This window comes from Protomyctophum parallelum (genome assembly GCF_964188405.1).
Source record: "Protomyctophum parallelum genome assembly, chromosome: 17".
NCBI classification, from domain to species: domain Eukaryota; kingdom Metazoa; phylum Chordata; class Actinopteri; order Myctophiformes; family Myctophidae; genus Protomyctophum; species Protomyctophum parallelum.
Genome location: NC_139719.1, coordinates 11,084,937 through 11,157,025, shown reverse-complemented (window position 1 = coordinate 11,157,025; position 72,089 = coordinate 11,084,937). Strand labels below are relative to the sequence as shown.

Here is a 72,089-nt window from a genome sequence, read left to right as displayed (position 1 = left end):
AACAGCACATATTACGCATTGGACATGGTCCTTTCCCCTTGGGCTCAACCTTCTTCCAGGAGAAGGTCTCTGGACTGAATTTCCACACATCATTGAAGATCTGTTTAAAATTCCAGCCCCCAGATATGTACAGCTCTCCATTGTAGGTAAATGCTGAATGATAACAGCGTCCCGCTGGTCGAAGTTGTGCAGAAGGTGTGATCATCCACAGGTTTGTCTCTGTGTCAAACACTCTGATGCTGTTGAATTTGTTGATGCATGGCCCCCACCACATACAAACATCTTTGTCCCGATGATGGTTGCAGAGTGACTCAATGAAGCAGGCGGTTGAGTTCCTCTGAGGTTAATTAAAGACCAGACCATTGTGCTGGTGTCCAACTTGTACATGTCATTAGTCCTTCCAGTCAGCATGTATCCCCAATGGATAAACATGACCTTCTCCAACACACAGGCTGAGTGGCAGCACCTCGCCTCTGGAACAGTCCCAGAAACCCTGGGTTTGAACCAGCTGTGGACGTCGACAACAAATGCATAAAGCACATTGTAGTACTCCGCTCGACATGTCCCTCCCCAGATGTAGACTCTGTATCTTCAACCAACACAGCTGTGTGGCCGTAGCGTCCGGATGGAACCTCTGGGTGACCGTCTCCTCTTCCAGGTTCCACTGGAGGTAACTTCTTCCAGCATAAAGACACTGTGTCGAAGACATGGACGTCCATCTGTTCCATGTTGTTGCAGGTCCATACATTAGAGTAGTGTATTCCGCCAAAGGAATACAGTTTGTTCCTCACTGCTACGGCAGCATGAAAGGCTCGATCAGGTCCTCCTACTTTGGGAACGGTCCAAGACAACATCGCCCTGTCTGTCTGTCTGTCTGTCTGTCTGTCTGTCTGTCTGTCTGATTCGTCCGATTCGTCTACAGTCATTTTCAACAAGGTGCATCATCTTATATCTTATGGTGTGACATCATACGCGACACAAACTTGCCATGCACGCCTTAATGACGATAATTTGTGCAGCTTTTCTTCATCTGTACCCTTTGAGCTGTTCACAGGCACGTATGCCTATCGTATGCCTTACCCGCAAGCATTAACTATTATCCGTGAATTACGCATTTAGGAGCTTCCACTATGCGTAAACGATATCTTGCGGCCACTACACCCACTATACATTATGCCGACACCTTTATTTGCGGGTGGAGGTGTGTCTGTAGGCGTGTTGATGCGCTTTCCCTATTATTGCTATCTTATGCACACAGGTTGAGGACAATGGGAAGTGCCTCTTCAAACCACCCGCAATGCGAATGCGTTAGATAAAAGAATAAGCTCCTGAGTTGGAGCTGCCTCATTGCAGCACAGTCACAGCTCAGAGGTCTCGTAGGCACAGTAGGTAATATAGTTGATTCATTGATTGATTGATTGATATTCCACCTGACCTATGTCAACTGTGCCTGGGCTGGTCATGTATTTTATGTACAGCCATGGTTCCCAAACATTGGGTCGCAGACCCATTTTTTATGAGTCCCTTTATTAATTTTTTGTTTCATACATTTTGTTTTTAATCATTATTGTTTCAAAACATTTTCAAAAAACATTCCCAAAAAAAGAAAATAACTACTGATGTGCAGTATATAGCGAATAGGAATAGGATTTTGTTAGTTTGTACACTAGAGAATCTGTACTTGGATCCATGTATATTGGTTTGTCCACCAGAGAGTCATGCTTGTAATAATCTATAGAATCTTAGAGTTGTGTGAATACCAAGACCAATATTCAATCACTGTTTTGTTTTCTTTTAACTATTACTCCAGAACCTGGCTAAGATATGGTTACACTTCATTTAGCGGAGAATATCTCAACTGTTCTTAGCTAATATGACCCCTGCGAACAACTTAGGAACTGTGAGAATTTCTCTATCCGGGGCGAAATAGGCCTACCCCAAAATCACCACACCCTTTTAAAAATGAGCGCAACTTAAAACATGCCTTTCTTCTAAAACCGTTGGAGCTACAAATGTACTGAGATGCTCAACAAACTCAAGTGTTTGAGTTTGGATCAAAGCGCTCTTTGGATAATCATTCAACGGCCCTGCGTACCACCTGTTTTGAATTTGCACACAATGCAGGAGGCAGCAGGATGTTGCGTTACTGAAAGCGAGCGCTTCCAAACTCCAACACTCCGCAAGGAATTTCTTGACATAAAGTAGCTCATAACATGTCTACGGTGGATTTTTATGAAACAAACACTTTGCAGTAAGTTGATAGTAAGAGGATCATTCAAGCTTTTCGTACAGCTGCAATGTTGGTGAGTTTGACGTCATTTAATACAATTAGTTGCATGTATAGGCGGTCAAGGACAAATTGCGGCTATTTTCCGCACCCTGTCATTAACTTGTGGAAAGATGACCGCCGTGTGCATAATGGTCTATTGAGTATTCAAACATGAGTATTCTGAACATTTTGAGCACCTCAGGAAATCTGTCGCACAGACACGATAGAGCCATGTTTGAAGTAGCGGTCATTTAAAAAAGGGTGTGGTAATTTCCAGGTATTTTGCCTCGGATCATAGAGAATTTCTCACAGTTCCTAAGTTGTTCGCAGCGGTCATATTATAAAGAACAGTTGAGATATGCTCTAAATTAAGTGCATGTAATAGTGTTAACAAATACTTTCTTTATAGTTCAATTATGTTAAACTTGGGACACAGCCATGGCTAATTTATTTCGTTTTGTATGTAATACATTTTATTTTGAAGGTGTTGCATTGTGGGTAATCCTCAGTACAGAGGAACTCAATACTGAGGGTAAGATGGTCTCCTGTTTTCTCAGGCACAAACAAATTAATTACAAACATCTACGCTTCACATAAGTAGCCAGATATGCACTCATCGACTCATGCTTACATAATGTTATTCAGTAACATTTGTTTTTGTATTTCATGGTATGGAATTGCTTATTTCATTGTTTAAAAAATCTTAGCCAGGGCCTATATGCAATGCAGTGGAATTCCATTGTAGGCCTGTTATGCTTTAACTTGATGGTGTGAACAGACCTCAGGAAGATATAGCCTTCACGGCAGTGAGGACTATAATGGGCTAATAAACAATAGGACAACGGTGTATAGGAGGTGAAAATGGAGGCAAAGTTATACCATTTGCATTCAGTCAACAACAAAAACGCCAACGACATATACAGAGAGAGAGATGTTCCATTGACAAGAAACCGCTTCTGCAGGAGTGTTTTGAAATGTGTTTCATTCATCCATCCATGCATTCGTGCATTCCTGGAATCTGCTGATTGACTAATCGGCAAAACCCCCGTAAACACAAACAATACGTTGTGCTGCATTGTATAAACCACTTACCATAAGCCCTGTATACACAAGCCCTTTGTTGTTGTGTGATAAAGTTCATGAGTCGCATGGCAACGCGTCGTGAGCTTGTAGATCTGCCTGACAAAATAGAGCAGCTTAAAATGGTTAAAACACTGGCCAGCACAACAGATGACAGCTATGTTTATTTTGATTTATTTGATATGGACATAACAATTGCATTGCTCATTGGACAGTTGTACAAATTGTAGATGCATCGTTGCATCTACAATTTGTACAACAAGTGCAGTGTGCAAGTTAGCACACTTGTCTATATACAATAATAATACTGACATGAAAATTGAAATTATATCGTTCAGCAGCAAATTGAGATATGATGCAGAATAATGATGGCGATGACGGATGAGCGGGTGATAAGTGAGCGACACCCACAGCCACAACAAGCCCCACCTTCAAACAAACATGTTTGGGTGCATTATCGCGTGGAATTCCCTGACCCCCTCCCTCAAAAAATGCAGTTCACTTTTAAAACAGGCCTGAGAATCCACCTTTCAGCAGGCTCAAGGGAGAGGAAATGTGGAACGCCCTACCAACGGTCGGGCACCCATTTTGGTGTCAGCATCATGTTATGCTTTAGCTATTTAAAAATAGCAGATCTACAAGCTCATATCGCGCCACCGAGTGGCGCGATACGAGCTTGTAGGTCTGCTATTTTTGAAAAAAATCGAAGAACTACTGACATTTTTTTAATCTGATCTCAGGTCAGAATGGGTTCATCAGACCAGTGTGTGTCCGGCGGAAACCTCGTATGAATCTGATCTCAGGTCAGAATGGGTTAAGACATGCGAATCCCTTGACCTCTTCAAAACCTCTCAAAGGACACCTATATATGGACGGCTGCAATTCGAGGCCCCCGTCAGTTTAGTTTTTCCTTTTTACCTCCTTTCATGATTTCCTGTCTTTTATATAGAAGTGTATATCACCCATTCTTGAGATAAGGGACAAAACTTTTTTCAAACTGGATTTTTTTTTTTTTTAAGATACATTCAAATCAAATGGATGTATTTGTAGACACAGGTCTCAACTACCAATATTGAGAAGGAACAGGTTTTTCGCATAACATTTCTTTCTAAAATGGGACATTTATGCACTTAATACCCGATTCATGTCAACTCCGTCAGACACACTAAAATACCCTTTAATTGAATTTGATAATTTCAACAATAATATAAAGTCCTCAGTTCTCTTATAATGGCTTTCAGTAATCAAGTTAAGTAATACAATTATTTTAATATAGTTTTTTTTCCAATATCACACTATTATGAAATATCCAATTTCTCAAATCCGTCATTTCAACCTCTATTTTCAATATTATAACATGAAAACCATGTAAAAAAATAATAATAATCATCATTACGTATCATTTCAGTTGGTGTTTCAATACATATGCACAAAATATTTAACATCACATTTTCTATTTCTTTGGAAATTAACAAAAACATCACGGGACGAACATCTGACGGAGTTGACGAACATCTGACGGAGTTGACAAGTTTAACTGATTTAGGTTCTAGATCACCTAGGATCTTGATTCTGGTGACTAATCCCACATTTTCAAGGATGAGGAATACAGTGGTACTATTTATATTGGCCCTGTGACCATGGCAGCCATTTTCAAAATGGCAGCCACCTGCTGTTATCTTACAATAACTCAAGTTCTACACCACCTAGGATCTTGATTCTGATGACTAATCCTACATTTTCAATGAGGAGGAATACAGTTTTATCTATTTAGATTTATCCCGTGACAATGGCAGCCATTTAAAAAAATGGTGGACCTGCTATTATTTTACCAATTTAGTCAGGGAATAGGCCTATTATCAGAATAATGTCAAATCTGTGAATACATTTCTTACCAAGAATTTTTTCACCAATGTGTTTGTAAAGGTGTCTACTAACATATCCCACATTGGTTTCTATTGAACCACCCTAGAGGCATTTTTGACAGCTGCTGAAAGTTGGGTACCATACCAAGTGGCTATGGCAAAACTAGGGAGTCTATGGCCAAACTAGGGGTCAAACCCCTTGGGCTAAATTCGGCCATATATCCACTTGCCCAAATGTGCTGACCTCATTTTGTGATGATGGCTATGGCCGTTTTCAGCCCAAGGAGTGTTCTTCGTGCATAGCTAATGCTTGGAATGCATTCAGAATCATGAAAACTCCCTAGTTTGACATGTCACATGCTACTTAAAGCATAATGAACATTTTGCCTTATATAGGTTGTTGATGGTACCCCAACTTTCAGCAGCTGTCAAAAGGTCCCCTAGGGTGGTTGAATATAAAGCAATGTGGGATATGTTAGTAGACACCCTTCCAAACACATTGGTGAAGAAAATTATTGATAAGGAATTTATTACCAGATTGTATTAATATCCCCTGACTAAATAACTCATCTTCTAGACCACCTAGACCCGACTTCACAAACAGAGACCCGATTGACACCTAAACAACAAGTTTGGACAGCCCCACCAATTAGTGTTACGGAAAATAGCAAGTGTCTACCCTAGGCCCAGAGGGAGACACAGAACTTAGATGCGGCTCACATGTTGCACGACTCCTCAACAAGCTGCCACCAGGGATGAGAGCTGAATTCTGCCGCACAATGCTCTGCGGCCCAGGAGCAACCAACACCCTGTTGGAGTTCTCTGAGTGGTTGAAGCATGAGTCCTAGCCATATAGCCTGTGCAAAGGCAAACACCTTGAAGACCTGCTTGAGGTGAACAGTGAGCAGTGAACAGTGAGCGAAAGACTGAAGACAGAAGATCTGCCTTCAGGACTATCAGGGAGGATGTGCAGACACTGAAGGCATCAGTGTCGTTCTGTGTCCCCAGCATGTCAACCAAAGCAATGTTACCAAATCAAAGGAGCCTTCACCTCAAGTCACCTGGGGCTGGGTGAGCAATCGTATCCTGTATCTAGCCTCACAACTAAATACAGACACTTGGCCAGACTGCCGTTTGAAAGGGTCAAACCCTTCATCCTGATTGGGGAAGACCACCCCACCTAATCACACCAACCAAACAAGTGAGGTTGGGGCCTCCAGGTGGGCCAGTAGCCATCTGCACAAGACTGGGCTGGACCCTGCAGGAAAGCAATCTCCAGCCAAGACAATGTAAGTTGACTATAACAGAGCCCCAGAACACAGAGCTCATGAGAAGGATGGAGAAACACTGGCAGGAGGCCACCAAGATACAACGCCACACTGCAGTGGCCAGTTAAGTCAAACTGTGCGTCTGTACCTGAAAGAGAGAAGTCAAAGGCCAGAAAGCCCACCTCCTTTTAATGTCCTGTCAGTAGCAACTCAACCTGCACCTGAAATAAGCCCTGACCCCTCCCAGAGAAAGTTCATCCTTGAAAATGTAATGATTAGTCGCCAGAATCAAGATCCTTGGTGGTCTAAAACTTGAGTTATTGGTAAAATAACAGCAGGTTGGTGGTCACTTTGAAAAAACAATGGCTGCCATGGTCACAGGACAAATCTAAATAGTACCACTGTATTCCTCATCTTTTAAAATGTATTATTAGTCGGCAGAATCAAGATCCTATGTGGTCTAAAACTTGAGTTATTGTAAAATAACAACAGGTGGCGGCCATTTTGAAAAACAATGGCTGCCATGGTCACAGGACAAATCTAAATAGTACCAATGTATCCCTCATCCTTGAAAATATAGTCTTAGTCACCAGAATCAAGATCCTAGGTGGTGTAGAACTTGAGTTATTGTAAAATAACATCAGGTGGCGGCAATTTTGGAAAATGGCTGCCATGGTCACCACGAGACAAATCTGTGATGGCCCTATAGCCAAAAATGTTCCTTAAGGCATGCTCTAACTGTGTGCCAAATTAGAATACGTCCCATTATTCAAAAACTATAATTTTATTGTTTTAGGAACACTTTTGTCAACTCCGTCAGATACATGTCAACTCCGTCAGACACAAAACCTGACGGAGTTGACGTCTGACGGAGTTGACAAAATGTCATTTGTTTTCATCTTAACCCTCTGTAGTACAATGTAGCCATTTTGTTTTTGCTTCATTTGTTAGCTAAACCTAACCCTAAACTTTTATAATAAACATTATTTTGGAATTCTTAACAAAGATCATAATAATGTCCTGACGGAGTTGACATGTAAAAGCTGTGACCACCCTGATATCAACATTGTTTGTTTAAAATATCAAACAATTGAATGCTTTTCAGACCAGGTGCTCCACAGTTGCAACAAATACAAACGGGACTTGGAAAAGGAGTCTTCAGGCTAAATCTGTCGACAATATTTTCAGATTAATTTAAGACTTTTAAAAAACCTGACGGAGTTGACGGGAGACGTGGGACACACATTTGATATGAGATATCTAATGGAAAATATAAATTAAAATTATTGTGTATATTGTTTGCTATGTTGTTGACAATCTACTTTAATTTAGTATGTATATTTATGTGATTGTGACAGTATTAGACACTTTTTTAGCAGTTTGAAATTATGACCACTTGCTGGGGACAGGCTAAATACAGGCGTTTTTGGGTACAGTGCCTGCTTTTAACTAATTCAGATGGCATATGAAAACAATTATAATGAAATTAATGGCATAATAATACACAACTGTATTACATTTAACTTTGCAAGTGCTTTTATTTTTATTAAATTTATTTATTTTTAACAATAATAAGGCTCTTATGTGTGGGACATGTTTTTTCCACTTTTGTCCCTCATCTCAAGAATGAGTGACATATTTGTACGTCTCTAAATGTTCTGATGAATTGAAAATGGTGGACCCTGTTGTAAACAAGTGTAACGCTTTATCAGTGTGTCCGTCGTCCACAGTAACAGTCTTTGTGCTTTCATGTGAAATGTACCCATTCTGTTAAAACACAAACAAACAAACAAACAAACAAACAGTGTTGTATTTCTTTATTGATTGATGATTAGATTTTTTGTTTTTGTTTTGTCATGTTTACCTGCTGTGATATTGATTTTTGTTGTTATTATTCATGTCAGGAATTGATTGCAGAGCCAGGGGAACAACTTTGTTTTGGTGCTATCCCTTGTGTTTGACTGTTGCTGTTTATACATTCGATCTTATAAACTATTCAATCAATCAATCAATCAATCAATCAATCAATGATGAAGAATAATGTAGTGATGAAATCTGATGATTGACTTGGTTAATGGCTATAGGCCTGCTGGCTGCTGCCATATGGCCCCCTCTAGAGGCGAAAGGTCAGTATGGATGATGATGATGAATGATGATGGTGATTATGCCCGATCAATGAGCGTGCATGCATGCGCGTCTCTCACAGAGAGAGATACATACGTGTGTGTGTGTGTGTGTGTGTGTGTGTGTGTGTGTGTGTGTGTGTGTGTGTGTGTGCGCGCGCGCGCATGTTGCGCATGCATGTGTTGTGTGTTTGTGTGTGAGCGGACTCAGCGGTGAACTTAATGTGAAATTGTGAATGGGTTTGTTATGATGTCTGTGTGTGAGGATTGAGGAAAAGAAAAGAAAAGAGATATTAAGAGAGAGAGATCTTTATATGGACTTCCCACGGCCCGGGTACCGATTACCGGAGGTATATAGGCCTCACACTTTTTGATGTCTGTTGGTATGGTATTGGTAGGCAGCATTCCACATTTTGATTGTGGAGTGGTGGCAACACAACAGTAGCAGTAGAAGTTAACAAAATGTGTTACTTTGTGCCCATTGTTGTCTGATCTGATGGTGTTGTTGTGCGGCGTGTCTTTAATGTTATTGAAGTGACTACAGCATGACGTAACGATATCATCCGCTCACGGCACCGGGTTCACACGGCAACTTAGTTTGTATAACAGCATGATGACGCGAGTTTATTATGGAAGTAGTTTGACAGGTAGGCACTAACAACACCATCAAGATAAGTACCCAAAGACTAAAAGCTGTAGGCTGCACACATTGGTTAGTGAGTTTCTAGCTAAGGCCAATTAGTAAGCTGAGCAGTTTGTTTTGAGATGTCTGAAGCCTTGTTTTTAATGCCTTTAATAAAGTGTACCAGGGTGCATGCATAATATACTCATGGGGTCATGCCTCGAAAAGGTAACCCAGCCAGCACGCCGACGAAAGGGGCTAATGTTCCCTCAGCCCTATGTTCCCTCATAGCCATAGGAGTCAGTCGATAATAGCTCCATTCCTACTGAACCTACTGAGGCCTACTGAGATCCTGCTCAAAAATCGTGTTCTTTGGTTGACTCTCCTGATTACTTGTGTAGCCATTTAAACCATTTTGTCACTGGAAACTTGGAAAGATTGTCCTCTAAAATACAATGCAGGCTAGGTGATTTCTTCTTTAGTTTATGCATTTGCAGTGTCACCAAATAATGGTGACACTGCCACATAAATGTGTGAAAGAGATTTCCTGGCGTTGTGTGTGAAAAAGATTTCCTGGCCTTGTATGGATAGCCAGCCTAGCTACTGTGAATATGTAACACCTACATGTAGTGTTGTGTTGTTTTGATTAAGATATCCATTCATTCTCTGTTGTCAAGGTGTGTGTGTGTGTGTGTGCCATTGTGGCTGATAAACAACCTAGTTTAGAAAGACCTGAATGAGGGAATGTTGGTGGAAGAAGATATTCATTGGAATCATAAAGGAACATTACCGACGACGGGACAAAAGATCAGGGTTTTATATTTTTCTATTCATTTGTAAATTGGAAGTCATGCACTGGTTGATTATTTGAATTCAATGATGAATTTGTTTGATTAATTAATCACACTGTGTTGTGGTTTAATTACAGTATAAATACCGTAATACTGACTCGGGTACAGAACCTGTAATTAATTAATAACAGTAAGACGCCTGAGGGCGAGAAGCGACCACGCATCTGTGCGTACAGCACGCAACCGCCTGGGTGACGGCAGACTGCTGGGCGAGCGCTGGCGCTTTGGCATCTGTCTTGAGTGTACAGGGTTTGATGAGGTCAGATCAACATATGGAATGTCAGAACAGGTCAGCTCCATATATGGAGATCTAAGGTTGGCAGCGGGGGGCTGTGTCTTGAGTGTACAGGGTTTGATGAGGTCAGATCAACATATGGAATGTCAGAACATTGAGTGAATAGAATATCTCGCACAAACCTGGAGAGAGCTTTGAGTCTAAAGGCCTCGACATAGTCCGTTTTGTTCCTTGCGTGGGGGAGTCAAACGAAAAACTCAAGCTTATTTTATACATAATATGTATAAAATAAGCTTGCGTTTTTTGTGTGTGTGTGGACTATAGTTTGTTCAGTGACAGGGGTCTCCATGCAGCCCTGAACATAAAATAGATTTTCCGGTGTATTGGCAATTTATCACCGATTTCTCAGCTTCAACACTATAGTGTTCCAGTTCCAAATTCATCCGCTAATTTATGTCATTGATGTGCACTCGTTTGTCCTGATGTATCCTCCTGTATGAATTATCTCTCCTCATTGGATATAATCTGGTATCCCTATAGCTGCTGCGCTGAAAATGGATTTTCTGTTTTTTAAAGAGCTGGAGAGAGAGAGACATCCTGAACAAACACTAGATAGCAATGATTACTGTCAGAATAGAGCTTATTCTCACTGGAAAATAGTTACATTTAGTTGGTTTTGCAGTTGCTGCTGTTTTCTTAAACTTCAGCGATGTTAGACGGACGTAAGACCACGTAAGCAACGGAGGCTTATATATATATATTATATAGATGGGGGTCGGCGGCCAATTACATATACTTTTGGGGCTCCACCATGACATGAACATGTTTGAGAACCACTGACAGAGAAACATGAGGTTTTTCCAAAAATTGGCATGATTTAGAAGACATCTTTTAAACGTCGACGTCAGGCCTACAGAACAAACGAGGACACCACGTGTTCCAAGTATAACTCCGAGCACATTTCAACGTGCTGTGTGGCTTTATCTGGATCCATGTGCATATAATGACATACAGAGACTCAGCCATGACACCTACAAACACACGCTGTACGTACTGTTGCATGTGTATCTGACTATATAGCACGTGTACAAACATGCACACAGTACACACATCAACACCGGGGCTCGCACGTATACAGTTCACTGTTGGCACCTGTGTAGAGTGTGTGTGTGTGTGTGGAGGTGGGGGTGGGGGTGGGGGTGGGGGTGGGGTCATCATCTTACTAGAGGGTCAACTTACAGTAATGTGTTGTTTCCTCACCCATGGGATATGAGAGAGAGAGAGAGAGAGAGAGAGAGAGAGATAAAGGGACTGAAGAATGGAAAGTGACGTGAACACTCTGAGAGACTGATTAAGAAGAACATGGTGGTGACTGGTGACGTAAACTGACCGCCAGAGAGAGAGAGATAGAGAGAGAGAGAGAGAGAGAGATAAAGATAGGGAGAGAGAGAGACAGAATGTGTTGCAGTAAGAGGGGTCTATATTGGCGGCATGAATCGTCACCGAGGCATTCTGGGGGCCTCGTGTTACTGGCCTTATAAGGGCCAGGGTCCACGGGTCTCCACTCGCCACTCTGCTATTCTTAGTGCGTGTCCCTCACCCTCAGCGCCCTGCGGACCGTTGCATACACTAGCTAACACCTCTTCTGCTTATTCACTAGCAACTTTTTAAACTGCTGGTGCTTTTTCTTTCCCACCCCGTTTGTTTGTGTGTGTGTGTGTGTGCTTGCTTGGTTTGCAAGACGACACACGCTTTCTTGTACCCTCAGCTCACACAAGTTCCGGCAGGAGTTCCTCAGGGGTAAGAGTTTGAGTTTAGAGGTTCTCGGCGGTCTGGGAGGAAGACGGGGATGGATGGATGTTTTAGGTTGTTTGGGACTGTGTGTGGTTTAGAACTCGCGACCGGCTATACTCATTTGTCCAGTTTGGTGCTGTGTGACGGCTCACTCAAGCTCTTTGTGTGTGTGTGTGTGTGTGTGTGTGTGTGTGTGTGTGTGTGTGTGGCTGCGTGCGTGTGTGTATGTGTGTGTATGTGTGTGTTGCAGCAAAGAGGTTCCACGGGCATCTGACCCACCCCCCCCACCATCGCCACCCTATACCAAAGATACCCCCCACCCAACCAACCAACCAACCAACTCCACCCCAACCCCGGGTGTTTGAGCAGAACCACGGCGAGAGAACAGCCGTCGGGTCGAAGGGAACATCGCTTTGGGACAGGACAACGGGCAGTATAGCTGTATAGGACCGACGCACGGAGCAGCAGCAGCAGCAGCAGCAGGAGAAGAAGAACATCGAATTTGGAAGGAATTTTCCGGAGGAATTGCCGGTCGGTTTTGCTAGTATATACAGAAGATGAGCACGTACACAGTGACTCTGAACGGCCCAGCGCCATGGGGCTTCAGGCTACAGGGAGGGAAGGACTTTAACATGCCCCTCACCATCTCCAGGGTAAGGACCAACCACGCATACCATGTGTCTTGTTGTCTATGTTTCATGTTTCGTACAATAGTCAAAACGTGGCCAAAAGAAAATCATGTTTTGGACACACCTGGGATGTGTGTGTGACTGTGTGTCTAATCCATAATATGTATGTGTGAGGGCGTGTCTGCAGGAGGGTGTGTGTGTGCGTTTGTGTGTGAGTGTGAGTGTGTGCAGGCGGTTATGTAATGTTGTAATTCCTGAGGAAGACACACGTCACACATGTAACCCCATAGGCTCTCCAGAATAGAGTTGACGTGGAAAGAATGCGGCCTCACTTTTAGTACAAAAACCCATTCTACTGTGTATGCACTATCCCTTGCAGTGGTGGAAAAATAATTTACACTTTTGATACATGTAAAAGTCTCAATACTGCAAGTATAAGTACTGAGAATTGTTAATACTCCAATATAGTAAAAAGTAATACCTCAAAACAAGTACAGTACTTGAGTAAATGCACTTAGTTACTTTAGACCACACTGTATAGTGTATATCCCTTGTTGCGTTTACTCAAGTCACAGAAAGAGTAGGAAATGTACTCATTTATGGAAACGTATACTCATTGCTCACACACACACACACACACACACACACACACACACACACACACACACACACACACACACACACACACACACACACACACACACACACTGAGGTAAATCAAAGCTTGTTCAAATAAATACTTGTGTACTATATTCTCTCCCACTTCCCTGTTTACCCTCCCATTCTCTCTCTCTCTCTCTCTCTCTCTCTCTCTCTCTCTCTCGGCTGGTCTGAGGGCATATTTTCGGCATTTCCTTTAAATCAGCTGTTCCCAAACTTTTACATGTCAAGCAAATTGACACTAATTTGCTTGCCCGCGGACTCCCATTTGAAAATATATGCCAGGGACCTCCCATCAGAGAAGATATTGTTTGTTCTAGCAGTGGATTCTCAACCCGTTTAATTTCAAGGACCCCACAGTTTGACATGCATTAGTCTAGCCCCCATTTAATGGAATTTCTATCTCTGGGACCCCCAATTTATATTGTAATATCAATGTTAATTTAACTCAGAGTGTACAAATAGAACCAAATACACTCTCAGAGTTACAGACCCATAAGGGTCCCTCAAGGACCCCTGGGGGGGGGGGGTCCCCGGTAGCCTGGCTAATAAGCCAGACCGAATCAGCCTTTGGCAAAAAGAAATTGCCTGCCGGCGGAGTGTTGTGCGATATTAGTCTGGCTTATTAGCCAGGCTAGGTCCCCGGACCCCACTTTGGGAACCACTGCTTTAAATAGCATGGGAGAAAGGCTATAGACAGACAGACGGGCCATTGAGAGATGGAGAGAGGCGGGGTGACATGACAGCTTGTGTTACCTTTAGTAAGCTTTATTCCCTTCACGTTGTGCTCAGTTTCATCCTCTGGACAGGCCCCATGGGCGGCTAGCTACTTGACCACTTGAACCCCCCCTAATCCCCCCCAGCGTGCCTTATGTTCTGTGGGTAACATTCGCCAGAAATATCTGATCTATAAGATCAGACAGAGCGCATTGAGCTTGTTAGATCGGCTATCTCTTGGCGAAGAGATTTAGTGACTGAAGTTTAAGCGGTCAAAATACAGTTATAACTCGAATCCGGGTTCTTAAGTCTTAGAGAGTTTAAGTGGTTAAAGTTGATTAAAGCAATATAAGCCACAAGAGGTCTCAGGTTACCGGGTATTTTATAATGGCTGAGAGGCGTAGTGAGACCCGACAAGTAGCCAAGTCTCTCCTAGCCTGTCAGCCATTATAAAATACACGGTAAACTGGGACCTCACGTGGCTTATTGCTTTTCTAAAATGGTTACAAACATAATGGCAATATTAACCTCATAAAACTATTAAATTCACAAAAGTAGCTACGCTTTGCACCCACCAGAGAGAGCCAAACGTCCCTGTTTTTACGTCTCTGTGATGGGGGAATAGGAGGCGCTTGATGTCTTTACGAGGCCGCCCCGGGGCCACACATTCACAGTTATATGAGCGCGGGCGGTGCTTAGAGACGCCCGCACGGCCAGGGTGTGTAACGCAATCAAGTGCTCCCCTTCCCCAGTTCAGCTATACAGAGCTGCGGGATCAGCTGGGAATGATATAAAGTGATTGAAGGCGTGGATTATCGTGAGATTTACAACGGAAACCAGCCAATCGGAATCAAGTATTGGGACTAACCGTTTTAGAAGACAGACAGACAGACAGACAGACAGACAGACAGACAGACAGACAGACAGACAGACAGACAGACAGACAGACAGACATTATGTGGTCAGTCAGTGGTGTGTGTGTGTGTGTGCGTGCGTGTGTGACATCATAATCCTGCTGGTATGTACTCTCCTACACGGTAAAACAAAACAAAAAAGTGTTGTTTATTCAACTCTGCGCGTCTGCGCTTCGTTTAATTCCCTCCGTGTTTGTTTAGCGCTGGCTGGAGTTCAATCATTTCACCGTCCACCGCACTGTCCACGCCCCTCTGCTGCTTCCACACGCAATGTTCACTGTTCATTCCATACTGTCCGTACTGTATGTGTGACACAATGTTCATGCCTGCACATTTGCGTGTGTGTGTGGGTGGGGGGGTGGGGCGGGGGGGTGCACAGTGGTGGGAAAAGTAAGTACTCAAATATTTACTAGAGTTGTTTCCGATACAGATACTGCTACCAGTTACTCGGTGCCGATATAGCACCCTCAAGTACTCTGTACTCGGAAACCGGCCATGATACTCTGACCTGACTCCTGAGTATACCACAAAACATCCAATTAGGACACTAGGCTGAACAAATGCAACGGGAGCATGAAGTCTGACCCAACACTGCAGCAAATCGACCAAAAACAGCCAATCATAAATGACAACTGTAGATCGGACATCCATCTGATCTGCATCTATGAGAAAAAAGGGGGTAAAATAAGTGGTTACTGAAGAATAATGAAGTACTCGTATCGGTACTCGTATCGCCAAGTACTGAAAATGAAGTACTTGTACTTGTACTCTGAAAAAACACTATATTTTACTTAAAGGAAAAGTATCAATACTGCAATATGTTAATACTAGCTGTTACAAGTGAAAGTCCAGATTGAATTCAAAATGTAATTGAGTAAAGGCACAAAAGTATTGGCATCAAAAGTACCAAAAGTGCTCATTATGCAGTGTCCCATTTCAAGTTGGGACAAGCTCACAAAGCGTCTCCATGTGACACATTGTGAGCTTATAGATTGGCTATTTTCAAATGTGTATATGCAGGGCTGTAGTGGTTTCTGGGCGGGAACCCCTTTTGGTGTTTTAACCATTATTTTAAACTTTATCTATTTGAAAGTGAAAATGTGGCGCAAATCTTTGAATATAATATAAAGATATATAAAGAATATATTATATTCTTTCAGAGCGAACGTTTCTAACTCAAATCTTTGCTTCTGGGGGGGGTCCCTGGAACAACATATTTAAAAAATGGGGGTTGGCGGCCAATTTCATATAATTTTTGGGGTCCTTGACATGAAATATTGAGTACCACTCATATAGAAACATAGGTATTTCAGAAAACTGTCAGGCTTTAGAAGACTTTTTTTTATTTCGACGTCTGGCCTAAATGGGTTTAACACTCCGAGCAGACTATCCTATCAAATAGTCTACATGCTGGCAGTGTCGATTGAGCAACATTCGATGTCATTTCCGGTTGGGAAAAAGTGGTCCAAAGTGGTCCCCCTCCATTTTAGTGGATGGGAGGATCTTCAAAAGTGAATAACTCTTGTATCTAAATCAATCCGTCCAATTCTAACCAAAGATTAATGTATGTTTTGTAATAATAATCAAAATCCATAAAGTAACCAGTAACTAAACTTTCCAAATAAATGTAGTGTAGTAAAAGTGCAATATTTGCCTCTGAGATGTAGTGGAGTAGAAGTAAAAGTACAGAAAATTGGAAATACTCCAGTAAAGTCAAAGTACCACAAAAAAACACTTAAGTGCAGTACTTAAGTAAACATACTAATAATTACTTTCCACTACTGTGTGCGTGCGTTCGTGAGCTTATGCATGCTTCAGTGTTTATCAGTGAGATAGCGTGTGTGACATTGGTGTCATGCCGGTCTGTCAGTTCGGGCCTCCCGACAATCTATTAGTTTATTGTTTTGTCATCCAAGCAAAGGCCCTCAGGGCTTTGTTCCGTGTCCAACATGACATTGTGTACTGTTGGACCTCTCTGCGTTTTATCCTTCTCTGGCTCTGACAGGCTGACATAATAATAAAACGCGGCCGCTTTAGATGTGACAATTCAGGGTGACATTACAGTTTGACGCTATGTGTGCCCTGGCTGATGTCGTTTTGGATTTCAACCTTAAATTATTTTCCTAGGTCGGGTGCAGTCCTTAGTTTAGACAGTTTTTGGTTTAGACTAGTCATTGGTTAGACCAGTCATTAGTTCTACAACTACAACCTATTTCAAACCCTCACCCTAAACCTAACCTCCCACGGGGCAGCAACCTAAACCTAACCTTAACCCATGTCTAACCAATGACTAGTCTAAACTAAGTATACGCACCCCCCGGGGTCCTAATTATGGACGTTGGAAAGAAGAGGAGTTGAAGCCACTGACTTCCTCACATCTTGTTAGCCGGATGATTATTGCGTTATTATTGTTTGTTTTTCGGTGGCTAAAACTATGACGAAGAATGTCCGTCGATTACCTTTTTTTCCACTGGCGAGAAACTGGACTAAAATGTTAGGGAGGGACTAGTGGAGAAGACATCAACTAAGGCCCACCAAAAATATTTCTTTGTCTTCAAAATCAACTTTTGTCGACTAAACATAGTAGCCAGCTATGTAGACTAAACATAGTAGCCATGTAATGGACTGTTAAAATAAAAGCAGAGCGTCTATGTTCATTGGTGTCATTTTGGGTTGTTTTTGGCAGCACATTTTCATTTTAGTTTTAGTCATAGTCTCTTGAATAGTTTTCATTTCGTTTTAGTCACATTTTAGTCACCGGGAATGTTTTAGTGTTAGTCTAGTTTCAGTCGACTAAATATCATAAGATTTTAGTAGACTAATTCTACAGTTGATTTAGTCGAGTAAAATGTAATTGGGCCGGCCTTGATGCTGTCGTAATGACTCATTTTACACTTGCTGAAAATAGCAGTTCTACAAGTAGATCTGCTATTTTCAGCATGCAACCAAGTGTAAAATGACTTACACGTATACAGAGCAGAGTATATGTCCACTAGTCCCTTCCTAACATTTTACTCTAGTTTTTATTTGTTTTGTTGACGAAATTGACAATATATTTAGTCTTAGTTTTAGTCATCGTAGCTTAGTTTTCATTTAGTTTCAATGTAGTTTTTTTGTCAGTGGGAAAAGGTAGTCGACGAACAGTACTTTTCGTCTTAGTTTTAGTCGACGAAATCAACACTGATGTATAGGGAATGAATTGGCTTGGATTAAACATTTGGCTCATTTGTTGAAGCTAGCCATCAGGCAGTTTGCAGATGTCCGGAGAAAATGTATACGAGTCTCGCAAATGATATGCTTGCAATTCGTCACGTTTTGTGGCCCGTGCTCAACTGCTCATATATATAATAGCAATATGCAAAGATGGAGGTCTTGAAGTGTATGATTCATGTGAAAAGATGCGTCGTTGTGTGATGTGTGTGCGGTGGTGGAACCTCACATTTTGCTTAAGTACTGTACGTACTTCAAGTTCAAGATTGTGAGTTATTTGTACTCTACTTACCGATTTCCAATGCTTTTTCTTCTACTAAACTACATTTCGCATCCAAATATTACTCCATTAGTACATTCATTTAAAAACCTTTAGTTACTATAATTACATTGGAGATTTTTACTACAAAACATACATTAACCACATTAGCCCTATACATTTTGGCCATCTGAAAATAGCCGACCTACAAGCTCACAGCTTGTAGATATGCTATTTTTACTGTAAGTATACATTTTGAATTCCGGACTTTTACTTGCAATGGAGTATTTCTACATTGCAGTATTGATACTTTTACTTAAGTAAAACATTTGAGTACTTTTTCCACTGCGCTGTGAGTACGTGCGTGTGTGTGATTGAGTCGACAGCCTTGTGTCACACCCCCCCCGAAACGTCCGTCTCCACACTTCATTAGTACACGCATACACAATCACAGCGCTCACCCCCCCACCCCACCCACACAAAGAAACTCATACATATTTGATGCACAAGAAAATAGTAATGAATGGACGCGAAAAACACCAATTTGAGGTGAGCAAAAAAGGCGGGGAAAAAAGCCTTTATGGCCCATGAAAATAACCAAGGAGACTGAGTAAGAGAGGAACATAATTGGAGAGCGCTCAGGTGGCAGACAGCAGAGACACTCTAGTGCATATGTATGTACTGTGTATATATATATATATATATATATATATATATAGTACGTATACAGTGCGTATATATATATATATATATATATATATATATATACGCATTACATAAGTAGCACAGTACAGCGAGTACAATTATATACACTGCAGGTAAATAAAGTCGAGAGAGAGAGAGAGAGAGGGGGAGGGGGGCTCAAGTGAGTGTCAGTAGCAGCTGACGGCATTGGGGGAAGGGGGGGGGGGGCTATGGGGGGGCAGTGCAGGGTCAAACTGAGCGAGGTGGCCTGCAGGCATTTCGACGGCCACGCTTATTTTTAACTCCCTTTTAACGAGTTGCCTGTAAGCCTAGACTAAAGTATGGCTACCAGAGATGCGGTCCTGCCTGCCCTGTAATGCTGGCGCACTCCAAACCTGGTGCTGGTGCTAAACACTCCAAACCTGGTGCTGGTGCTAAACACTCCAAACCTGGTGCTGGTGCTAAAACATGATTTATTTTATACTCCACCATCGATCGCACGGTTATTTGCAAGGAGAACAACTTTTTCACGCTGCTATAACTTCAAAATCGGTTGCTTTCGGCAAGCGACACTATATCGTACTTTTGAACTATGAATTTGGCATGAGGGCCTTTTACACACACTTAATATACTCAAAACTTAATATAGAAGGTGAGTCATTTGTTCGTACAGGTTGGTGCCTTGATATTTGCGGTGTGGAAGCTTAAGGTCTTTGCTCACCGGGAGCGTAAATGCTAAAGCAATCATATTACAATAGCAAATCGTTGGTAGTTCAAGTTTTTATTTGTTTGTGTGACTGGCACTATGTGTTGTAATCTCAAGTATGGACCCTGGTCCGGTTCTGGCAGACCGGTAGTGTGTGTGCAGGCTAATAAGATAACATAGCTTCATGAGCTGCAGCATTTAACTCCAAAAATCTGCTTTTGGAAATAAATTGACACTTTTGTGGCAGTGATTACGTTATGTTTAGAGGGGGAAGTATACTGGTTGACTCGACTCGACATGACATATTTGTATTCGGTTCAGGCCACACTGGAACTTCAATCCAGGCCAAAGTCCACGATGAATATTAATAATGCGCCCTTGCCTGTTCTAAAATAACATAGGGCTCATCTGTGAGTGGTCGGTAGCAGGGTGGTGCTGCCAACAATGCCAATGCTGAAACAAAATATTTGCTTGGGCCACATGGTGTTTCCCAAAACCCCATGGGCTTTTCCATGCCAAGGAGACAGAGAGTCAGAGATACACACACACACACGCTCGCGTGCGGCGCGGCCCCCACTTGGAAAAGCAGTGGCTTAGCCCTATTTTAGTGCTTACTGCTATAGCTACTTTAACTCATGCATATATAGCTTCCCAAAGCCGTAACTGTCTTTATCGACGAGCGAACACATTGGGTCAGCGTTTCCGTATCAAAGTGTCCCTGTTTGCTGGCAGTGATAAGCTTGATAAGGGACTTTGCGTATTAGCGCTACTGCGCCTCCACTTAGCCTATTGGCTTATTCCAGAGATTTTTATCCAGCCCTCTGGGCCTCCGGGTATTGACCTCAGGGATTTCTTATAATGATGCTGCCTCTGCCTTTCTCCGTTTAAGGCGTATATTTAATGCATCTTCATTATACCAAGTTGCACTTGTTGTAAACTCTTACATTTTGGAGAGAGTGAAGGGTTCGGAGCGTTGGTCTCACACAGGTCCTGTACGTCAGTGGTTCCCAAAGTGGGGTCCGTGGACCCCCAGGGGTCCTTGAGGGAGTTCCAGGTGGTCCCCAGCTAAATGATAGTTTGGAACCAAATGGACTCTTATGGGTCTGTAACTCTGAGACACAAATGTAACCAAATGGACCCTAACGGGACCATTTGATTCCATTTGTACACTCTCAGAGTTAAATTAACATTGATTTTACAATATAAATAGGCGTCCCAGAGATAGAAATGCCATTAAATGGGGGAACCGTAGACTAATGCAGGTCAAACTGGGGGTCCTTGAAATTAAACTGGTTGAGAATCACTACTAGAGCCGTAAAAGTCTGCTCTTATGGGGGTCCCTGGCATGTCTTTTCAAATGGGGGTCCGCGGGCTAATTGGTGTCAATTTGGGGGTCCTTGACGTGAAAAAGGTTTGGGAACCACTGCTGTACGTGTCACACAAACGAAGGCCTGGGGTTAGTGCAACTCCACAAAAGTGTTTTCATTTTTAACACATTTCCAACAACGTGGAAATCCCTATATTTTGGGAATGTCATTTTTTCAGTTGGTTGGTAGTTGTCCACCATTTTCCAAGCTGCTCTCAATTTGTCATCATGCAATGTGTTGTGAGCTGTACGACAAAGTACCACTGTACATCAGGCTTAAGTGGATAAATCATTAAGAGTGTAAGTTTGAAACGCTTGAATAATAATAATTATTGTGGAACTCAGAATTCACAGCTCAAGCTGCTGTTTGTGATGACACATTTTTAACCAAATGTACAGTAAAGTGTGCGTGCATGCGTGCATACGTGCGTGCGCCCTCGCATTAATCCCTAGAGCAATAGTTCAGTAGTAGTTCTCATACCTTTTTTTAAATGTGGAACCCGTGTGGCGCCATGTGTACACTGTCAGAGATATACAAACATCTATAAGTGTCCCATTTGGCACTTGTAGACACGGAGACCCTTCTAGAAGCCTCTCATGGACCCCTGGGGGTGGGTCTCTGGACCAAACTGGGGTGGTCCCCACCCCGGAGTAGAGGAATGGGTGACACATGCTTCTTGAATAGTTCTGTCTTGTTGACCACCCCGACCCCTCTCACCTTCATAGATAATAGCCTTGTCCCTATGTTGACCACCCCGACCCCTCTCACCTTCATAGATAATAGCCTTGTCCCTATGTTGACCACCCCGACCCCTCTCACCTTCATAGACAATAGCCTTGTCCTTATGTTGACCCCCCCCCCTCCTCTCACCTTCATAGATAATAGCCTTGTCCCTATGTTGACCACCCCGACCCCTCTCACCTTCATAGATAATAGCCTTGTCCCTATGTTGACCACCCCGACCCCTCTCACCTTCATAGATAATAGCCTTGTCCCTATGTTGACCCCCCCCCCCTCCTCCCCTCCCTGCATGGATAACAGTCCTCCTGTCGTCCAGTTGACCCCCTGAGTCCTGAGCCCTCTCCAGTGTTGTTTTTGTTATGCAAGTTTTTGTTTTAGTCATAGTCTCTTGAATAGTTTTCATTTAGCTTTAGTCACATTTTTGTTTTGTTTTAGTGTTAGTCTAGTTTTAGTCGACTAAATGTCATAAGATTTTAGCCGACTAAATCTACAGTTGATTTAGTCGACTAAAATGTATTTTGGCGGGCCTTGATGTCGTCGTAATGACAGATTTTACACTCTTTGCACTGAAAATCGCGCTGCGATGCGTTGTGAGCTTGTAGATCTGCTATTTTCAGCATGCAACCAAGTGTAAAATGACTTATACTCGATATCTTGTCCACTAGTCCCTTCCTAACATTTTAGTCTATTTGTTGACGAAATTGTCAATATATTTAGTGTTAGTTTCAGTCATTTTAGTTTCCATTTAGGTTTCGTCAGTGAAAAAAGGTATAGTCGACAAACATTTTTCGTCATAGTTTTAGTGGACGTAATCACCACTGGCCCTCTCCCCCTCTCCCTCCACAGATAACTCCGGGCAGCAAGGCGGCAGGGGGCAGCCTGGCCCAGGGTGACGTCATCTCATCCATCGACGGAGTCACCACCGATGGCATGACGCACCTGGAGGCTCAGAACAAGATCAAGTCGGCCACGAACAACCTGAATCTCGCCATGCTCAAGTAAAGCTTTTGTTTTTGTTGTGTTCATTTGAAAAGTCATAAGTTAAAACTATTGGAGGATATTTATAATTTACCATTTAGGCATTGATTGATTGATTGATTGATTATTAGACAGAAATGTAAACAGCCAAACTGAGTACAGTCAAAGTGTTTGACTCACACTTTTTTCTAAAAGGATGCATGGCACCAAATCAAGTCCTTGTGGTCTTGTTTCCATTCGGGTCCTTATATGTACGTATGTTCAATTCATAAACTTGACATGAAAAATAACATTCACACAATTCAATATCACAAAATATAAAGGACCATATGTACAGAGTGGAAGAGGAAAAAAAAGAGCAGACCCTCTTAATCCAGGGCGATTTACAGTAACCAAGGAAAACAAATGGCAATAGTAATCTAGGATCATAGGTAAGCCAAGAACCTCTCATGTAACATGCTACATAACACAATAAAGTCCAGGACGTACAGTACAGTATGTCCATTGTGGTCCTCTTGCACAGAACAAGTACATCTCATAACGCAAGTCACATATTGTACAATAAATAAACAAAATATTTCAGACAAGACGTTACATTTAAACTGACCTAAACAGCCCTTTCATATCCTATAACCTAAAAAAGAACGTACTCTGGAACAATAACCATTTTTATTCGTGGTGTTGATTGTAATGATGTGTTGCTGTATGCTCTGTTGTTTTCTAATGTATTTGTATTGTCCACTGTTTCTGTGATCTTTACCAGCTGCCATGCAACAGCAAGCTGGGTCTATCATCGATGTGCAAGCTAGTCCTCTACAGAGTAATCTAGTAAGAGATTAATGACACTCCCGTTGACTCCCATTGTAACAATGGAATGCGGAAGTGCTCATTCTATCTCAATGGAATAGTTCCAGCCATAGGAGCAATGTTTGGAACTATCGCCCATAGGCACCGGCTTTTTCGGCGAGATCAAAGCGTGTCACCACTCTCTTACTAGATTACTCTGGTCCTCTAGTAGTCTGGTCCACTTGGTTTTCTCATTGGCTGACATATGTGCGCACTGCAAATATGTCCGGGCGGAAAACGAACGACTCAGAACACAATAGTTCCACATAAAACTGCTGCGCTGGAACGGACACAGAGGCAGTTATAGCGGACCCCCGCAGATAATAATAACAATGCAGCTGGTATTTAATAGATTTTTATCAATTCTTGTTTATAAATGAAGTAGAAATAAACAGAAGAGTAGAAGAAGTCAGTTTAACTGAAACATGCAGTCGGATATTTTCAAATGACGGAAGTGGTTAATGTAAGTTGTGTAATAAATAATCATCCAAATCTACAAAGTAACTAGTAACTAAAGAGTGGAGTTAAAATGACATTATTTATTTGTCTCTGAGATGTAGTGGAGTAGAAGTAAAAGGACTGAAAATTGGAAATACAGTAAAGTGAAAAATACCTCAAAATTGTACTTAAGTGGGCGTGCTGGCTGGGTACAGTACTTTTAAGTACAGTACCTGAGTAAATGTGATCAGTTTTCTGTACTTTACACCACTGTTGATAAGTGGTTCTGTCACATAAATGAAGTAAAAGGACTGAAAATTGGAAATACAGTAAAGTGAAAAATACCTCAAAATTGTACTTAAGTGGGCGTGCTGGCTGGGTACAGTACTTTTAAGTACAGTACCTGAGTAAATGTGATCAGTTTTCTGTACTTTACACCACTGTTGATAAGTGGTTCTGTCACATAAAGTGTCGCTGAGTCGATGTGAGAACCCAGCAGGCGTGTTGGCGGTCTGCATGCTAAGAGCCTGTTCTGTTGTGTTGTGTCCTTCAGGTCAAGGCGTGCCGCTGCATATCCCTCAGCAGCACCCTCCAGAATGGACTCTCCCCTGACCGTTATCCCACACCAGAAGGTATAGAAACCTATAAACCATTGATAAGTATACCCATTACATGGGGTACTTACTTTATTAGAGGGGGGAAACGACGAGGCTAAAGGAATCTTCTGGCTCCAAAACTGTGGAATGCACTTCCCATTGCAGTCAGAACTGCAGCATCACTCCCAATCTTCCGCCGTAGCCTGAAAACCCACCTTTTCAGACTCCATCATGGCCCATAGCACTTACCCTAACCCCTTAGATAGCATTTCTGTTGGCTTAGATAGCATTTGACACAGACTTATAGCATGTTATGTAGACAGCACTATAATTGTATTGTATATAGTCATAGCACGCCATAGTACATATGTATAGCATAGTAGTGAATATGTATAGTTTATTATGTATAGTGTATGTATAGTTTCATCATATAGATATTCCACTGTTACCTTCTTAGCTTACGCATGTTTCATGATAAATGCTTTTATGTGATGTATTCCCATGCTTTTGTTCTTGCTTAAATGTAAGTCGCTCTGGATTAAGAGCGTCTGCTAAATGCCTAAATTGTAAATTGTAAATTGTAAATTGAATCAAATCAATCGAAACTGTGGAGTGATGAGAAGGGGCCGGGAAGGGAGGTTGTAGTTGAGCTGGGGAAAGCCATACTGAAGAGGCTTGGAGGGGTGGAGGCTTCTCTGAGACTATTGGGGAGTGCATTCCACAGGGTTGGGTTGCAGCAAAAGCCCTATCGCCCCAGGTACGGTACTTGGTCCTGGGGACCTCGATGAGGTTTGCGTCACCTGAGGGAGTGAGATGGCGTTTGAGGAGGTCGAAGGCCTCATTCACACCTAAAAGACACCTGTCTTGTCCGTGTCTTGTGTCTTGTCCGTGTTTAATTGGCCGCTCCAATGCATTTCCAATGGAAGGCACATGGTTTGACATGTACACAGCCATCAAACAAGACTGTCTTGTCAAACCATGTGACTTCCATTGGAAATCCATTGGAGCGGCCATTAAACACAATACAAGACACAAGGCAGGTGTCTTTTAGGTGTGAATGAGGCCGAAGAGGTAGGGAGAGCCAGATTGTTCCGTGCCTTGTAGGTGTTGAGTAGTATTTTGGCAACACCAAGTCGATTCACTTACGCACAATAACAAGAATATACGCGACACTTCCCAATTCCTTACCTGGTGCAATGCGTAGAAACATTACACATTACAAACAAGTCGAGACAAATCCATACAGAAAATATACAACTGTATTTGTGTTTCTGTTGTCTGTTTATGTGTGAATCTATGATGTTTGCAAGAATGTCACAAAAACCTCAAGCAAGATTTCAATGGCTGACTCCTGCTGCCCTCTAGAGTACAGTATTCAAACTGCAACTGCACCATATTGAAAGGCAGCTGGGGAGAGTCGGATGTCAACAAGCCACAAACGTCAACCAACAACAACCTTTATCTGTCCAGCTGTCTGTATCTCTTTTTGTCTCTGCCCTTTATTAGAGCTGCACGATAATAGGTTTAATTAGGTTTGCTGCCAACATACAACGCAAACAACGATAAGCCTACTGAAGTGGTTCTCAAACCTTTTCAATTTCAAGGACCCTCATAACTCTGAGAGCGTACGAATCTCAATTCTACAATCTCAGAGTTACAGACCCCCTAAGGGCCCATTGAGAATATATACAGCAGTATACACCATGTATTGCACTTCAAAGCAGCCTTTTGCGATTTTCATTTTCTAATTTATATATTGCGCAGCCCTAGTGTCCTGCATGTTCCCATCTCTTCCTCCTTTTCAAGGAGGTTGAACAGGAGATCATAAAAAAGGATGAGGCGCCTGCCGACGAACCCCAAATGGAGGAGCCGGTGTCTTGTGGAATCCGCCTGGCCAGAAGGCCCTCCATTAAGTACCTCTTCCAAACGCCGGCGAAAAAGCAGCCGGAACCGGAAGCCGCTCCACTGCCCCAGCGTCCTCCCCGTCCGAGTCCCATCCCGGAAGCCGATCCACTGCCCCAGCCTCCTCCCCGTCCGAGTCCCATCCCGGTCAAACCCCCCGCCGCCGCCTCCTCCCCTCAGTCGCCTGCGTTGGCTCAGCCCGGCCCGCTGCGCGGCCAGTACAACACCCCCATCGGCTTGTACTCTGCCGAGACGCTTAGGGAGATGGCCGCGATGCAGGGGAAACTAGGAGAGGCTGGCAGCAGCAGACTGTCACTACCAGGGTAGGTGGCTTATGGGGGCTTTTCAGGGAACGGCCTCCTATTATGTCACAGAAGAATCTCTTAACAAATTCTAACTTGGGTATATACCCGCTACCTATACCAGGCCGTCGGCTCACCACCAACACACCTGAGCTAACCTCCACGCCAAACGCTGGGCGGGTGATGTCACTCTGCACTTGACTTTGCAGGTTGTGTGCTCCTGTCCTAACTGTCACAGTCACTTCGCCCGAGACGGATTGGGCAGAGGGCATGCCATGATAACACTACCTACACCCCAGTTCATATTAACAGTCAGCGGCAGTTGTGATAAAAGGGACACTCTGAACATTCCGTCGCTATCTCTGGGACGCATTCCTGTGTGTGTGTGTGTGTGTGTGTGTGTGTGCCCCCGTGCGCTATTCCTGGAACGCACACAGGAACACTCCTGGCCCGTCTCCAGGTAACTCGGAGCAGGGCAGGCAAAAGCGAAAGGTGACCTATGGGGCTGCAGGGTCGTCTGAGGAGCTGTGTTACAGCCACATCCCCAGCTTCATTATGGAAGCTTATAACCTGCTTCGACCTCATCGCCTCATTCCATCGACTTGTTGTTAGTCGAAAATTTTAGTCAAAATATGTAAAAAGAGTAGTTAAGAGCAGTTAAGAGTTACATAATTTCAATCGGGTTCTTATGACAGATGTAGTCACTACGACCACAAATATCCCAAGAAACTAGCCAGCCTAGCCGCCGAGGTTGCTGCGTGCGCTCTGGCAGAAAGAAACTCAGCTGAAATCTTTGTTTTGAGTATCGGTGTTCCTTTGTGCTGGTTTTTAGGAACGGCTAGAAGCTGTTTCAACCAATCAGATTGCTTCCTCAAGCAACCTGTTGTATAATCTACAATACGGCATGGCTACACGTATGTCTAATGAAGTAGTGTATGCACTGAGGTACATACAGTACAGTACAGTGTGTGTGTACTGTACACTGATCAGCTGGAGGCAAGGTGGGGGCTTTTCTCTGAAGGAGTTCTCGGCTCTCGGCATGGGAGGGGGATGATCAGAGAGGTTGATTAAAACCCATTCTGACCGGGCACCCATTTTGGTGTCAGCATCATGTTATGCTTTAGCTATTTAAAAAGAGCAGATCTACAAGCTCATATCGCGCCACCGAGTGGCGCGATACGAGCTTGTAGGTCTGCTATTTTTTTTTTTATCGAAGAACGACTGACATTTTTAGAATCTGATCTCAGGTCAGAATGGGTTCATCAGACCAGTGTGTGTCCGGCGGAAACCTCGTATGAATCTGATCTCAGGTCAGAATGGGTTAAGGCCGTAACCCGCCCGGGTCTAATTTGTGACATAGGCTCCAGTATCAATCTCCACTAATCTCTTTGCCCTCTTCTCTGGCCACTGTAAATGTTCAGCCCGACCGTATGACTGGGAAGAAGAACAACACTTTGATTGATTGATTGATTGATTGAATGCTTTATTAACAGTTTGCAGGGGAAAAAAGCACATGAGAGTACAGTTCAATACAAGGTCTGCTATAAGAGGATTTATGGACTCATGGCTTGTTTCCATTGAGGTCCTTCCTATTCAATTCATTAAGGTTAACCACTGAAGCGCTCTTTTGTGTTGAACGACAGTGTCGAACGTCATGGAATTGGCACACCTTCCGAGCTCGTTGTGAGCTCTGCACTTTTGTGGGAAAATATGTTATAATTTGGGGCACATTTTTGAAAACCTTTGACGTGTAGAGTGGTTAAAGGGCTGACCCTCACTGTGACACACACACACACACACACACGCGTGCGCACATGCACGCACAGGGGAACAGCTGTTGGTCACCATCATGGAATGTCCCTCTCTGGTTACCCACCATCATGCCAAATCCCCTGGATGTCCCACAGATAGATCTCCCATCTCTATATCCGTACCGCCAACCACCGGCACGGAGACAACCTCCACGTGCACCACCATGCGCGTGGCTCTTACCTAATACCATAGCTTACAGTACGTTACATGTGCGTGCGTGTGTGCGTGTGCGCGTGTTCATACTATGTACATGTGTTCTGGCCACTGCGTGAGGCTATGTGGGTTTTATGTAGGGTTGTCAAAAGAAATCGATTCGAATTAGAATCACGATTCCCGTTATGGACGATTCAAAATCCAAAATGCACTACATGGTGTTTGTGATATGAAATGTAAGCTTACCCTAATCACAGTAAACATCATGTCTTCAGCCATTTCACTACATGGTGTTTGTGATATGAAATGTAAGCTTACCCTAATCACAGTAAACATCATGTCTTCAGTCATATCACTACATGGTGTTTGTGATATGAAATGTAAGCTCACCCTAATCACAGTAAACATCATGTCTTCAGTCATTTTCAACTTACTGTAGTACAGTCACTTCAGTTGGCTGGAGTAGATTGTGATGAAATCCTATGTATTGAATCGAGAATAATTTTGAATAGAGAATAGTTTTGAATCTGGAAAATAAATTATTTTGAATCGAATCGGTAGAACGTGTTTAAGAAGCACATGTTTGAGATGCTGTATTGAACATTTTGCTCATTTATATACTTCTACCGCTCTAATTATGTTGACGGCAAATGTTGTGCGCGTTCATTTTCACTCAGTTAGTTGTTCAGATTGAGGTGAACAATATTGAGGATCGGTTTACAAAGGGTAGAGCCCACATCATGCACACACACCCCATTAGCTACACAAACGTCTTTATTTAATGAAGTTGTTTTGTACCTATTCAGGTTCTACCCCATAGCCCAGGTTCTACCCCATAGCCCATCACCCAGCAGTCCATGTGTTCTACCCCATAGCCCCATAGGTTCTACCCCCATAGCCCATCACCCAGCAGTCCATGTGTTCTACCCCATAGCCCCATACTGTAGGAGTGTAGGTTCTACACCCAGCAGTCCATGTGTGTTATACCGAAGTTACCTCAATGTTGAGTATCAACTACTTTTGGATGTACAGTATAGATTCAGTACTGACACAACTGAAATGATCAGGGGATCACACAAGTTACACATTAATGCGTCAATAATTATAATGTAAAAAGTAATATTATTCTGAAATTGACTATTCTGCATAATTAGTATTGTTATGTTCAGCTTTTTGCTGATTTTCAGTAGATTTTGGCCTTGGGCGGGAACCCCTTTTGGTGTTAGCATTATGTAATGCTTTAGCTATTGAAAGATCAAAGAACGACTGACATAGAAACATAGCTTTTTCAGAAAACTGTCAGGATGTAGAAGACATTTTTTAGAATCTGATCTCAAGTCAAAATGGGTTAAAATACTTACGAATACGAATTTGAATAGCAGGAGTAGTTCTTGTAACATTTCCAATCGTATATGGTTAGTGTTTCTCCACTCGTGGTATTACTACTCTTACCCGGGTACTTCCTCCACCACCAGCGCCGCTATCTGCCACCATGTGACAGACAGATAGCTATAGCTGCCTCTGCTCCTGTCAGTCACTGCCGAAGGACGCAAGGGGACTCTGGGAAATACTCCAGCGCTGAGAAAAGCCAGCTATTCTGGCCCTGTAACTGGTATCAGGGCACTGTAGCCTTCTCGTGGACACATTCCTATGATGCAGAATGATTTCAAACGTATTATTTTAATCCATTGCGCTCTCTCTTTCTCTCTCTCTCTCTCTCTCTCTCTCTCTCTGTTCATCTCTGGTGTGTTACAGATCATTGCAAACACAAAGTCAGTACCATGAAATATTGCAGTGCTGAATGTGCATGGACTCTTGCTCGTTTACTCTGTGCGTGCGTGTGCGTTTGTGTGTGAGTGTGTGTGTGTGTGTGTGTGTGTGTGTGAGCAAACAAAAGAGTGAGCATCTTTTTAAAGTGTGCATTCCTGTTTTGCATTTTGTAGAACACTGCTGCGTCAGTGGTGTCCGTGTGTGCCGCGTGAAAGTGTTTTCTATCCCATGCGGGGATGAAACTCCATCGTGGTGATGATGTCATAGAGCGCTCTAACATGCTGTTCTGGCATGTTGAGAGAGCGCCGGACAGGTTTCTATTTCGGTGCGTTTGCACTTGGAATAAAACCGCACCAGTTTGTGATGCATCATTAACTAATGTACTGTACGTCTGGCGTTTATATTCGTCTATGTTAATGCATGTGTGTGTGTGTGTGTGTGTGTGTGTGTGTGTGTGTGTGTGTGTGTGTGTGTGTGTGTGTGTGTGATGAACCATGATATCAGGCATGTGTTAAACACATGTCCGTTGTACCCATATTGAACATTGGTGTTATGTGTCAGTATATGGTGTGGTGTGTGTGTGTGTGTGTGTGCTGTGGCATTTTCTGGTTGAGAATAGCATTTATTGTGACCTGCTGAGTGGTGATTGACGTGTAGCTGGCAGTTCCAAACCATCTGCATGCATTTGGTTTTTTAAAAGGACTTTGGACACATTGATTCTAGGGTTGCACTAATGTCCTGTCCAAGTTGATGGAAGCTTATTTATTAATGAAAAATATAGATTCTGTCAGGCACGCGGTTTCATTCAGAGGAATGCTGTAGTAGAATACAACTATCTGACTATAGTTTCTAAACTATCATTTAGAAACTGTTAATTATCACAGCTAATTATCACAGATGAGCCAATGTTTTTGTTCTAATCTGCTGCTATAGCTATCTGTATGACAATCATTAGCACCTTAGCACTAGAACTTGTTCATTCAAGATTGCAGTTTCCATATTACCTGTAGTACGTATTCGGTAAATTCATTGCATAATAGTTGAGCATACCTTCACATCATGGCTCTGTAGAGATGTGTAGACATGTTAGGTAAAATGAACTATGAAGTGATACAACAGCTCCCTCTGTGGGCCTGTCCCAGTACTACACCTGAACCCTCCTGGCTGCACCTCAATGTTGTCTGTGCCTCTTGTATTTCTCCCCCCTTTCCCATCGGTCTCTTCTGGGCTCCGGTTGGTCTGCACCTGTTTGACTGAACTGCACCCCACCCCCCACCCACCCAACCCCCCTCCTCCTGACTCCCCTTCACCCCCCCTCCCCCTTCCCCTCCCCACCCGTCTGAACTCCAGCATGGAGTACAGCTCCAGCTTCAACCCCATTGCCCTGAAAGACTCTGCCCTGTCGACCCACAAGCCCATCGAGGTGCGGGGTCCGGGGGGCAAAGCCACCATTGTTCACGCCCAGTACAACACGCCGATCAGCATGTACTCTCAGGACGCCATCATGGACGCCATCGCCGGACAGTCACAGGCGAAGGGACACGAGGGGTAAGTCAGTGTGACTCCTCTGCATGGGGGGTGCATGCTGGTTAGTAATGTAGTCCTAGTCCTAGTTCTATAGTCCTAGTGTGTTGTTGTTCCTTCCTTCTTCTTCCTAATACCTCATAACTGGTCACTTTTCCTGCTGGTCAGACCCCCAGTCTGTAGGTCTGTTCGCGGGGCTTGGACCGACATGATTAGTCTCGTTAAACCATTTTACGTTTGACAGCCGCGGTACGTGTTCATGGTTCCATTTCCAGTTCCACACCTGTGTGTGTGTGTGTGTGTGATGTGCTTCTCCTCGTTTGTCTGTGCCAATCAGCTCCCTCCTTCCTGGGTCCAACCTTGTCCGGGGGCGTCATTTATTAAAAAAATAACAAAAGATTTGTGATTTCACACGAATATCAAAATAATTATCTCTAGCTCTAGTGTATAGAATATACACTTGTGTGGTCAGAATCATGTCTGTAGAATGGTCCGTATGATATCAGTATCATGGTCAGTTTCATGGTCAGTTTCATGGTCAGTATCATGGTCAGTATCATGGTCAGTATCCTGGTTACTGGTTAGTCATGGCCAGTATCAAAACATGGCCACACACACACACACACACACACACTTTGTGCTTACTTGCTTAAAGATCCAAAAGATCGTCAGCTTATCAAATACGAAATATGCGATTCAAATCGGCAAAATGATCAGAGGTTCTGAAAACACTGTAGGCGTATGCATAAAAATAATAGAATTTTAGGGTCCCCAAAATGACGCCCCTGGCCTTGTTACTCCCTCCCCTCCCCCCCCCCCCCCTCTCCCCCTCCCCTCCCCCTCCATGCACGTTCATCACTCAACCAATCAACCAATCACACGTTCTCCTTCCCATTCTTTCTTCCTGGTTGATTCATGTTGTGGCCTATCAGTGAGGACGTGGGTTCACCTCTGTCGTAAGTACCGCGGTGCTCCGTATTTCCATCCGCACTCACCTCATAATGGACCGCCTGCTGCGTTGTCCTCATATATGGACCGCCTGCTGCGTTGTCCTCATATATGGGCCGCCTGCTGCGTTGTCCTCATATATGGACCGCCTGCTGCGTTGGCCCATATATGACTCATCTGTGTCTCCGTTGTGTCTTGGTGTTTGCAAAGAAAAAAGACAAAAAAAGAGGCTTGTGCATTGTTGGGTCATACGTACCGTATGTCTCCCGAGCTAATATCCTGGTTCTGTTGTGATGTTGTTGTGAGGGTTCTAGTCAAGTATGAGGCATAACAGGAGACATGATCTATATAATATGTCTCATAACTGACTAACCCCTGAGGTTTGCGTGTCCGTTTCTCTGAAGCGGAACTTTGCATCGTCCTGTTGTGGTGTTTTTTTGGACTACTCTTGCAGAGGGACATCGTCGTGAATGATATGACGATATGTGAGATGACCGGGGTTTTTCTTGTTCAGGTTTGACGGAGACCACCGACCTTACAAAATAACCTTTTGGCCTTGTAGCCTTTCGACCTCATGGCATGGGAATGTTCTGAGTGGCCGATCGAATCGCGGGTCTCTCCACCCGTCGACGACCCACCTATACACTCCCCAGTACACCGGGCTACATTCACACTCGACTAACACTAATGTCTACTCACTTTGCTAACATCCTTCACAGACTGCTGGGTCCACAAGTAAAATGTTCAATGTTCATTTAACTCCAAACAGTGCACACACAAAGACGCACTCATCCGTGCACACAGTCATAAACACACACACACACACACACACACACACACACACACACACACACACACACACACACACACACACACACACACACACACACACACCAAACACACCCAGTCTAAAGCCTAATTTCTGCTCTGTGTCCTGATGACCTTCATGTGACAAAGTCACTAAATTAGGCTTAAGAAACACGTGCTGTATATATTATTATGACACACGTGGTAGCCGATTTGACCCCCCCATGCTCCGATTCGATTCGACCCCCCATGCTCTGATTCGACCCCCCATGCTCCGATTCGACCCCCCATGCTCCGATTCGACCCCCCCATGCTCGCCCATTCCCACATTTCAAGGTGTCCCTGATAGCCGGGGAGCCAGCACCAAAAAATTGGTGATGTCATGACATACTTTTCATTTGTATTTTTGAGTGGTGCAACCACTCCAAAGAACAGCAATGTCCCGATGTCCAAACCTATGTCCCTATGTCACACACACACACACACACACACACACACACACACACACACACACACACACAGTGGATGCTCATAATGGTATGTGTGTGTGTCCAGTGGGGCCTTACCCATCAAGGAGCCCGTGGTGGACTGTGCGTCTCCCGTGTACCAGATGGTGATCCGGCCAGGCGACCGGAGCGAGCAGATGGCTGAGTGGGCCCGACGCGCCGCCAACCTGCAGTCCAAGAGCTTCAGGATGCTGGCCCACATCACCGGCACCGAATACAGTACGTTTAATATGCCCAGAATGCTTACATTCTCTTTGTTTTGTTTTCTTTCTTTATTTCTTTTCTTTCTTCACAATTTGCCTGTTTTCTGTTTTCTCATGAAGCTCTAATTGTGTGTGTGTGTGTGTGTGTGTGTGTGTGTGCGTGCGCGTTATTCTCCATGCAGTGCAAGACCCAGATGAGGAGGCCCTTCAAAGGTCGAGGTAAGACGAAATTAGAAATAAAATCACACTCGTGTGAAGTGAGGGGCGCTCTTATCATCATACATACAACATCACATTCCGGCCAATCACAATTGCGCCCCCCCCCCCCCCACTGTTTGTCTGTGTGTTCTGACGACACTCCCTGTTCTCCTGCTCTCTGCCGCCCTACCAGAGAGAAGTTTGAGTCGGAGGTAAAGGGTCCTCGCTTCGCCAAGCTGAAGAACTGGCACCAGGGACTGTCTTCACAGATTCTCAACATCCAGCAGTGAAGACGGAAACAGAGGAGACGAGATGAGAGGAGAACGTACATACAAGAGAGAGTGTAGGACGAGGACGACAAGCACACAGGAGAGGAAGGAGGGTATAACTCCTTAAGAATGTGAGTTAGCGTATTAGCCATAGAGGTAGAAATGTTACCGTTAGCCATTAGCGTGAGAGTTAACTGTTGTTTATAAGCTCAGTTTGACCTGTACCATGTCCTATGTATCTTATCTACACGACCTCGCTTCTTAGTTGTGTTTTGTTTAAAAAATGAATTTTGTTTTTTGTTTTTTTGTTCTTTTTTTTTTGTTCCGTGTCTCTTGAGTCAAAGGGAATTGTACAAAAACGTATTGAAGAGAAACTGTAAAACTGACCGTGTTATCTTCTCCGTCCCCCATTCTGTACGTAACAAGTACAGTAACATACACGAGATATATTATCGTCCAATATTATGTCACACAGAGCATGCTTGTGAGAAGAAGGCACGGTGGAGACGAATGCACGTACACACTCACGCAGACACACGAAATATACTTGTATGTAAAAAATGCACACATGAGAAAATGTACTGATGTCAATGTGAATAAAATATTTTCTTTAAACCAATATGTGGGGTCTGTGGGTATAGACCATATGATTGTGTTTTCTTCATGTCATGTTTTAGAGGTATTATTTGTATAAGATGTCCCGACCAGGGAGGGCAGCTCGGGGAAAGACTGCATCCGCAGGTCCTCCCTAGGGGACACACCTGTGTAGGACTGCACCTTTGATTAGGCCTACTCTGTGTCTTTTTGTCTCGTCAATCATCACACCCTGAAGAAGGATCAGGCGCAAAGCCGACACACGTTGGTGTTTTTTAATGTCTGTAGCCCAAATTTAATAAAGGCCTTTTACCTACAAAATCCACCCTCAGTGCCTGGACTTGGATTTCTTACGCCCTTTTGTTTCCTCTCTCTCTCTCTCTTCTCTTCCATGAGCACCGCTGGGCTGAGGGATACCAGTGAGCGCTCCTATATAACTTATTTTTCCCCAAAAATGAGTGTTGAATGCTAATGAGCTCACACACACACGGCACACGCGCACACGTATGTGTACACACATGGTGGTACTGTGAAACCTCTTGCATGGCTGTATCCTCTCGCCACCCTGTGGCTCACACTGATACGGCACTCAGTTAGAGCTTTGGCAACAGTAAATGATGGTAAATTACACTTCACAGTCTATGCTCTTCACCGAAAACTGGACTATGAATAGGCCTTAAGGCTCATTCATAGTCTCGATTTTCGGTGGTGAGGTGACCACAGCTCCGGTGGTGAGGTGACCACCGGAGCTGAAATAACGTTGAGCGGTGGTGAGTGAAAACAGAGGGCTGGGGCAGTGGCGGCTCGTGACGTCATGTTGTAGTTCGGTGGTCACCTCACCACTGAAAATCCAGTCTTTTCTCCGGTGGTCCTCGGACACAACGCTGAGAAACCTAAACTAAACCTTACTTCATTGACACGGGTTCCCCATTTATGACTTTAAAAAAAAAAGAGATCAGCTATTCTCGCTATGAATACAGGTGTACCTTGAGATTTTGACTTCCTCATAGGTGTGCCTTGTTTGGCATGAACACTTTTTAAACTATACTGCATCGATCACATCACAGGTTTCTATAACTACAGACTGGCTACTATAGATTCACCCACAGCACACACACACACACACACACACACACACACACACACACACACACACACACACACACACACACACACACACACACACACACACAATGTAAGGAAAAGACAGGAAGGCCAGCCGGGGCGACTGGCTCAAGAGGTAGAGCAGGTCGTCCAATGATCCATGGGTCGGCGGTTCAAATCCCGGCTTCTCCTGTCTACATGTCGAAGTGTCCTTGGGCAAGACACTGAACCCCAAATTGCTCCCGATGGTTGGTACCTTGCATGGCTTCCGCCGCAATCGGTTTATGAATGTGTTTGTGAATGGGTGAATGTAATGCACAATCTATGTAAAGGGATTTGGATAAAGGCGCTATATAAATGCACCATTTACCATTTACCAGCATGAGGAAGTGTCTACATCCCGTATTCTTCAGGTTTCCAGTTTTGAAAGCAGATGAAGTGAAAATCTGTCAATGATATGCGATAAAACAACATCTTACTATAGGCTTCTTTTTTTTTAAAGATATTTTTTTGCGGCTTACGCCTTTATTGATTTTTTAAGGGATAGAAAGTAGGCTGACAGGAAACGGGAGAGAGATGGGGGGATGACATGCGGTAAAGGGTCCGGGAGTCGGGTCCGGGAGTCGAACCCGCGGCACACCGCGACTGGATCACCAGTCCGGTGCCCAGACCGTTACGCTACGGCCTGGGCCACTATAGGCTTTTAAAGCTGAATCAGCACTGGGTTTATGCTGATAGTTATTCGATAGAGGCCATTAAAGGATTATTCCAGGCCTTCAAGATGAAAAATCAATAATGTAATATACTGTGCTGTATGACAGTATAATCTCCTTTTATCGCTGCTGTCATAAAATGTCAGAATGCCATTTATCAACTGCTGTATGCAGATCCAAAAAGCACATGTTGCAAGTGCATTTAATCCACTTTTGCGAATTAAACGTTGCATAATCTGCGTGCAAATAAGGCCCTCAAGGACCCCACTTTGAGAATCACTACTAACTGGATTGTCACAAAACATTTATCTGACCATCTCTCTGACAGAAGAGGTCAAATCAAATCCCACGTTGGCAGTGGACATAGAGTGAAGATCTAGCTAATGATACAATTACCCAACATTTTGGGATGTCATGAAGCCGAACCGTAGCCTGGTTTAAATGCTCATATTTATGCGATATACAGGCCATTAAAGGATTATGCCAAGCCTTCAAGATGAAAAATCATAAAAGGATATAAATCTCCTTTTTTATACCACTGCTGTCAGAATGCCATTCATCAACTGCTGTTTGCAGACATGCTGTCTTGTGGAAATGAAAGCGAGACATTCTGGCAGCAAAATCCATAATTACAGCATAATGTTTTGTTACAGCAGTGGTTCCTAAACTTTGTCATGCTAAGGACCCCCAAATTGACACTAATTAGCCCTGCGGACTCAACCCATTTATTTGCAAGGACCCCCCAGTTTGACATGCATTAGTCTACGGACCCCCCATTTAATGGTATTTCTATCTCTGGGACTGGGAGCCCCAATTTATATTGTAAAATCAATGTTAATTTAACTCTGAGAGTGTACAAATGGAACCAGATGGACCCGTCACGGTCCTTTTGGTTCCATTTGTACGCTCTCTGAGTTACAGACAAAGGTTAATATTTAAACACTGATATTTGTACCAAGTTCAACAGAAACATCAGCTTTTCCACTGCTGCTCTTGTAAACAGACAACACACACACACACACACACACACACACACACACACACACACACACACACACACACACACACACACACACACACATACACACAGTGATGATGATGATTATACATTGACACGAAACAAGACAGGAACGCCCAAAAACGTCACAGCCGGTTTTTTAACAAGACAGGAACGCCCAAAAACATCACATCCGGTTTTTTACCCTGGGCAGAATTTTCTATGGCTGCCAATGCAACTTTTTCCAATCCTTAATCACATACGGACAAACATCCATGCCGATAATATCTAACTTGCGGAGGTAACGTGCCTTGTCCGCGGGCAACAGATCTTTCAACGTATGGCATTGCAAATACGTTTGATAATCGCTACTCTGCGCAATATTGTTTTGAAAATGCCGCAAATTGCATTGCAGTGAACGAGAGCAAATCACAAATCACAAATCTTACCCTGGGGGGTGGGCGGAGCCGCGGAGTCACAGCTGACGCCCCTCCCTCCGCTCTGATGACGCGTTGTTATGTCAATGTATAGAGAGTATGCACATGCATGATTTTCCCATCAGGACACGCCCCCATCATCTAGACTGAGTGGCAAAACATTGAGCAGCATGGAGTGTTGGAGTTTGGAAGCGCTCGTTGGAAATCACTCAACCGGCCTGCGTACCACCTGGTTCTAAATGTCACACAATGCAGGAGGCAGCAAAATGTGTTATTCAAAAAACAAGCACTTCCAAACTCTGACACAAAAATAATCAAATGCAGGGCATTTCTTGACAGAAAGTAGCTCATAACGTTTCTATGGTGGATTTTTCTGAAACAAATACTTTGCAGATAGACGATAATTCAAGCTTTTCGTACAGCTGCAATGTTGGTGAGTTTAACATTGTTTGATGCAATCAGACAGGACTTTTCTGTTTGGATGAATGGGCTGTCAAGGCCAGAAAGTAGTTTTTTGCCACTCAGTAGGCGTTCTCTCATAACTTCCAGGTACGATGATGTCACACGCATATATCTCTCTTACTGGAACCAGATAGCCTTTAATCTCACTGTGCTCTAGCCTCTTTGAAATATCTACAGTATGTGCGTACTGTACGTGTTGTGTTGCGTCAGCCTGCAGAGTGATCTAGCAGCCATAATATATTAGCATATGCTCTCTAGCATGATAGCATCACAAAAGGAGTGAACTCTGATCATTGTTAAGCAAAACGGTCACGGAGGATCTGCTTTTTCCCTGTGCCCACTTCTTCTGAAGCCGCATTCATACACAGGTTGAACAAATTAACGAGGAACAGCTAACGAGCAACGCGCAGATCAGATGTTTTCGTGGTGTGTGTGTGTGTGTGTGTGTGTTGTGAGAGACGAGAGAGATGTATAAAGAGCGGGGAAGACGCGCTGCGCTCTGATCGAGACGGATATCTCAATGGTTATTTTTTTTATTAATTAGAAAAGTGTGTGTGTGTGTGTGTGTGTGTGTGTGTGTGGGGAGGGACGAGAGAAGCGGGGGAGACGCGCTGTGCGCTCTGATCGAGACGGTTATTTTTTAATTAATTAGAAACAATAAATGGTCCGAATATTCACTCGGAAATTCCTGCCGAAGTTCGAGTCCTAAAATAAGGGCTAGGGTACAGCCTTACTACATATATACATAGAGGCATGTCCTTTAATCACCCGACACCGAAACATATATTTTATTACGTCACCAACTCACCATTGAGAGCCAGTTATACACTGGCAAAGGTACAGTACATATCTTCATTACGTCATACGCAGCCATGGCATACTCATAAAACGACCTTAATTTGTTATTAATCACATAAGAAGTCAATATTTTTTAAATTGTTTAACATGAATTAAGATAATTTACAAGGATCAAAAGAACAAGGTTCATTGAAGAGTTGTCAATAGAATAGTTTCTTTCAGTCTAACAGATAAACCCAAAGAACATACTTCAATATAATAGAATATAATAAGAAAATTGACGATTGCCTTCAATGACATACAGGACATTCAAACAGTGCAGTGTGAGTCTAGAGGCGTAACAACAATCATGGACATTCGTAAGGAAAGGTTCATATACCAGGAATGTCCCCATGAGGACTGCAAGGATAAGATTGTTGAAGGAAATTACCGCTGTGAGAAATGTAGAAGATATTCCTGAGTTTGAATATAGACTCAATATAGCAAACTCTCATTGGGGGAAAGTGGTGTCAGCTCCCAGGAAATAGTTGAAGTTCTTCTGGATCGGAAGAGAAGGTCACTGAAACATCTGAGGAAGATTGACGGCGTTGGATTGGCTTTCCAGGATATTTTATTCACCGATCATGTCTTTAAGATCAGAGATGAGATAAAGACATGAGAAGGCTGAGAAGTCGCATGGCGGGGCGGAGCAGCGAGGCGAAGATGGGGAAAAGATCCAACTCGGAAAGACCGAGACGGATAATAGGCCTATCTTTATTACGTCACCATTGGGAGTTCTAAACAGGCCCGAAAATTAAGGCCCGGCCATCAAACCCTGTACACTCAAGAGAAGAGTGTACCACCCTTAGATCTCCATGGAGCTGACCTGTTCTGACATACCATGTGTTGATCTGACCTCATCAAACGCTGTACACTCAAGACATGCTCCTTATATGGCCAGTACAAATTCATTCCATGTTGATCTGACCCCCCTTGCCAAAGCGTCAGCGCTCGTCCAGCAGTCTGCCATCAACGAGCCGGATGCGTACACGCAACCACGCCCTGAGGTCACTTCTCGCCCTTAGGCATCTTACTGGTCTCTCTCTCTACTGGTTAATATTATTTTACCTCCAAAAACTAGGTACGTAGCAAATGGCTAAACCTAATAATTAAATATTGAAACCGTTATTTCACAGAGAGGCTGAGATTTGAGTTTGTAGCGGTCGACAGTACTTGCGCACTCTGCTTGCGCACTATAGTACTTGGGTGCAACAAGCAAGTATAGGCACTCGACAGAGTGCAGTTCTAGTTATTATTATTATTATTATTATTATTATTTTAAGTAGCAGATCTACAAGCTCACAATGTGTCGCATTTTCCAGAGTTGCAGATTATTTTCCCCGAGTTGTGGGTTGCGTTTTTTTTTAACTTGTTTTAAAAATCCGGTGGCTTGTTTTGAATATCAAACAAGCCAACATTTCTTTGATGTAGGCTATATACTATAAATACCCATTTGTGGGAGTGTAGATCACATTGAGTGACAGAATGGCGGCCATTCTGAATGTGTCTGGTGTGTAATAGTATAATACATGACCAAAAACCTTGCATGTCTATAGATAGGCCTATGCATATTATTTATAATGATAAATGACCAAAAACATTTATAATTATAGACATGCATAGTATTTATAATGCATCAAATATGTATTTATTATTAATGTATTTATTATTATATGGCGATATTACTGGTCTTATTTTGGCTTGTTTTTTCGAGGGAAGATTTGGCTTATTTCTCTCACAAGAGCTGGCAACAATGCTGACACCCACCGTCCCAGTGTTGCCATGTCCGCTTATTATAAGGGACTTTGGTCTTGTTTTTCTGTAAAGTTGCTTTATAAATATTGGTAGTTGCGGGTTGCGTATTTTGGGGCTGGTTTCAAATTAGCCCTACAAGCAGAACCCAATGCTACTGAAGTTTCTGACATTGAGCATGACAGAGCATGGGGTCCTATTCCACCTCCACCCTGCCACTGGGTACGCACACATAAATAAACGTAAATACCTTCGGAAACGTCCTTCTGCGCTCTTTGACGGCTTCTTTTCCTTTGAGGGCTTCTGAATCTGTGAACTATAAGCACCTATAAATACCACTGCAAATATCTCCTGTGGCGCGGAAGCCGTTAAGTATTTTTGACTGATTTGGTCGCTTTGATTCTTCTTTTCCTTCCTTGTTTATTGACAAGTTATTATTGACATCTCATTGTACCGCCTATCTGGCTAGCTAGTGGCGCTATAGCTATGACAGAGCAGATCAGAGGCAGGAACGTAGCCGGCACAAGCCAACCGCACATCGGGAGGTGGTACAATAAACGGTAAATAAACAAGAAGAATCAAAGCGACCAAATCGGTCAAACAAAGATTAAAAATACTTAACGGCTTCCGCGCCACAGGAGATATTCGCAGCGGTATTTATAGGTAGGTCTACTTATAGTTCACAGATTCAGAAGCCCTCAAAGGAAAAGAAGCCGTCAAAGAGCGCAGACATGACGTTAACGACGATATTCATGTCCGCGTTCTATCATTTCAATACTAAAATATAGATACGCACAGGGACCCTACGCAAAGTTACAATGTTACAAAGAATATTCCACATTTTGTCAATTTTTTTTCCATGTTTGTTTCGACAATAATCTACAAGCTCACAACGCGTCGCATTGCAACGCGTTGTGAACTTGCAGATCTGCTATTTTCAAAATTCAAATGGCCTAGTCAGGCTTCTTTTGGGCTTGTTTTTCATGGACCTTGTTGCTTGTTTCACTCACACAATGTGGCAACAGTGCTGTCTAGGAGTACTACTGAGTGACTCTCGTCTCCTCACAAGTACTAAGTAGAGATAATCTTGAGGCTAACTGTTGACTTTCAGGTAAGCGTCTTTGTTGCATATTACCCTAAGTAACACTAGCATTGTATTTGTACGACACGTATTAGTATCGTTGTATCGTGTGCTAGCATCGGGGGCTACATGCATGCTAACGTTACCTCCGGGACCCAGAGTTAGCAAAAGTAACTTTATCAATGATAAAGCCGAGGAAATCAAAAACAATCCTCGGGAGCTCTGGAAGCTACTAAACAACCAACTAGGCTGTGGTCAGGAACTAAAAACCAGGTTTACTAACATAAACATCAAATCGAATAACACCCTCATCACTGACAAGCTTGATGTAGCAAACCACTTGAACATCTTCTTTACAAACATTGCAACAATGCTGGTTAACAAACTGCCCTCCCACTCTGGGCGTTTTGGTGTAGAGCACATCAAAGCCTTCTACAAAAACCTAGGTGTTTGTAAAGATGATTTTAAAATGGCAATGGTAACAACTGAGGAGGTACTTAAAAAACTCAGTGCCCTCCAACCCCACAAGGCCACTGGCCATGACAATATTCCCTCCAAATTTCTCAGAGACTCAGCCATTTCCATAGCTCCCGTCATCACCCACATAGTAAACCTCTCCATCAAACAGAGACAGGTCCCCCAAGATTTTAAACTGGCCAAAGTAACCCCCCTGTACAAAAAAGGGAGTAAATTAGAACCCTTCAACTACCGCCCTATTTCTATTCTAAGCTCCATCTCGAAAGTGATGGAAAAAATAGTCTATGAACAGGTTGAAAAGTATCTTGCCACTAATAAATTGCTGTACGAGTTCCAATCTGGTTTCAGAACATCCCACTCCACTGACACATGCCTCCTCTATTTGAGCAACCACATCAAACACGAGGTGGACGCTGGAAAATACTGCGGCATGGTCATGCTGGACCTCCAAAAGGCTTTTGACCGTGAACCACTCCATACTGGTTAACAAGCTTAAAGCTATTGGTTTTGATAGCACATCAGTGAGCTGGATGCAATCCTACCTGGAGGGAGAGAACAGATGGTGGAGGTGAACGGAACACTGTCCCCTCCCCTCCCAGTGAGCTGTGGCGTCCCACAAGGAAGCATACTAGGGCCTTTACTGTTCCTAATATATGTTAATGACATGACATCAGCTTGTGACTGCAACTTGTTCCTGTTCGCAGATGACTCAGCATAGCTGGTCTCGGACAGGAACAAACTGCAGGTTGAAAAGACCCTCAGCTCTGAACTCGGTAGAATATGCACCTGGCTCGCTGATAACAAACTATCCTTACACCTGGGAAAAACTGAATCCATTCTCTTCGGATCAAATAGTAATCTCAGCAAGGCAGATGGCTTCTTGGTTAGAGTGGGTGACAGTATTATCACACGAAAAGATCAAATTACCTACCTAGGTTCCATCCTGGAGGCCAATCTTTCCGGTGATAAAATGGCCACCAACGTAATCAAAAAAGTCAATCAAAGAACAACATTCCTTTACAGGATCTCCTCACTGGTCAGCAAAGACACCTTGAAGACCTTAACAGGAGCCCTCGTACAAGGTTTCTTTGACTATGCATCCACCTCTTGGTACCACAGCACCTCAAAGGCCCTTAAAACAAGGCTACAGACCTCCCAAAACAAACTGGTCAGGCTCCTACTTGGCCTCACCCCCGGAACCCACCTCACCCCTGCCCACTTTGACAGGCTGGGATGGCTTAGGGTCGACGACAGAGTACAGCATCTTGCAATGGGTCTGGTCCACAAGATTCGATACACCACCAAGATACCCATGTACCATGTATGTCTAAATACTTCCTTAATGTAAACGAAGTCCACACCCACAACACCAGAGGGGGAGGAGTGCAACAAACCATGTACAACCCAGATTCGGCACAAACGAGGGACTAAATTATTTTCGCTCCTATGCCACCAAAATGTGGAACGCCCTACCAACAGTCATTAAGACATGTGAATCCCTTGACTCCTTCAAAACCGCTCTCAAAGGGCACCTACGGATGGCTGCAATTCGAAACTGGCCTCTGTAAAATCTGAATCTCGGATCGTGACAAATCATGACAATGAACACAATGTTTTGGGCCGATCAAATCATTAGAAAGAAGAAAAGAAAGTCAGGAGACAACACTATTTGTTTTGTTTTTCGTCTTATAAATGATTTGATCGGCCCAAAACATTGTGTTCATTGTCATGATTTGTCACGATCCGAGTTGGCTTTGTCCGTGGCGTAACCGTCTTTAAATAAATTAAATAAGAAGTGCCGATGGGAGGAATTGCATTGGGTTTTCATTTCCTGGGCCACTCGTTTTTCCTAAAGGGGGAGGGACTGCGGCGCTCTATAGGGGCTTGGCCCAAAGAGCCTCCTAATAAAATATTCAATCAATCAATAAATAGCCTATACTATTTTCCAAGTGTCTGTTTTCACAACTGAGCACAAATTAAATATAGAAAATGTTTAAGTTTGTTTTTACTTAAGATTTTACATATTTGATGTGGCTTTTGTTCTAGACTAGAGGTACTAGACACTTGATTTATATTGAACTATTTTATAGGGCATAGGCTTGTTTCCGTTGTCGTCCTCTGTATAATATCGGAATCGGTCAGAATCAGTATCGGCAGATTTGACCCTGCAAATAATCGGATATCGGTCATAATTTCCTAATCGTGCACCTTTGCAAGCTACGTATCATTTCAAATAAAAACAGAGAATAATTTGTACAGTGTGGGGGAGGACTTTTTTCCAGGGGCCAGTTTCGAATCGCAGCTTCCCGTAAGTGCTCTTTGAGAGCGGTCTTGGAGCAGTCTAGAGAATCACATTTCTTAACGGCTGTTGGTAAATCATGCTTACTTGTGAACGGTTTCAATTTACGCTCCCAGAAATGGTTGCACTGTACGCTCCCTGCTGCTTGAACTGAGGCAGAACATTAAAAACACATTGGTTACTTTCACCTTATTCACTTTACACCATTGTTCCTTGTGTAAACTTAAGTTAAGTGTGATTTCTTCCCTAATGCATGAATCCCATAATCTCCAGATTCACATGTTGGAGAGTTGGGCTAACACCACTATGTCTCCAGTTATTAAAGTCCTTCCTTATTCACTTGATTTCAGAGCAGTGTGAGGAGTCCAGACCAGGTGAAGATGAACTCTCCAGAATCATAATAACTACAATACCCATGATGCATCACTCCCAGGAGAAGATGATCTCTCCAGACTCAGCCAGGGAAGCTGGAGACGTTTCTATTAAACGAGAACCTGAAGACATTTCTATTAAACGGGAAGCTAAAGACATTTCTATTAAACGGGAAGCTAAAGACATTCCTATTAAACAGGAACCTGAATACATTTCTATTAAACGGGAAGCTAAAGACATTTCAATTAAACCTGAAGACCAGCCACACCTCAGTAAGTTTCATGTGCTCTTCCTTTCTTTAATATATTCTGTGCTGTAGTGCTGCCACAATAGAACACCGAAATCTGACGTCAATATCGGTAGAGGTCCACGGTTTCTTTTGTACTTTTATTTGTATTATAATCCCCATAGGGGATCTTAGATCGCCTCATAAGAACTGTGTTTTATTTGTATTATCATCCCCATAGGGCGGATCTTAGATCACCTCATATTACAACTGTGTTTGAAAAATAGGGGACTGCCCATAGATCCGAAGTAGTAGATCCGTTAGTCCGAACATGCATTAAGGTTGGCGAACATGCATTAAAGTTGGAGACCATGCATTAAGGTTGGCGAACATGCATTAACCCAACCATTGGCATTGGCGTTAATCTACGGCAATTAAAAGCAATTAATAAATGCTACGCTTAGCGCCAATGCCGTAGCTCTACAGCAATTGGGCTTCATAGTGCTTTTGATTGATCAAGTCATAATGCTACTCACGTTAGCGTTGGGTTGCTAGAAGAAGAAATGCTTTCTGGTAAATCAAGTTTACCCAGGGTAACTGGACTAAGCATCAGATACTTGTTTACAGCCAGGCCCTGTTCATAGAGCATTTCATGGTAGTGTTTCAATGCCTTGTCCAAGGGCACTTCAACTGTGGTAATTTTAACGTGTCGGACCGCTGATTTGAACTGGCGACCTTCCGGTATCAAGACCGCTCCGCAATCCGTTCGGCCACCGCTGGTGCTGTCAATAACACAGGATCACGCCACCATGATCATCGCCCATAAACACCCATTCTGTTTCTTTCAATTGTCTGTATCTCCTAGTCATTGTCTCAGATGGCATTTTTGGTCAAAACAAGGTTTATTCCACGGCCCAGAGCAGACTCTGTGATGCCTTCTATTAGACTCCATTAGACCGGAGGGTAAACAAGGAAGAGATCTTGCATCCTCACACACCCTCACACACCCTATCATAAGTTCATCACGTCCGGTCTGGAAATTTTGCTCTTCATAATAAGAGCTGAACAGGGAAAAGGCAGTTGAGGAGGATGGTGTGGTCTACTGCGTAAAATGCGGCTGACAAGTCCAGGAGGATGAGGAAAGAGGGGGAACCATCAGCAGGTTATCGGTGACTCTGACCAGTGGTATTTCTGTTCTGTGGGTTGAGTGGAATCTGGATTGAAATTTCTCGAAGAGGTCATTGTGTTTTAAATGTTTAAGTTGTGCGGCAACCACTTTTTCCAGTACCATGCAGAGGAACGGCATGTTGGAGATGGACCTGTAGTTGGAAAGTACTTATGGTTCAAGGGTAGGGCTGACCCCAAAAAATTTATTAATCGATGTTCAATCGATACGCACGGGAATCGATTTTTTTATTTTGAATCGAATAGTCATTAAAAAAAAAGCGTCCGCTTTTGGTCCGCGAGACGGCCCCATTTGGTCCGCGAGCCATGCTCGCGCCTCGCAGCACCGCAACGCCTCCTCCCCTCTCCCCCTCGTGGTGGTAACAACAAGGAAGGAAGTCAACACAGCAGCCTGCAGTCATGCCGCCACAAAATAAATCTAAAGTGTGGTTGCATTTTAGAATATGCAAGGAGAACAAAGAACAAGTGGTTTACAGTATCAACTATGTGACAAGAAATTGGCGTATCACATACGTCATACGGGATGGCCCAAGTGGGGCGAAAAATCCGCGGCGAAATTTCACGCATGGGACGGGGGAAAAAGCCCCTGACCTCCTGGGCTCCGAGGGACTTCCAGGCGCGCTAATTTGAGCCGCGGCCATCCACACTTTTCTACCCCAAGAAAGAGCCTCGTCGGAAGGGTCTGAGAGCGGCGTAGACCGCGGCGCAAATTAGCGCGCCTGGAGCTCCAGGACTGGTGCTTTTTTTGGTGTTTTCACATCTGAGTTTCAATCGGAAGAGAAGCTAAATCCCTACATTTTCTGGTTTATAGGCTATATATTTTTTTTTTTGAGAGGTAATGCCTGTGTCAGGCAGTTGACTTGTCGGATGTTTTATTAAGCCTAATTATTTGTGCGTCACTGCTTTCATGAAGGCTGCAACAGTTGTTGCTTCAATGCTTATCGTTTTAAATAAATGAGACCAATCCAAGCATGCCTTTCTCTCCGCTATTGTTTAACCCATTCTGACCTGAGATCAGATTCATACGAGGTTTCCGCCGGACACACACTGGTCTGACGAACCAATTCTGACCTGAGATCAGATTCTAAAAATGTCAGTCGTTCTTCGATTATTTTCAAAAATAGCAGACCTACAAGCTCGTATCGCGCCACTCGGTGGCGCGATATGAGCTTGTAGATCTGCTATTTTTAAATAGCTAAAGCATAACATGATGCTGACACCAAAATGGGTGCCCGATCAGAATGGGTTAAGGTGCGCGCATCGCATCGCGCACCTCCCATGCCCCCCCGCCGTTGGGTTTCGAAGCGTCGACGATCGAAACAAATTCATATCGAAGCGTCGATCATCAAAAACGTAATCGAAGGTCAGCCCTAGTCAAGGGTGTTTTTTTTTCTTCAGGAGGGGAGTATTGATGGCTGTCTTTAAAGCAGGTAGAACATGGCTGGCTTGGAGGGAGTGGTTATTGGCTGTGGTGATACAATTTAGGCATTTAGCAGATGCTCTTAATCCACAGCGATTTACATTAAGCAAGATCAGAAAAAGCATCCCATACATACAAGTAGTTTTCATGAAACGTGTAAGCTAAGGACGTAACAGTGGAATCTCTATATAATGAATCTATACATATACCCATACTATACTATACATATATACTGCTGTGATAAGTCCTAAGTGTGATAGGTATATAAGTGCTATGACTGCATACAATGTGATTCTAGTGCTGTCTACATCACATGCTCTAAGTCTGTATAAAATGCTATCTAAGTCTACAAAAAGTGCTATCTAAGGGGCTAGGGTAAGTCCCACCCCTTTTCCCCCTCACTGTATACGTTTCTTTTCCCTTTTTACCTCCTTTATGATGAATTATTCTGTTTGGCTATATAGAAGTGTCTATGTGTACGTCTCTAAATGTGAACAAGGTGGACCCTCTTGTAAAGAAGTGTAATGCTTTATTGGGTCGTCCACTCACAGTTTGAGTCTTTGTATTGAGTTGTGCTGGAAAATGTACTGTAATTCTGCAAACTGTTAATAAATATTTAAATCAATACATCAATACGGGCCATGATGTAGTCTGAAAAGGTGGGTTTTCAGACTACGGCGGAATATTGGGAGTGAGGCTGCAGTTCTGATTGTAATGTAAAGTGCATTCCATAGTTTTGGGGCCAGAAGGGAGAACAGTTTGGAACGTGTGAAGCGTCCCGGCGTTTTTAGAGAGGGTACTTCCAGCTTCCCTGCGTTGGCTGATCCGAGTGCGCGGGAGGGTTTGTAGGGTTCGATCATACTTGCAAGATATGGGGGAGCCATGCCTTTGGTTGCTTTGAATGCCAGCATCAGAGTTTTGTATTATGCATGGAGACGTGAGAATTTTGGCGAGCTGCGGCATTTTGGATCAGTTGGCGAGGCTTAAGTGCACATGCCGGTAGGCCAGTAAGGAGGGAGTTACAATAGTCAAGTTTTGACAAGACTGTTGTCTGGATTAGGAGGTGGGCTGACTCCTGGGTGAGGAACGGTCTAATTCCGTCCGTTGTATGTTAGAGTGTGAAACTACAGGATCGAGTGAGAGCTGTGATGTGTGTTTTGAACGAGAGCTGACTGTGCAGGACAACACCTACGGAACTAGTTAGCTCTTGCACGGAAATAGTTGGCTCCAGATGGGGGGGCTTATGGCAGTTATGTGGGTTTTCAAAAGCTGTGGGGAAGTGGTCAAGGGCGCATGTGGATGGTTTCATCTTGGTGATGATGGCCTCTACCTGTTGCTGAGATATGTTGGCCAAGCAGTGGAGAGGCTGGGAGATCGCTCGCTGGTGACAGTCAGGGCAGGTGGAGCAGATGTTGTTGACCTTTGACCTGATGGAATCGAGGAGGCTGTTGCACTGGGAGATTGTGGTTAAAGGAGGTTATTTATGGTGGAGAAAAGTTGCTTTTTTATTTACTTCCAAATCAGAGCTCAGTTGTGAAGTATCATGTTTTTAAATTGTTTCAGAATTTTCTGATTCAAATAAAACATTTGCGGTAACCATTATTCATTTTGGAGTTAAAGTAACTATATATGGGTGCCGGGTGGTCCAGGCCCATGCCACACAGGCTATAGACTCTGGTCTGGCCTGACATGTTTGAGTCCTGTTCATGACGACATTTGCTGCATGTAAACTAAATACATGACTTCAAATTATGTTATTTTAGTATTTTGTGGAAATCTTGCTAAAACGTTGAACGGTAACCTGTCGTTAGTAACTGTTTAGTCAATCCTATCTTGGTAGATAATAGCTCATTTTGTACATGGAAGAAGAATGGATTTACATTTTAGAAATCCAGTGTTGACCATCATGTTATGTTTCTGCTCCTAGACATCCTGCACATGGTTGTGTGTAAAGAGGAGGTTTCACCTAAACGGGAGAGGAGCCCCAGTCTGTTCCAGGAGGAACCAGAGCCTCCACACATTAAAGAGGAACAGGAGGAGCTTAAAGATGAACAGGAGGAGCTACTTCAAAGACCAAAGGAACCTGTTGGGTCAACGTTGACATTACTAGCAGTGAAAAGTGAAGATAATGAAGAAGACGCCTCTTTCCACTGCTCTGAAGTTGAAGTTGAACTTGAATCTGACACTGAAGTCACTGATGATTGGGATGAGACCAGTGGAGGTCAGTTCTTCTCCTGTTCAGAGTGTGAATACTCCTTCACAGCTCAGGTCTTCCTCCATAGACACATCAGGAATAGTCACAATGACCTCTACTGCCGAATGCTGGGTAATGGCCAGATCACCTCAGAAGCTCTATCTGCTCTATCTGATCAGCGCTGCTGCCGGATGCTGAGTAATGGCCAGCTCACCTCAGAAGCTCTATCTGCTCTATCTGATCACCTCTCCTGCCGAATGCTGAGTAATGGCCAGATCACCTCAGAAGCTCCATCTGCTCTATCTGATCACCTCTACGGCAAAGTGCTGAGTAATGGACAGATCACCTCAGCAGCCTGTCAGCAAATCACCAACTCTACAACCAGCCAGAAACAAGGAGACACTGATGAACGGAGACCTTACATTCATCAACGGTTTACCTATACTTTACCTGAACTAAAAGAAGTACAGACACATCAGCTGACTTTCACAGGTAATAAAACACACATATGTGAACACTGTGGCAAGACTTTCAGTGAGTCATGTGACCTGAAGAGACACCAGCGTGTCTATTCTGGAGAAAACCCTTTCGAATGTAAACATTGTAACAAGAGTTTCAGTCAGTACAGTTTTCTGAAGACACACCAGCGTGTCCACACTGGAGAAAAACCTTTCCACTGTAAACATTGCAACAAGTGTTTCAGTTTGTCAGGTACCCTGAAGGCACACCTTCATTCCCACTCTGGAGAAAAACCATTCCACTGTAAACATTGTGACAAGAGTTTCAGACAGTCAAGCCAGCTGACCAGACACCACCAGAGTGTCCACACTGAAGAAAAACCTTTTCACTGTAAACATTGTGACCAGAGTTTCAGTATTTTAGGTACCCTGAAGGCACACCAGCGTATCCACACTGGAGAAAAACCTTTTCACTGTAAACATTGTGACAAGAGTTTCAGACAGTCACGTTCCTTGAAGAAGCACCAGCATGTCCACACTGGAGAAAAACCTTTCCAATGTAAATAGTAAAGAGAATAAAGAGTTTCAAGTAGGGATGCACCGATCCGATACTCATATCGGAGATTGGCGCCGATCCAGGCTAAAATTCTAGATCGGGTATCGGATCGGTGGCCGATCCATTATCCGATCCGATCATTATGTGTAATTACAGTATGAAAACAACTCTACCTCCTCTGTGACACAGCAGTGTAGTATTACTGTGGAATGCAGCCAGGCTAGCCTGCGCACACATTAACCTGGTCTAATTGTTGCACAGTTATTTAATAAATAATTCAGTGCATTTATATCTGTGTTACATTTTGTTTTACAAAGTTGGGAAAGTAATGTTTAAGTCAAGCCTTGATGTTGCCTTACACAAAATAATGATTCCAGACTCCACACAGTGAGGCATACAGCTTAATAGGTTATTACGTTTCTTTGTGGGGGGTATCGGATCGGTACTCTGTATCGGCAGATACTGGACCCCCATGTATCGAAATCGGTATCGAATGCCAAAAAGCCGGATCGGTGCATCCCTAGTTTCAAGAGACACCTTCGTGTCCACACAAAAAAATGCTCACTGTAAATCAGAGGCGTCTGGGAGAAATGCGAGGCCCTGTGTGAGATGTGGGGGGGGGGGGGGGGGGAACAATATGCGCGCGCGCAAATTAATACTTACTTTTGCCTTCACTTTCCTACAAATATTATGCCAGGTAAGAAATTGACATGCACTGCCTAATTTAGCAGCTTAACAGTATGAATGCAGATTGGTCCTCCACATTATGTTTTTTTATTTGTAAGGAAGCTATTAAGTTAACATGACATGAGTCATGTCAAGCAAGCTGTCACAGGAGGGGTCTCTGAGGCTGACACTGTCTGATGATCTATGTGAGCAATTTAACTTGTCTATGTATTACTCTACAACGAATACCAATGGAACTCAAACCTGTTGCCCTGATCATAACTGATAAAACCACCACCCAACCAGTCTGCCCTGCAGTGCAGCTCAAATTACTGGTTATAAAAGTAAAATGAACAGCTGCTTGTGTTGCTGTTATTTGTTATATTAAGTATCACATTTGCTTGATTGCCTGCAGACAGTTTAGGCTCATACATAGTCTGGATTTTCGGTGGTGGGGTGACCACCGCTCCGGGGGTGAGCTGACCACCGGAGCTGAAATAACTTTGAGCGGTGAGTACAAACAGAGAGAAGGGCTGGAGCGGTGGCGGTGGTTTGCTCTTCACCGCGGCTCGTGACGTCATGTTGTAGTTCGGTGGTCACCTCACCACCGAAAATCCAGACTATGTATGAGCCTTTTGTGATCTATCAAAATTCATTGTGAAATCATGACACTGACTGACTGGACTGACAGAGAGACTGAAAGAGAGAGAGAGGTCGTCGGTCCATGCGTGACAAATTATTTGAAATAAAACCTTTTTTTTTGTCCACACACAGTCCTACATGACATGACGGCATACCTTTTCACTTCACTCGAGTGACGAGTCGTTTTGTTTGTGAGCGGAGCCGATGTGCACTCAATTAGCTCACTCAATGTGTTCAACTTGTTTGTGTTTCCATTGTGTGTATAATTCGACTGCATACGTTGCGCTGTGGCGCGGCCGATCTACAAGCTCACAACGCGTCGCGCTTCAACGCATTGTGAGCTTGTAGATCTGCTCTAATTCTGCAGCGCAAGCCAGCACGGCACAGCGCAGCGCAGAGGGGGACAACAGGGGGGCCCACGACTGGACAGGGCGTCCAGGCACTTAACGGTAGGATGAAGAAGTGACGGCGGTTGGAAGGAGGAGGCGACGCGCGGCCGTTGGGGGGGGCCCAAACCGACCGCAGCTTAAATAGGTGAAAATGGAATGGGCTGCGATGCGATATTTTCAGTGTTTAAAAAAAAACAAAAACAGTCCCTCCCCCTTTCAGAACAACGAGTGTCCCAGGAAATAAATCCCAATGCATTTTTCCCATTGGCATTTCTTAAAGTATTTATTTAAAGACGGTTACACCGCGGACAAAGCCAACTCGGATCGTGACAAATCATGACAATGAACACAATGTTTTGGGCCGATCAAATAATTTATAAGAAGAAAAACTAAACAAATAGTGTTGTCTCCTGCCTTTATTTTCTTCTTTCTAATGATTTGATCGGCCCAAAATATTGTGTTCATTGTCATGATTTGTCACGATCCGAGTTGGCTTTGTCCGTGGCGTAACCGTCTTTAAATAAATACTTTAAGAAATGCCTGAGTTAAATGAACGGCGATTTCTTTTCCGGGTCTCTCGAGGGGGCGGGACTGCGACTCTATAGCTCGCGCTATAGAACAGAGGCCCTGTGCGGCGGCACCATTCGATCTACCCTAAAAGCGGCCCTGCTGTAAATCATAGGGAGGCCGATAGACAATGAAAATATTATGGATTATTATTAGAGATGGGACTCGATTAAAAAAAAAAATCTAATTAATCAGAGGCTTTGTAGTTAATTAATCTCGATTAATCGCATATTATTTGACCCAAGAACTGTGAGAGAGCCATTTTTTCAAATGGATTTTGAAAAAAATAACAGTGGGCCAGGAACAGTGGGCCTTTGTTACATCTCTCCTAGATGTTTTGAAAGTGGTACGTCATGCTTGCTTACCTTGCTCGGCATGCATGCCATGTGCACTGTGCCAATTGTGCTTCATCTGTAACTAGACACAAGTTCCCTTGCAGTACTGATCTTTTCAGATTGTTCTCACATTGAAATAAAGGCTCGGTTACCTTTTGTGAGGGTACGACCTATAACAAACCTGCTCATTTTGGAGATAACGATCTAATCTAAAACAAAAAACAGTGCATGTCAATGCTGATGTGTTCTAAATACTGACAGTTTTCTAAAAAAGATATGTTTAGATTTTTCAAAAATACAACACGCGCTACAAGCTCGTAGCGCGCCACTCATTCCCGCCGAAAATGAGTTAAAATTCAAGGGATTTTCTTTTCTTTTACTATTTATTTATTGATGATGATGTTTTCATGTAGTACAGGGGTGGGCAACATTGACGATGGAGAGGGCCACTATATTTCCACACTCACTACCAAGAGGGTATATTGCATATTACTGTCGTACGCGATGCGACGCGTTTTGAGCTTGTAGATCGGCTATTTTTTGCTATTATTTGTATTGACATCCTGAAAAGTATTTATTTTATCTGATTTCAAATGCCTTTAATTATAGTTATGTTAACTTTATGAAGGGTCATTTTTGCAAATCAATAATATATCAGTATTCTGATATTAACCTGAGGGCCACATTAAGTGAGGATGTGGGCCGCCAGTTGTCCATGTATGATGTAGTACAAGTATGTTATTTATTTCAAAGTGCTCATTGTTTTATAATACAGAAATTATTTTATTTGTGCAAATCAGACATTAAATATAACGCGTGATAAATTTGCAATTGTGCAATTCTGTGTATTGGTTTCTTGACAATGTTGGCTAAGACCAATATGGACCAGAGTGGCTGGACTTTGTAAATGGTAAATAAAATGGTGCATTTATATAGCGCCTTTATCCAAGGTGCTTTACATAGATATGCATTCACCCATTCACACACCGATGCCAGAGTAAACCATGCAAGACACCAACCTGCACATTAGGAGCAATTAGGGTTTCAGAGTCTTGCTCAAGGACACTTGAGCCCGGGTTCGAACGTCCAGTCTCTCTACGTCTGAACCACCGACGCCCCAATGACATTTCTTCTAGGGCTGTCAAATGATTACAATTTGTAATGAGAATTAATCACAGCTTAAAAATGAATCCCCATTCGAACCATGTCCAAAAATATGCCATGTTTTTTCTGTGTATTGTTGTGGGAATGGAAAGATAAAGGAAATAAGGCGGATATATACATTTACATAATATGTATGTTTTATTCTTTATAACAATGCAGTGTGGCAGGATGGTGTGTCTCTGTGATTAGAGCCTCTGTCTGTGTAAATAGTTTAGCCTTTTATGGCAATAACAGTTTTTTGGGGGCGGGTCATGGATTAATTGCGTTACATTTTTAAATCTTAATTAATTTCACAAATTAACAGTTATTTTGACAGCCCTAATTTCTTCATTAAGTTCTGTTTTGTACTGAAGGCTTTATTTGTAGTCCTGTGTTTCCAGATTAATTGCTTTGTTTCAGGAGTTACGATGGATCAAATCTGCCAACAGCATCCAGCACAAAATTTACTTTTTAACCTTCAGCACTTGTTGGACAATAACTCAATTCTAGTCCTGGGTATTTTTTCTGCAGTGTTACACTAGATTGTCTACCATAGCCTACTGTAGTGTAGACCTATAGTTACTACCTATACTATAGGCTGCTTAAAATGGACATTAGTGCCACGTGGTGGTGTTTGCAGAGAACTGCAGGCATATTCACGTCCTGTGGTAGGCCTAGTATACGCTAAATTAGGTTTTACTTCACTGTTGTGTTCCTTTTATTTTGTAGTATTGTTCCTAGCAGTTTCCCGGTGTCTGCCCTATAGTTACTGTTACCTGAGTTGTCTCGCCTCCCTGTGATTATTATCAGTTATCTCCACCTGTGTGGTTGTCCCTAGAGCCAATCCCTGTGTTGATTGACAGCTGTGTTCACCTGTGTCGTCCCCAGAGCCAATCCCTGTGTTGATTGACAGCTGTGTTCACCTGTGTCTGGTTATCCCCGTGTCTATATAAACCCAGTTATTTGTGTTGTCTGTTGTTTGCCACTTCTCAAATGTCCTGCTACAGCTCTCTGTTCTCTTGGTGTTTCCAGCACTCTTTTTTTTTTGCAAAGTTTTATTCTCCTTTGCCGTTTCTTGCCGTGGCTCAGACATTTTTATTTTTAATTGATATGATTTCATCTTTATTCAGCTTCTTTTTTTTGCAAAGTGTTATTCTCCTATGTGGGGGGATAATTCCTTTGCCGTTTCTTGCTGTGGCTCAGACATATATTTTTTAATTTATATGATTTCAAATTTATTCAGCTTTTCTTTTCTTTTTTTGGCAAAGTGTTATTCTCCTATGTGGGGGGATAATTCCTTTTCCGTGGCTCAGACATATTTTTTTAAATTTATATTATTTCATATTTATTATTACATCTCCTCTTGCTTGGATGTGAGCAGACCGTACTGGTCAAAAGCAGTCATTAATCCCGTGTTTAAAAACAGACATGCTGTTAAAATGATTCTGTTTTGGGTCTCAAAGCATGATTAAACCACATGTTGGGCCACAAAAACGAAACCATATATATATATATATATATATATATATATATATACATACACACACATACACACAGAACATGGAAACTTTGCTTGCACAAAGAAATGACCATACTTAACTGTTCTTCAGTGACCGCATGTCTCTGCCAGTGAAGGCTTACACAAACCCTGACTCACAGCCAGGAAGCCATAATACCTCAGTGGCAAATATGCCTGCAGTTCTCTGCAAACGCCACCACGTGGCACTAATGTCCATTTTAAGCAGTATCATGTCTAATTGACATCACCTCATTGAAGTAAAAAAGAGGGAAAAAAAGACTGCCTAATGTTATACCTCTTGTCAATTTCAACTAAATTCAAAGGAGCTTTATCTGGCATGAGAAAACATACCTGTCAAGCAATAGGTTGTTGGAGTCCACTCATTCCTTCACCCTTCTCACCGAGTGGAGATCACCATTAGACTTTCATAGACTCTGAATTTGTCATCAGCATTGGTAGACGTAATCTATAGTGTAACTAGGTCTGCACTGCAGTAGGCTATGGTAGACAATCTAGTGTAACACTGCAGAAAAAATACCCAGGACTAGAATTGAGTTATTGTCTAACAAGTGCTGAAGGTTAAAAAGTAAATTTTGTGCTGGATGCTGTTGGCAGATTTGATCCATCGTAACTCCTGAAACAAAGCAATTAATCTGGAAACACAGGACTACAAATAAAGCCTTCAGTACAAAACAGAACTTAATGGAGAAATTAACTGTCAAAATAACTGTTAATTTGTGAAATGAATTGAGATTTAAAAATGTAACGCAATTAATCCATGACCCGCCCCATGCATCCCATCCACTAGGCACTATCTTACTCTCTCTGGATGGGGAAAAAAACTGTTATTGCCATAAAAGGCTAAACTATTTACACAGACAGAGGCTCTAATCACAGAGACACACCATCCTGCCACACTGCTTTGTTATAAAGAATAAAACATACATATTATGTAAATGTATATATCCGCCTTATTTCCTTTATCTTTCCATTCCCACAACAATACACAGAAAAAACATGGCATATTTTTGGACATGGTTCGAATGGGGATTCATTTTTAAGCTGTGATTAATTCTCATTACAAATTGTAATCATTTGACAGCCCTAGAAGAAATGTCATTGGGGCGTGGGTGGTTCAGACGTAGAGAGACTGGACGTTCGAACCCGGGCTCAAGTGTCCTTGAGCAAGACTCTGAACCCCTAATTGCTCCTAATGTGCAGGTTGGTGCCTTGCATGGTTTACTCTGGCATCGGTGTGTGAATGGGTGAATGCATATCTATGTAAAGCGCCTTGGATAAAGGCGCTATATAAATGCACCATTTTATTTACCATTTACAAAGTCCAGCCACTCTGGTCCAAATTGGTCTTAGCCAACATTGTCAAGAAACCAATACACAGAATTGCACAATTGCAAATCTCACGCGTTATATTTAATGTTGTCTGATTTGCACAAATAAAATAATTTCTGTATTATAAAACAATGAGCACTTTGAAATAAATAACACATACTTGTACTACATCATACATGGGAAACTGGCGGCCCACATCCTCACTTAATGTGGCCCTCAGGTTAATATCAGAATACTGATATATTATTGATTTGCAAACATGACCCTTCATAAAGTTAACATAACTATAATTAAAGGCATTTGAAATCAGATAAAATAAATACTTTTCAGGTTGTCAATACAAATAATAGCAAAAAATAGCCTGTAGGTCTGCTATTTTAGAAAAATCGAAACATAGCTTTTTCAGAAAACTGTCAGTATTTAGAACACATCAGCATTGACATGCACTGTTTTTTGTTTTAGATCGTTACCTCCAAAATGAGCAGGTTTGTTATAGGTCGTACCCTCACAAAAGGTAACCGAGCATTTATTTCAATGTGAGAACAATCTGAAAAGATCAGTACTGCAAGGGAACTTAAGTGTCTAGTTACCGATAAACAAAGAACAAAGAACCGAATAACAAAGAAAGATGGGCGGGGTGGAAGTAGTCGAAGTAGTTGTTGCCAGATTCTGTGAAAGAAATAAGCAACCAGTGTCTAGGTCAATAAGTTGGGCCTATATTTTTTTATATGCCAGGGCAGAACCGCTTGTTGACGCGACACATGAGCAGTCTCTCAAAGTTCTTATCAGATAAGCGGTTGCGTTTGGCACTGAAAATGTCCTTGCCAACACTGAAAAGCCGCTCACATGCGGCACTGGATGGGACACCACTGTTGAACGTCATAAATACTGCTCTCATTTTGGGCAGGGATTTGAAGGCATTCTGTAGGGAGTCATCTGTTGACTTCTCAAAGGCTTCAACCTCATCTACTTTGTCTTCTTTCTTCTTTGGGAAGAATGAAGTGATGTCATCATCCGCACTTTGTTCCTCGTCACTGTCGGCTGTCGGTTGGAGATGAAGGTGTTTGCAGCCGCCTCACCTCTTCTCTCAGAAGCATCGCCACGGCTCTCTTCCGTTCCTCTGGGATGTATTCCATTTTGAACATGGGGTGGCTTGCAGTTGCCATGAGACACTTGTTGTTTTCAAACACATAGCCAAACCTGAAAACAGATTAATTAAGCAATAAGCCACGAGAGGTCTCAGGTTACCGGGTATTTTACACTGCCTGGGAGCGTAGGCAGACCCGACGCGCAGCGGAGGGTCTTCTACCTCCCAGCCAGTGTAAAATTTAAAACATTAATTTAACACAGAGGGTTTCAAAGTTTAAGCACTTTAACCCAATATACATGGACTATTTGAAAATATCCAATCTATAAGCTCGCAATGCATAGTGATGCAATGCAGCATTATGAGCTTATATTATAGATCAGCCTTTTTTTAGCTTGAAAGAAATGTGAACATTTTTGAATAGTTTAGAAAACATTTTCACAACACAAATTTTGTATGCACCAACTATTTTCAGATGGGGGTCACTGGTCAGTTGCCAAATACATAGATAGTAGACAAATTAGACAAAGAAATATAGCAACACACACCTGACCTCACCTGTTGCCTAGTAAACAACATACTGTATGACCCTCCTCACTCAGAGAGAGAGAGAGAGAGAGTGTGTGCAGGGGTGTCCAAGTCTCACCTCTGCTTCACCCCCTCGATGAGAGCGTCAGCCAATGGAATACAATGCTGGAGCTGGGATTCTGTCTTGATCTTCTGCAGTTTGTCTATGAGGATCGCAATAGTGGGCAGCAACACTCCATAGTAGGCCATCTTGTCAGACTGGAGGACATCCAGGGCTTTTGCCAAAGGAGCAACCACCTGTAAACAAACAAACAAAGACATTTGTTATAACGTCATACGAAACACTGAATCTAATAAACTGGATTTAATGTTATAATATTAACTCAATGACAATTATATTGCACTTCAACTGCTGATATGATAGTACACTTGTTTCAAAACTGCTAGTGTAAACTGAAGTGAATACATCATTTACCGTGACATATTCACTGATGAATGTCTTCTCTATTTCTTTGAAGCGAACTATGTCAAGGTTGAACATCACATTGTCCAGGTCTCCTTCTCCAGCAATGATTTTCTTAAGTCTCTCCAGGGAGTCGTAGGTGGAGTTCCAGCGAGTTGCATTAGGAATGACCAGCTGGGTGTTAAGTATTTCCTTGATGGTGTCTGAAGCCTGCTTGCTGGGACTCTGTTTGTTCCAGAGGGCTTGACATTTTGCCATTGTGGATCTGGATATTCTTTTGAATGACTTTTTTAGTGCATTTTCTGCATCTCTGGTTGCCACGAGGTTGAGTGTGTGACTGGCGCATCTCTGGTGAGGTGGTAAGTGGTAATCCTGATCCTCATCTTCGTTCGAGAGGAATAGGATGTCTGTCAGTTCAGTGTAAATCACTTCTTCACTCTCATCTTCCTCTTCCTCTTCTCGCTCTTGCTTCAAGTCATTCACCTCTTTTTGAACATCGGCAAAGACTTGGAAGGCCTTGACAAAGTTTGACCCATTGTCTGTGGTTGTGAGACTAACTTTGTTCTGTATTTTGAAATCTTTATGTATGTCCTCCAGCAAACCAGCTAATACATCAAATGTATGTCTACCTATTAATCTACGGCAAGCAAGCGCTGCAGACTGGATCTGGAGTGTCTCTTGGTCTATCCAATGGACAGTGACCCCCAGATAGCTCCTCGCCCGGGAAACAGCTCCGAGACCCTTCTCTCGATTTGCAATTGCAACTCACATGCGGAGGTGTGTTTATTCTGAAATAAAATAAATGCACAGAAAGCTGTTCCATTTTGCCAGACTATTAACGTCTCCCTTGTCTTCCTGTCTGCAGTTGAACTTAAACCAGATGACCTGTTCTTTCCTTGAACACATTTGAACTTGAGTTTCACTCGCACAGAAAACGGGTAAGCTTGTATTTAGAAATATTTATTGCAAATAATAATCACAGCTTTATTGCTGTAAACGTATAAAAATAAATAATTTAAATAATATCAAACATGAAAAAAGAAAAAGGTGCTCGTGCATGAGGTCAATTAATCATTTTTTCCGCCTCGGCCCACGCAGGCGTGGACCTCGGCCACGGGAACGACCAGGAGTCGGAGAACTATAAAGTCGGCGACGGGCCGTTCTGGTGTTGGTGCTGGGGGAAGAGCGAGGTTCCGGTGCCGGTGGTGCTGGTGGTGGTGCCGATGGTGGAGCTGGAGGTGCGGGCGTTGGTGGAGGGGCTTGGGCCGTCGGAGGAGGGTGCCTTAACAGTTTCCGTGCCTTGAATGGATTACTCCAGGTTAATGTCGCTGCCGTATCGGACATACCCGCCTTTTGTTTTATGTGTTTAATCCGCCGTAATGTAATGAATCAAAAGAAAATCCGTCTTCGTCGCGGAGTATGAGACTGGATGCCTTCGCTGTGATGACAAAACCGGAAATCGTCACATGCTGTGGGCTGCTAGGGCTTCTGGGAAATTGAGGCCAATGGAAATGCATTGGATGCAACGCCTCATTGAAACCAATCTTGTGTGCGTCTTCCGGGTGCACCAAGATGGTGGATGCTACACACAGATCATAACAAACCACGGGAGCTTTTTTTGATGGATTTTCGCGGATTAAAAGCCCAAATAATTCAGCGTATGCTCTAAAGGTAATACAACAATCTCGGCAGTGAAGGGGGGTTGATTAAAATGCGGGTTAATCGTAAAAAACAGTCAAACTGTTAACGATCCCAGATGAGCGAGCCGCTCCCACGTTACAGCACAGCGCTCCATCGCATTAGCGCTGCGCACGGGCGCTTCGGTGGCCCGCTCATGTGAGGCAGCGAGCCGTCCCAGGGTGTTCTCCAGCATTTGGAACCCCGCCTGCTGCATGTCCAGGAACGGGCGATCCCCGTCCCTGGACAGTGCTCGATGGGGTCCCCGCCTGAGACGACTCGCGGCCTCGGTCGCTCCCGTAGGCACACTCCCCGACGGTCCTTCCCCCGCTTCTGGCTCCGACTCCGACCCGCCAACCCCCTCCTCCTGGTCGGATTCAGCAGCTACGTTGGAGGCGGCCTAGGAGCCATCTGTGGAATTAATATTATGAATGAAATTAGCTGCATTGTTTGACTGCATTCGTTGCAATACATTTAAGTTTGGAGATTTGTGTAATGGTGTCTCATTCCTTTCCAATGGGTAAATGTTGTTAGCTATAGGCTATGCATAGGATCCACATGTGATTTCTCATTGTGAGATTGGCCATTATTATACTATTTATTAGCCATGCTATGTTACCGAGATGTGTATTCTCCCACATTACACCACCTGGTGTATAGGCCATGCAAATTAAAACTGAAGGCAGCGAAATCCAACGAAAAAATAAGGAATTGGGATAAGATAACCACACAAAGAAAAGAAAAAAACACATGAATCTTCTGAAATCCAATTGTTAAAAAAACCCGAAAGAAACTGATGCCTTCCACTCTTTTTGGACTTATAGCCAATAACCCGTTTGATATTATTTAATTTAAAAATATATCTATAGCCATTTCCACCGTATATACGTGTAGAATTTACTACACGTGAATTTAGACAGGTAGTTGGCTGCAAGCTTGTTGAAGCTGACAAACATTGCAGTCCAAAAGCGTGTGGTTATTATCTTGACCAATTTTTTTTTTCTTTTTTCGTTTTGATAACGAAATAACTGCCTTCAGTTGTTTTAATTTTATGGAATTGCGTGGCATGCATGCGCCTATACACTCGGCCATCATAAACCAGGTGGTGTTAATTTGGGAGAATGCTCTCCACGGTTCCACCCCCAAATAATAAGTGGAATTGGAAGGAAATTTGATTACCAGATACCCCGCCGACCTCAACCCCACCGAAGCCCTTTATGCTTTCGGTGCAGAGGGTAGAGGCGGCGAGGTCCTCGGCTGGTGTGAGAACCTCCAACGTAGCTGTTCCTCCTCCCGTGGCCGACTGCTGCCGTCGGTTTGCGGTGACCTTTGGATTGAATAATCTATTGTCAATTTCAATATAAGGCAATAGGCCATGGAGAGCCACCTCTATTAATCCCCAAGCCATTCTGGTCAATGTCAATATTCAACTCAAGTACTCAACATACCTTCTGTTTGCTCGTCCTCCGGAGATCGGCAAACCTTTTTTTTATCTGTGCCACACTCTGCGGGTGACTCCGGAGGATGCACAGACGGCCGCCTGCACCTCAGCCCACGCCTGCTTTATATGGTCGAGGCGGGGAGGCAGGGAAGGAGTCCCGTAAATGGCCTGTTGACGTGCTTTGACCTCATGCACGAGCACTCGAACTTCTTCGGCGGAGAACCGAAGAGACCTCCGTCTGTTTGGGACATCTTCAATGTCCACCATCATAATAGCTTTGCACAGACCGCAGGTGATCAGCTGACTTTTAAAGGCATAATTGGCTGGAAGGAGAAAACGCCCTAAACACTCCCATGACTAATTCAAGGCCGTTTTGCGCACTCCACGGGGTGTCAAAACATGCTTAAAATTGCTATATGACTTTCCACACGCCCCCAGCTCATAAAACTGTAATATTATATGCAATATTATATGACTTGCATAATGGAGCCCTAAAGGTCTTAAGAATAAGGTGCAAAACCATAAATAATACATAGCCTACACAGGTCAGTGATATAAATGAATGCGCTTGGCGTTTACAAAATCAGACACTTGTGCTAAACCGGTTTTTATTGATGGTAAAAATAAAAAAAAGGCTCCTCCTTCACCAACCAAACACCATCGAAACAATAAAATGGCTCCTCCTTCACCAACCAAACACCATAAAAACACTGGCTCAACTAAAATTCATTTGGCTCCTCGTGTCAGTGGTGGCCATTCAATGGTGTTCTGCAACGAAAATAAAAAGATTTCAGCATGAGCTGTACACTCGAACAAAATACATCTCCCGCGTGAAACCTGGTATATTCTTCGTCGTACGACGTGGTGTGTTGCATGCTGAAAATAGCAGATTTACAAGCTCACAACGCGTTGTGTCCACCACACGTTGTGAGCTTGTAGATCAGCACATGGAAATATGCAGGCTGAGCCGTTTAGAAACTTTCCCCGTCACAATAAAAGCGCATCAGCTTTCACATGTTCATTCCATATAAAGAAAAGAGCAAAGTGGGCAAAGATTATGAAAATATAAAAACAATAACATTCATGTAAACAATCCAATTAAATTTAGTGTACTGAAAGTAATTTGAGTATTTCAATACAAGTAGGATTCAGTCAGGAATGTATAAATGTATACTGTGTGTTTTTTCACCGTTAAACAGGGTATATTGTCACCGGGGGTGTGTCCCTGATACGGATCCGGGTTCTCATCCTCAACCCGAGCCTGTTCCTGACAAGGATTAGACAGAGATGTGCCTCGCATGACATAATGGCACAATTTGAAAAAAATATATAATACATAATATAAATACACACTTTTCCACTATTTAGTTAGATAGTGACTGACCTGTGGTTTAAGGGTTTCTAACCATGCGATTATTTCATGGAGCTGAAAATATCTCGCAGCAAACTCTTCTCCCTTCTGGCTCCAAAACTGTGGAATGCACTTCCCATTGCAGTCAGAACTGCAGCATCACTCCCAATCTTCCGCCGTAGTCTGAAAACCCACCTTTTCAGACTCCATCATGGCCCATAGCACTTACCCCACCCCCTTAGATAGCATTTCTGTAGACTTAGATAGCATTTGATACAGACTTATAGCATGTTATGTAGACAGCACTATAATTGCATTGTATGTAGTCATAGCACGTCATAGTACATATGTATAGCATACCTTAACCTCCTCCTCCTCCTTGTGGCTGGGTGGAGCGCAGATGTTGTTGGCTTGCTGCTCCTCAGACATCACTGCTGTGTTCGTGTACACACACACACTAACACTAAAAGAGTAATATTGTGATATTTAGTCGACTTAAGTATAAGACTAGACTGAGACCAAACAATTTCAGATGGCTAAAATAGGACTAAAACAGTGTTATTTAAAAGTGTATTAAAGACTAAATCTTACCTGTCAAAACTAGCACTGCATTATGGCTATTAAGACTAAAAGACAAGGATTTTTTTTATATCCCACCACCTCTCCCTCTCTCAAACTGTCTGTTATAAAGCAGCTAACTCCACCACCTCTCCCCCTCTCAATCTGTCTGCTAAAGCAGCTAACTCCAGCACCTCTCAAACTGTCTGCTATAAAGCAGCTAACTCCACCACCTCCCCCTCGCAAACTGTCTGCTAAAGCAGCTAACTCCACCACCTCTCTCCCTCTCATGAAAAGAGGAGTTAACGGGCATTTATGGGCACTATTTTGCCCGTAAACCTCAAGTTTAGCAGCATATACAGTTAATATACGGTAATATACAGGTGTGATTGTGGTACAATTCGTGAGTTTACGGGAGTTTGTTGAACAGTTTAATGGGAGTTTCCTGTAATATACACATCCGTATTCCATGCTTCTTGCGCAGTGACACAAACGCAGAAACGCATTGAACACAGGATAAAATCACTACAGTAGAGCAGAGTCAGATAATTCAAATCTACACACAATGGCATACAACTGCCATTGTGTGTAGATTTGAATTATCTGTCTCTCTGCTTTGAATTATCTGTCTCATTAGCTATGAGAGACGCACACACAAGCACAAGACAAAGCACATTTTAAAAGAGCGTTGTAATGTGTTGTAATACTCCAGCAATACATACATATGAATAAATATGTGTCATAATGGATGCAAGTCGACAGACATTTTATACAGTTTTGGAAAGTAGCCTACACATGCATGCACACAGGTGCACGCTCATGCACGCACGAACATAGGCGCGCATGCACGCAAGACAGTTTATTCATAAATTAAGCGCATTAAGCACGAGACCAGTGTTGTACAACTTCAATAATAGAAAAAAAGAATGCCCTCCAAAAGTCCCACATTTGTAAGAATTCCACACAGAAACATACTGTATACCAATGATTTTACATAAAAAATAGCACATCTGCATATAGTATGCATTAATAAATAATTATTTTTTGTAAGTTTGGGTCCGACCCACACATGCACGCACGCACTCACGCACGCACACACACAGACACACACGCACGCACTCACTCACGCACGCACACACACACACGCACGTGTTGTGGTGTTAAATGTCTCTGTTGGACTGAGTGTTTGTTTTGGTGTTAAATGTCTCTGTTGGACTGAGTGTTTGTTTTAGTGCTAAATGTCTCTGTTGGACTGAGTGTTTGTTTTTGTGCTAAATGTCTCTGTTGGACTGAGTGTTTGTTTTTGTGCTAAATGTCTCTGTTGGACTGAGTGTTTGTTTTAGTGCTAAATGTCTCTGTTGGACTGAGTGTTTGTTTTTGTGCTAAATGTCTCTGTTGGACTGAGTGTTTGTTTTAGTGCTAAATGTCTCTGTTGGACTGAGTGTTTGTTGTGGTGCTAAATGTCTCTGTTGGACTGAGTGTTTGTTTTTGTGCTAAATGTCTCTGTTGGACTGAGTGTTTGTTTTAGTGCTAAATGTCTCTGTTGGACTGAGTGTTTGTTTTAGTGCTAAATGTCTCTGTTGGACTGAGTGTTTGTTTTGGTATTTAAATGTCTCTGTTGGTCTGAGTCTTTGTTGTGGTGCTAAATGTCTCTGTTGGACTGAGTCTTTGTTGTGGTGCTAAATGTCTCTGTTGGACTGAGTGTTTGGTAAACAAACAGCACCACCGCGACCGCGACTCATCCGCGCTTGAAGCCGCACAGCCCGAGCAGCGTGAAGGCCAGGTCGGTGGCGAAGAGGCCCAGGTTGACGAAGGTGAACAGCGCCACCATCAGCTCCACGGCCCACACGCAGTAGCTGGGCGGGCACTCGGAGGGCCGCGGGTTCCCGCGGAACATGAACACCGGCCACAAGACGGCCGCCGTGGCGTACAGAGCCACGGAGAGAGCCAGGAAGAGGAAGGAGGCGCGGTCCAGGTCGAACGGCACGCACTTCCTCAGCTTCTTCAGCACGTTGACGGCGATGATCAGAGGGATGATGGGGAAGGGGACGATGTACAGCACCACACACCTGGAGAAACACACACGAAACACATGAAGTGTGGGTCATGACCGAAAGAATAAGGTCGCGAATACAAGCGGCCGAAATGAGTTTTCTTCGACCGGTGGCTGGCATCTACCTTAGAGCTAGGGTGAGAAGTTCAGTCACACAAGAGAGACTCGGAGTAGAACCGCTGCTCCTTCGCCTGGAAAGGAGCCAGCTGAGGTGGTTCGGGCATCTGGTTAGGATGCCTCTCGGGCGCCTTCCCAGGGAGGTCCTCGACGCACGTCCCACTGGGAGGAGACCCCCGGGGCAGACCAAGGATCACGTCCCACTGGGAGGAGACCCCGGGGCAGACCAAGGATCACGTCCCACTGGGAGGAGACCCCGGGGCAGACCAAGGACCACGTCCCACTGGGAGGAGACCCCGGGGCAGACCAAGGCGCAGTTGGTGGAAAGACATCGACATCGACACTGGCCTTGGAACGTCTCGGAATCCCCCAGGAGGAAGTCACTAATGTTGCTCTGGAGAGGAAGTCTGGAGCACTCATGACCCGACTATGGATAAGCGGTTTTAGATAGATGGATGGATGGATGGATGGATGTTTCTATGTCAGTGGTTCTCAAACATTTTCATGTTAAGGACCCCCAAAATTATATATAATTGGCTGCCGACCCCATTCTGAAAATATGTTGTTCCAGGACCGCTACTCAACATTTATAACCAGGGCTGCACATAAGTGGTGCGCCACCGCGCATGCGTTGTCAAAATTCAAAATGCGCTGTCAATCAAGCGCCGGGAAGCGCTTCTGTGTACCAACAGCCGGGGCCGCCTAGAATGATTATTTATTATGGCCAGAATACTAGTAAATTCTGTGGCGAGAGCATTTTCCACCGACTGCCACTCAAAGTGGCTACTGGCCAATCACAGCGCGTCTTGCACAAGTGCACTGGCCATTGTGGCCAATCACAGCGCGTCCTTACTCGAAAGGGGGAGGATTCCATGCTGCTTTCTGCTGGGAGCTGGGAGGAGGGCGGTTGACAGCAGGAGGACACTGGACAGGAGTTTACTACTGAAAAAACCTGACACAAATAGTTTCGTCTTCTCCGTTTCAGATAGCAAACTACTGTAGTCCCCGGTGTAAAAGGTTTGCTTTGGATGCTTTGCACTCTTCCCATTTGCCGCTGTGCTTGTGTTTGTTTTCCGGGTGCTGGAGCAGCATGGTTGCTCGTGTGCGATGCCGTCTCTCTCGCTATCACAGCCTAGCACCGGCCACCGACTTTTTACAGGTAGCCTACTAAGGTTTTAGTTCCGACATAGTGGAGTGGGAAGAGTTTAAAGCATTGCGGACTGGCACTGCTGCTGCCCAACATGAACACCGTGTCTCGACATACTGTCCCTTATTATCGTAAAGTCGAGTAGTGTACACGGTCACTGTTTATTTTTGCACCGAGGAGCCATGTGTGTCTGACTGTCTGACTACGTCGCCTCAGAAAAGGGAAGCCTGATGTATGCTTCGCCGTACGATGTGTCGCATGTTAAAAAAAATAGCTGATCTGCAAGCTCACAACGTGTTGCAACACGTTGTGAGCTAGTAGATCGGTTATTTAAATACAAAATAATAAAAAATCTAAATATTGCTTTGATGCTCATATTATCCTTAGGAAGTATGAAGTTGTTTTTATTAGAATATGCATTCCATAGGGCTGGACCACACATGGACCTAGATTTTAGCAAATTTAGATATTTTTAATAATGGTATGAATCTACAACAAGAGCCATTCTAGGGCTAAATCTAGAGTTGCAATACCCTCCATTGACTCCCCACTCATCCAATAAATATCGTTTTGCTATAAGTTATTCATCCCTCTTTTATCCATCCGGCGAGACGGGTCGCCGCATTTTAGGAGCACCAAGAAACTCCTCCAGGTGCTCCTAGACCAAAGTAGACCAAAAAAGTTGTGTGCAGCCCTGTTTATAACATCAGTTTCTACATGCTGGGGACCCCTACTCAACATTTATAACATCAGTTTCTACATGCTGGGGACCCCTACTCAACATTTATAACATCAGTTTCTACATGCTGGGGACCCATACTCAACATTTATAACATCAGTTTCTACATGCTGAGGACCCCTACTCAACATTTATAACATCAGTTTCTAAATGCTGGGGACCCATACTCAACATTTATAACATCAGTTTCTACATGCTGGGGACCCATACTCAACATTTATAACATCAGTTTCTACATGCTGGGGACCCCTACTCAACATTTCTACATGCAGTGGGGACCCCTACTCAACATTTATAACATAAAACCTTAGGGTACTCAACATGTCCGGGTTCACATTCTAACATGTGGAATAATAACTAATAACGCCAGTCAGCCAATAAACAACCAACTCACAGCGTCAGCCAATAAACAACCAACTCACAGCGTCAGCCAATAAACAACCAACTCACAGCGTCAGCCAATAAACAACCAACTCACAGCGTCAGCCAATAAACAACCAACTCACAGCGTCAGCCAATAAACAACCAACGCACAGCGTCAGCCAATAAACAACCAACTCACAGCGTCAGCCAATAAACAACCAACTCACAGCGTCAGCCAATAAACAACCAACGCACAGCGTGAGCCAATAAACAACCAACTCACAGCGTCAGCCAATAAACAACCAACGCACAGCGTGAGCCAATAAACAAGTTAAACAACCAACTCACAGCGTGAGCCAATAAACAACCAACTCACAGCGTGAGCCAATAAACAACCAACTCACAGCGTGAGCCAGGGCTTGCCATGGTATCCCGTCAGCGAGACGAAGATGAGACAGGAAACGAACGCCTCCAGAACCTTCCAGAAACCGGGGAGAGCCGCCAGGTAGCTGCCCTTCTTCCTGTCCAGGATCTGGCAACCACAACAACAAGAAAAGGACAGTCATTTTTGATAAAATAAGCACGGTCTCTTTTCTAACTTCTCCGACAGCAACATTGTTGTTATTATTCATGTCGTGTCTATGATATGAATTGATTGCTTAGGGCCTGAATGGAAACGAGAGCGCAAGCCCTTGCCTTAGCCTCAACGACCTTACAGGCGTATGCAAAGACTCAACTTATGTAACAGTATTTTATGTAGACATAGCACTATATAGTGTATCATATATAGAATAATATATTCCACTGTTAAGTTCTTATATGATTCTAGATGACCATTTCTATGTATGTGATGTATCACCATGTGTTGTTCTTATTACTGTAAATCTCTATGGATTAAGAGTGTGATAAATTATCATTTTGGACAGAGTGTAAACTGTAAACAAACTGTTGCTGTTTATACATTTATGTCTAATTAACTAATCAATCAATCAATCAAATCATACCTTGTCCTTGACGACCTCCAGCAGGTAGGCGGCGCCACACAGGAAGGCGAGCGCGGTCATCAGCCAGGCGTAGACGCAGCTCCAGCACATGTAGAAGTTGGCATAGGCGGCGGCGGCGGCCAGGGTCATCAGGGCGGAGCTCATGGCCACGCCCGTGGCGAGGTCGGCCCAGTCCAGACAGAACAGGTCCAGGATCACGTCCAGTTTGAACAGCTCGATGACGGTGATGACCAGAGTGACCAGCGGGCAGAACGCCCAGCAGAACATGGCCCACACCCAGTAGCTGTGGCTGCCCGCGCCTGCAGAGAATACATGAACCCATTTAGTGCCCGCCCCGCGCCTGTAGAACATAAATAAAGTATTAAACATCTGCATTATTTACAAGAATCTACTCAGTTAGAGAATGTAGAAGAATTGTTAATTTGCCTGTTATCTTATATGGTACCAACATCAATACACCATGGAATTGTTGACAAAATATTATAGAATCGACAACAAAATAGTCTTTAGTTTTGGTTCCGAGAGGCTAAATGTCATCAA

The 72,089-nt window shown here is 43.4% G+C and overlaps 2 protein-coding genes across 3 annotated transcripts in view; one reads left to right on the top strand and one right to left on the bottom strand.

Moving 5' to 3' along the window:
- Window positions 1–11,889: 11,889 nt before the first annotated feature.
- Window positions 11,890–36,165, top strand: ldb3b (LIM domain binding 3b). Of its 2 annotated transcripts, XM_083788250.1 has the most exons (10): window positions 11,890–12,113; window positions 12,358–12,760; window positions 22,841–22,992; window positions 24,810–24,888; window positions 30,777–30,793; window positions 32,142–32,339; window positions 33,248–33,271; window positions 34,626–34,795; window positions 34,962–34,998; window positions 35,171–36,165. In XM_083788250.1, exons 2-10 carry the CDS (start codon window positions 12,665–12,667, stop codon window positions 35,265–35,267), a joined length of 870 nt encoding a protein of 289 aa, XP_083644376.1. In that variant the 5' UTR covers window positions 11,890–12,113; window positions 12,358–12,664; the 3' UTR covers window positions 35,268–36,165. The 2 variants fall into 2 exon arrangements, with proteins under 2 accessions (XP_083644376.1, XP_083644377.1); XM_083788251.1 differs by lacking the exon at window positions 33,248–33,271 and having other exon boundaries at window positions 11,893–12,113.
- A 31,699-nt stretch (window positions 36,166–67,864) lies between these two features.
- LOC310874055 (myeloid-associated differentiation marker-like protein 2) overlaps window positions 67,865–72,089 on the bottom strand; it is a gene marked incomplete at its 3' end in the record, with an annotated part of 7,526 nt that continues 3,301 nt past the window's right edge. The window contains exons 2-4 of the mRNA XM_083786723.1: window positions 71,550–71,848; window positions 70,950–71,077; window positions 67,865–68,195 (exon numbers count right to left, since the gene is read on the bottom strand). Of these exons, the coding sequence (XP_083642849.1) occupies window positions 67,865–68,195; window positions 70,950–71,077; window positions 71,550–71,848 (758 nt within the window). The remainder of the gene's footprint in view (window positions 68,196–70,949; window positions 71,078–71,549; window positions 71,849–72,089) is intronic.

What these genes read in the sequence shown, in the direction of transcription:
- ldb3b (XM_083788250.1), top strand. Translation starts at nt 12,665, where the DNA reads ATGAGCACGTACACAGTGACTCTGAACGGCCCAGCGCCATGGGGCTTC. An exon ending in TGCCCCTCACCATCTCCAGG is followed by an intron (nt 12,761 to 22,840) that starts GTAAGGACCAAC and finishes CTCCCTCCACAG; the next exon opens with ATAACTCCGGGCAGCAAGGC. An exon ending in CATCACCGGCACCGAATACA is followed by an intron (nt 34,796 to 34,961) that starts GTACGTTTAATA and finishes TTCTCCATGCAG; the next exon opens with TGCAAGACCCAGATGAGGAG.